We start from the raw sequence: 63,808 nt of genomic DNA, 5'->3' as shown, positions 1-63,808 counted from the left end.
GGGCTTTCTTGTGTTTCTTAAAGATGTTTCATCTCTCATCCAAAAGACCTCTCGGTTGTTGACTGAAAAGCCTTTTGGATGAGTGGCGTAACATCTTCAAGAAACACCGAATAGTCCAGTTGCGGTTGATCACTGATTCAACTTCTGAACATACCATGACCTGGATGACTGGGAATCTACACAAATAGGTCATGCTTTTGATCCTCCAGAAGTTTGAATATTGATTATCTGCTTTTAGTGCACATTCATATAATTTTATTATAATTATAATTTGTAACCAAATATTTCGTTATTTTTGTCTGTAATCAAGTACCACTCTAACATTTAATTAGTCACACTAAACATCTTAGCGGACACCAGCTGTTGACAACAGAAACTTGTGAGAATAATTTAACTAAAACATGTTTGTCAAATGCATTACAAAATACAACACTGGTGCCCCCTGATGGCAAACCAAGGATAGTGGTCGACTCCGAGAATTGTTCATACTGGATTCTATAAATGCATTCCAAAATCTATATATGGCTGATGGTCCATGTCAAGTTTGATGTTCATAATAAAAGCAAAACACCTTGCATAATGACAACTTTGTGAAATGTCAAATCTTTTACGCTGAAATTATGTGTGGTCCCTAGAAGGAGTTAACCAAAGTTAACATTTTTTGATCAGATAGTGAGTTCCAGGACTTTCCTCATTTGAACATTAAAATGTAGACTTTACATAATGAAAGTCATCAAAGTTAACAAAATGCTTATATTTACTTGTGATGCTGCAGTGATGCTGCCTTCAAGGCCCAATCGTAAAGACTGTATGTCCAGATGCCAGGTGGTTAAACCACAGGACATATGAGAGAATAAAGTAATTTCTTATCGTCTGAAGAGACATATTTATTTCAAATCAAATTAGCAAAACTTTGGGCTCAAATAATGTGGTGTTGGTGTCTCATGTTCCATGAAATTACAGCAGACTTTTCATTGGCTGGAGGTTCAGTCATGATTCAGAAATTCACTTGATCCAGCCTATTTCCTAACTCACTCTAACTCATGACATGAAGAGTAATGTTTTGTGTTTAGAATAATACCTGTGTATGTAACTTAATGCAGTGATCAAAATATCAAAATAAATAAAATGATAACTTCCGCTTGTTCATACCCAGTACACAGTTAGCAGCTCCAATGCAATGTTGTCTCTAAATGTTTCATATTGCAACAAAAAAAATACATATTTAAACTAAAAGCCAAGATGATATTAATAACAATAATACATCTATACATAAGAAACATAAATATAAGGCATTTTCATTAAAAAAATAAATACCTGGTGCAGCACACAATACTAGCTTAAGTATATATATGTGATTTGTCTTTATTTTTACCATTAATAAACTGATGATCCCTCGGATTTGTCTGGTGTCCCTGTTATGAAACTATAAAGTTCAAACTAACTCCAGCTGCAGCTACTTCAATGGTGAAATATTACTTATACACTGCAGTATTAATTATCTAATAATTAGTCAGCGGGACCAACCAGTAACTTACCTTAATACTCTATACTACAGTTTCTCTGCTAAAATGTATATTCTTATACTCGAGTGGGATTTGTCATCCAGGACTTACTGTACATATATTTATTTGATATAGTGGATAAATAAGTAAATACATTGTCCAACACAACATTAAAGGGAGACCAGAACCAGTAATAAGTAAAATGTTAATAGCAAATCATTATTTTGATTAGAAGGTGTTTTTTTTAATACAGCCATTTTAATTTTGGATGTTTTTGTCATGTACCTTGACCGGGGCATTAAGGTCAAATTATTTTTTTTTAAGGATAAAGTTTGCAAATTGTTTTCATTAATTACAACCAACTTTTGGGCAGTAAATATTTTTTGTAATGATTGATAGGATAAATTAATTATATCGTATCACAAATGTACATGTTGTCCTATAAATTATATGGACACTGTATGGATTGCTTATGGTACTGTGCCAGCACAGGATTTGGGAGTGAGGAATTGTAAACTCACTCAATTCAGTTCATGTGAGAGACATTTAATACAAACTCAATAACTGAATGCAAAACCTGTCATAAGCTTGTTTGCCATCTTCAAAGTTTGTTTATACGTTTTTGGTTCAAATAAATGATGATGTCCAGATGAGAGGTTGCTGTTGTTATAACAAGAAGAGAAAGATGTTAACTCGGGGAAATAGCTGAGACGCTGTAATCACATAGATAGAGTGGTTGTTGACACATGGCATCAAGTGGCTGTTATTTCCCTCCTCTCTGACGTCCCGGAACAAACAGGAGCTCTCTTGCTTATGGTTTTAGCTTCATCAAACTCATGCAATTGTGACAGCCTTCAAGTTAAAAGCAACATAGACTGTATATATGGTTAGCATATGATGATGGGTATGAATGTTAAGTTATTAAAGGTAAAACTATGAATACCGCAAGGTGGTACTCCTTCACAAGTAAAATTCACCCATTGAAAATCTTACTTAGAGAAAAGTGTAACCATATTCAAACTGATAATCAGATGTGAATTAAGTATCCATACTGTTCCTGATGACTTGATTATCTGAGAGTTGAATTATTGTTAGTTAACTAATTTTTTCTTCTCAATTGTATATACTGATAGTTAGTACAGTCTGTGACCAAGCTCCTCTAATGAATTGTATGTAAGTTTATAGGTTTATTTAAGTTAACACAGGGTCAACAGTACAATGAAATGTGTTGGACAACGAGAAACCGACCAGCTCAGCAGTGCAATAGTTAAATTAAGTCAAATCAAGGTAGAAAGTGGTTACTATAAAAAAAATGTCAAACACAATACAATATTAAAACTCGAAAACATTCAAAGGTGCAGTGTGACATTTAATGCAAATGTAGTGACAAGTTTAACTTATAAAGTAACCAGGAGCTATATTACAGCTGTCTGAAAATCAAAGTAGAGTATAAGTAAAGTATCAGAAGCACAAGAGGATACCACTCATGTAAAATATAAGTACCTTATATGCTTTGATTTACAGTAGTATTCTGCTAAATGCACTTATTTATGTCACAACAGTGGGAAATCATATCTATTTTGTAGTCTTCGCAGCAGGAAACGAATACATAATAATTTCAATGAAAGTGTTCCAGAAGATGACAACAAACGTTTCTGTACTAGCCTTTTATAAACAATAGAATAAAAATGTTAACTTCTGGAAACCCTCCACATGCACGCGTATAAATTTAATTTTGAAAGGATTCAACCGGACGTTAGACTTTATATGTGTCACTTTGATGCCAGCTTGTTAACTGTGTCCTGGTTCTATCCACAGTGAAAACACAGGTAAACGCTCTGGTTGCTTCATCAGCACATTTCATTCACTGGTATTGTATCGTGCTGATTTGACCTCCGCACTAACTCTCTGTTTAGCCTTTTGTTTACTCTCGCACATTTCTCATTTGCCAAAGTTTACTTCTAATGTTAGCCAATGGGGCTAGCCATCAGCTAGCTTAGCACATAGCACAGGATTAGCCCTGCTAACAATAGCAAATCACCTCTACGGCTAATAACTGTGGGTCTAGCAGCCGCGCGCTTTGCTATCCACCATGTGTCTGAATAGATACACAGACACTGTAAATTGTTACGTTCCTTTGTTTAAACTGACAAATAGTGAAGTGCGTGCTGTGCGTTTAGCTCTGGAGCTAACGTGACCTGAGTCGAAGGAACGTCATACCAGACTCCATTTACGGCTTCGAGCGGTTACGGCTACCTTGTTCATCTGCAAAGCCACTTTGCTGTTATCATTTGACTAGAAACACCTTTAACTGTATGACAAGACACTCTTGAATTCGGCTCAAGTAGTTTACTTGAGTTTAAGTGAATTTCCCCACTTTGTGAAGTTGTATAAACGCAGCCAGCGGTTGTAGTACCAGGGCTACGAAACGCTCGACGTTAAGTAACATGGCACCTTGTGCTTTTGTGCCCAGTGGGACACATGTCATGGGGGAGCTGCTTCTTTTTCTCTGAAGGAGACAGAGTGAGTGAAACGAGGGAACAACACGTAGTAATGCAGCGAACTACACGTCCTGGGTGTTCGTCTGTATCAGGTGGGGCAGTAAGCTATGCAGGGGACTGACGCGGTTTGCTCAAATGTAACACGACTAATCGTATCTGCTCAGAATCCATTACAATAACACGCTACTACACTTGACTGCAACTTTGGCCCAACAGTCATGCTATTGTTTAGTAGGCGGTTGTCATTCAGCATCAATATAAACTGTGTTCCTTTAGGTTAGCTTCACTTTGATTAGCCTACACGATCAGGTAGATTGTCACTAACTGTTGTTAGTTACCTGTCATGTGTGGCATTCCACTAACTGAATGGAATGAAGCTTAGCGGTCTTCAACTTGTTGTCATTGTACATGAATACTGGTGTGAGGCTAAAGCTAGCCTGTTATTGTAGAGAGGGAAGTCTAGTGTTTATAGGCCCCACACAAATGACAGGGTGAGGTAGTGGGGATCGTCTTTATTTTGACTTGTTTCCGCGCATTGTGTCACTATATCCAGAGAGTCCCTCCCATTGTTGCAGTGTTTGTGAATGTGCCCATGAGCAGAGTTGCTCTGTGCTGCGCTGACATGTTTCTCTCTGGCGGCATGTTCAGACTGCTCCTGCCCCTCTCCAAACACGTGGTGGACTCTTGTTGTCTGCTGTTGAATTTGTCTTCCTCTTATCTAGACAGTATTCTGCAGACACTGCTCATTACTGGTGGCTGGTCAGGCTGTAATCTCATGGAGATTTTCTACCAATTCTGTTTTTCTATGAATGTGTAGGTTGTGATCAGGACAAATGGAGACAACAGCAGTGTGTGACATTGATGTGGCGACCAGGAGAATAGTGGGAGGCAGTGATTCTCCTACCGACCTGGACAGCTCTTGTCAGGTAAACACTCTCAACATGTATTGTTATGTGTGATGTATTATGTTTCGTTATTTGTCCTGCTACTACTACGCTACTGTCAGTCTTCCTGTTTTCTAATGTCGTGCAAATAGCAAGAGTAGCAGGATTACAAAAATGTTTTTGTGCCAAAAACAAAGTGACACTTTTTCACAAAATCCTTTTGGCTAAACCACAACATCAGGACCAACACAACATGCATGATTGTCCATGTCGGCCTCACTGAAGCCGTTTTCAGACAGGACCTTTGGAGGAACAGAGTGGAAGATTCTCTGCTCAGCTGCGTTCACAACAGCATCGGCTTCTCCTGAGTGTCTACGGACTTTACAGTATACTGGGGGACCGGGTGGATAAAGTCCACAGAAACTTCAAGGGTCTCACTTGGACATTTGAGTTCACACCTACAGCCTCTGCAGAGAAAAGTTCAGTGCATGTCTGAAAGCGGCTTGGGAGACTAGGGTTGTCACGATACCAAAATTATGACTTTGATACTATACCTGCCAAAATATCACGATACTCGATACTTACGATACAACAAATATGATACGATACCACAAATACGATACGATACTGGTATATTTATCTATGATAGTAACAAATAAAACATCTGAACGGTTCCCTTTTTTACCAGCTTGTTTCTGCCCATCTTTTTGAACAATTAACAAATGGCATTCATATTAGTATGAGCCTACAGCGAGATATTAATGAAAACTACATGATGACATCATAGCATTGATTATACACGGCTATGTAGGCCTATTGTCCATATCTGACTATATGTCTACATAGTTATTGCGATAAGTATGAGTTACATAATTTTACAGATGCATGTTTGATGTGAAAAAACCTTAAAGCTATGTGGGTTGGGTACATTAAAGATGGAGACATAATTAAAGGGCAATTTCTCCCCTTTATTGAAAAACAACAATGAAAAACATGCCACCTGAGCCATCGAGTGGGGGCGGGGTGTGTGTGTGCGCGCCCAAACAGCACACACGCCCTCTCCTGTTTTTTTCATGCTGGCCTGATACGATGCAGATTTGACTAATTAACGTGACGTTCCCTCACGTTACCGTTCAACATATGAACACTGCACAGGGAGCCACTGCAGAGAGGCTGAAGAGCTGCGGGTTGTGACCCCTGGCTCTGGCGAAAGAACAACTTGTTTTAGTGTTCCGCCGTTACAGAGATGCGGACGTCAAAACATTAGTTCTCACATGTCCCCCTCCCGGTCAAGCGCCCCAACTGTTATGTCTACGTCCGGTCGCGCCACACAGTTTGAGAGAGAATCACTTTCAACAAGCCGAGGACGGTCGGAGAGCTTGTGCACATGAGGCCATGTCTCCCCTGAGATCACTCGCTGTGAGTGAGGGCTGCTTGTTGCATGTGTGAGAGCTGGGCAGCCCCGCCCCTTGCAGTCAATGCGTGCAGGCGGCGTGACAGGGAGCGGAACAGTGAGTGCGCTCTGATTAAGTGCTACTTTAATGAAGTACCAGGACTAATAATATGAAAAAATCGTATCGTTTTTAACTTAAGGGTACGGCGGTACCTTTCTAGTACCGGTACACCGTGCAACATTATGGGAGACTGTAAAGGATACTTCAGTGGTCAGCTGTTTTGTGTTTTTCACTGGCTGTTGCTCCGTCAAAATAATTTCATATCAGCAGTCAGTATTATGCCATTAAGGAGTGCAACTTCTTTCTGTTGGACACAATGAATGTGTGAGGTCTCGTGACAGGTGTTTGTTGAGTTCTGCCTGCCTGCTGACAACTAAATTCCTATCATTAACACCTAAAGCTGGCAAAATTAGGTTTAAATCAAGAAGTGTCCGATCAAAAAATACCAGACTTGAGACAAGGGGTGGGCGACACACTGAATATACTCAATATATCGCAGCTTGTTCCACGTGAGATGTACAAAAGGACTATATCGCGACCATCGAGTACAAATGGTCACGTGAATGCTTTAAGCCTTCAGCATAAAATTCAATTTGGAGTTTCGCTTCTCTTGCTCTCTTCTCATGACCCTTTCACAGCAGACAGCTAGCTCCCCCGCCCATCCAGAAAACTCTCCTGCCTGGATGTATATTTTTGTATCAGGAGGGGAGGGAAGAGAGCGTGGAGAGAGCGAAAGAAAGTAAGTGAAGAGCCCCAGCGAGTTGATGAGAGTTCAGAGACGGTTATTGACAGTTTGTTCATATTCTTTGTGAACGAAGGAATCAGTTTTAATGATGAACGTGACTGACGTTGTGTATGTGCTCAGAGTAAGTTGGAGTATACACACACACACAAAGGTCCCAAGACTCCGCCCCAAATTAGGGCTGCACGATAATGGGAAAAACTGCGATATGTGATAAGGTTGTTTAATATCGTGAAGATATGACTTAAGATAAATAAACAAACTGTTCCTGCTACGTACGTAGAGATCACGGACCGCTTTACAGCCGGGAGAAGTTATCATTGACAAAAACCCTTTCAATCATCTGACTATCTTTTATTTATCATCAGCCCTAATACAAATGTCATGTGTGGATAAAGATATCAGGAATATAAATATCTTAGTGCTCTGCTTTAGAAGCATGATGGCATCACCTCACAGACAGATGGAGCCACCCGGCCATGCGTGAAAATCCACCTGTACGAAGCCTCAGACCTGTTAGGAAAACTGAGGGTGGGTAAGAACTCATACCTGCTGTGTGTGTGTTAACAGGAAGAGGTTGCAGCGTATGATTTGGGCTTGTGCTGCGCTGAGGAGGAGAGAGGGGAAACTCCAGGCAGAGAGGATAGTCCCAGTGATCTGGGGGAGGCAGATCTTGATCCTGGAGGAGACCCCAAGAGTGGAGAAGACAAGGCCTTTGGTACAAACACTCTCGTCATTACATACTGTATGTGTGATATCACCTTTTTTGGGATTTTTGTGATGTTTTGTTAACACCCGAGTTATATCCCTGTTAAATTGACTGTAAATGTATTATGTACGTGTCATTACCCGTACAGACCAAGCCCACACTGTAACATACACTGTATTTGAAAAGAGTTGCACAGGAGAGAGGGGTCCAGTTATACTGGATTGGTCGGGTCTCTAGGGCTTTCTGATTCTTTCTGAAAAACACATTCTATGTACTTACTTAGCTTTAGTTTTCCTAGAAAATGATTAAAACGTCATTCCAAAATATTTTGTGTACATTCAAGTAAAAAATTATTTTCTTTATTCAGACAACTTATATTGTAATCAATATAACATGGCTAATACAATAGTTGTCTGATATCCTCAGTCTTTTTTCTATCGGAGTAATAAATAGGTGACCAGAATCTGCCTTTTGTTAAGGATAATGCTTTGGATCTTTTTATGAAGGTTGTCCAAATTACTTATCTGTCCCAGTCCTTTTTTTAATGCTGTTTCCACTGACATCCCATTACTTTTAACAGAGCTTGTATTGACAGGAAATTATAATAGTTAGCTCATCAATTTAAACAATGATTTTAATAATTTAGCTCCATATTAGCTTTTCAAGGTTTTGTCGAAGGTGGAGCAATTCAATATAATAATTAAAAAGAACGAGCAATCTTTGTTGCCATTGTCTGAGCTTCGACATCATACTTTTTTGGTGTTGCAATAACATCCGAGACATACAGGCATGTTGGTTTACCTGTCACCACTTTAGTATCAGGTTGTAGGTTCTTAGGTGGTTGTCTTCTCATTGGAAATCTACTTGAAAGAATTCTCCTGAATTTTTTCTGTTATGGTTTATATTCCAGGGAAGGAGGTCGCTCTGTTGATGCAGGCTCTGAATTCTCTGGCCACTCCTGAAGAGAAACTGGCTGCTTTGTGCAAGAAATATGCCGACCTGGTAAGCATCTGATTTTAAAACAAATAACTTCTGTTCAGTTCTGTATCAGAAGTAGTCCCTGCGCTATGGAGAGTTTTAAAGACCAAAACTTAATATATACATATATATTTATAAATGTATTTATTAATTTGTTATACTTTTATTTATTTATTTATACTTTAATTAATTAATTAATTTATACCTTATCCGTAGCATAACTTGCCGGACAGAACAAAATATAACCGTCAACTTCATTCATTAAAAGTTTGGGGGCGGGTTAAAGGTTCTGATTGGCACAGAATATCTAGTATATATATATATAGTGTCTGCAATTGAAGTTGACAATTTTATTTTGTTTCTTCCAGCAAGTTAAGCTATGGATAAATAAGTTTGAATAAATAAATAAATAAAAATATAAAGAAAAGTATAAATAAACAAAAACATTAATCAATACATTACATTTAGTCATTTAATACAATAATTATGTATTTATATAATTATTTATGAATTAAGTTTTGGCCTCCTTACAGTACATACTTGCACACCTGAAAACACATCACATGACTTCTCACGTGCAAATGTCATGTGCATCCAGTGTAAACACGAAGCTGATCATGTTCTCTGCATTTGGTTGCTTAATTGCTCAAAATACTACAAATGAAGAACAGCCATTCTGAAAAGTGCTTGGATTTTCTTTTCTTGGACCATTGATATTATGCTTTCCAACACTTAACATCTGCCACTGGTAGTCAAGGCTGATGCTGTTTTGTTTGAACTATGAGGGTGATCAATCAGGGAAGCATATGTTGTGACTGATAAGCTTAAACACAACTCTGTAGATTTAAAATTTAAATGGGGTCAGCAACATTCAAAAGTCTATTTTAGGGGCTGGAAAACTCAAGAGTAGTTTGGATGCAAGATGTTAACAAAAGTGATGCGCTTTAAAACTACAAAGTATTTGTGTAGCTGTAGGCTCAAACTGCAGTCAACTGTTATTTTTTGATCATGAGAATATAGAAAAAGGCAGTAAGGTATGATTTAACAACTGACCTGACAAGTTGTCAACTTAAAATCCAAACGAAGAAACAAATGGAACAACCTGTGGAATCTTTTATGTTGTTTACCTGGACAAAGTCCAGCCAAATACTAGGTTTTTACCTTGTCTGGTGAAAACACAAACTTAACTTTGTCCGGATATCTACTCAACAAGATTCATTAAGATTTGTTCTGCGACATTGTTGGAATATCATGCTTTAATTGCTGCCCCCTTTTTCAAATGCAACATGCACAATCTAAAAACGGTTATTTCCCAAATCAATGTTGCGTGATTGTTTTAAATTCAAGAAAGTATAAAAAAAAAACATGACCCTATTTCACAATGATGTGAATCTTTCATTGTATGTGTGTTCAGCTGGAGGAGAGCCGCTGCATGCAGAAGCGACTGAAAGCCCTGCAGAAGAAGCAGTCTCAGATTGTGAAGGAGAAGATCCACCTGCAAGGGGAGCACAGCAAGGCCATCCTGGCTCGCAGCAAGCTGGAGAGCTTGTGCAGGGAGCTACAGAGACACAACAAAACTCTGAAGGTACAACTCAACCCACTGCAGCCATACTCATCTGTGTCACTCTTAACTTTTTATCTTGTCTCGACAAACCGCACACACATTATTGCTAAAGCATCAGGAAGATGAACATATCTTTAATCAGCGTGCATTCAAATAGGAGTTTACTGTCAATATAATGTATAAAACACTGAATAAATGTGTTTGTTTCAATGAAAAGGATACTATTTTAATTCTTGGCACTGTCAACTTTAATATTGTCTCTCTTGGGCAATTTAGCCCTCAGATTGTAATAATTCTTTTCAAATTTACCTCTGTGTCTCACGCTTCTCTTTTCTCCTCGTCTCCTTAATATCCCCTCAATGTCCACACCTGCCACCTGATAGGATGAGAATGCTCAGCGGTCCAGGGAGTACGAGGAGCAGCGGAAGGAGGCCATGCTACACTTCCAGATGACCTTGAGTGACATTGAGGTGCAGATGGAGCAGCACAGCTCCCACAACACCAAACTGAGGCAGGAGAACATGGAACTGGCAGAGAAGCTGAAAAAGCTCATCGAGCAGTATGAGCTCAGAGAGGAGGTAAGATAACAACTGTAGTCTGTTGTGGCTATGGCATCAAGTACAAACCTGGGCAGTCATACCTCATCATGTGAGGTATCAATTTTGGTATTGATAACTGACATATGGGCAGTGTATCACTGCTGTGATTGAAAACGTCCAGCAGTTTAAAAACATTCAGGATAATGATTATTTTATCACAAGTTGTACAGTCTAATGGAGATGTGATTGTGTCCTTGCAGCATATAGACAAGGTGTTCAAGCACAAGGAGCTGCAGCAGCAGCTGATGGATGCCAAGCTTCAGACCATCACAGAGATGATGAAAGAAGTGGAAGAGAAGCAGCAGAGAGAGAGGGACTTTGTGAGTACTGTTTTAATTATATAGGCTGTATAAGCACAATACATTAATTGTGGTAGTCGTTAAAAAATCAATGAAATTAAGATCTTAAATTGACCATAAACTGGCTGTAAAGTCTTACATTTACAGGCGGTGTTTTTAAGGTGAATAGGAAAATTGTCACGCACAGTGTCCTAACATAAAAATCTATTTAAAACTTTAGCCCTGAGACTGCCAGTTTTATTTTTCTTATCACCAATCCCAGATGGGTGTTTATTTCAGATATACAAACAGACCAATAATAGCCTAATAATAATAGTATCAATAACAACGGTAATAATGATAATTGTAAAGGAACAGGATATTCACTACAAAAAGAATGTATGTATATATATTATATATATATATAAATATATATATAATGTAAAAGTAAATACATTTTTCAAAGAATGCTTTTTCTGGGCACTCTGTAAGGAAGTGTTACTATAATGGCGCCTTGTCTTCAAACTTGACTAGAAAAAGCAAAAGACTTAAAACTCAAAATCAGTAACTCACTTAAGCACCTAAGAAGAACATTTTGCGTAGGAAATAACTACAGTGTCCAGGAACACGTCACGTTTTGTGTGGTTTCTTTTTGCAAAGCAAACCAAAGGCAATGGTGTCCGCTGTCTCTCTTGCCCTGGTAAAAAACCATGACCCCTTGCTGGTGCCTGGCTGCCTATGCCCACCGAACCATACATTTTATATCTTGTGCTCAGTACCTTTTATAAAAAAAGAAAAGCATAAACTAACTATAAATAAATAAAAAAATATGACTCTTATTCTAAAGGCATAATCTAAATAAAACTGAAAAACAAATGTTTCACTATTAAACTCTAAAGCCAACAGTAAACAGCTCCAACAGGTACCCTGACTCAATTTTATTATTCTGATATCGTTTGAAGCTTATTAGTTTGGAGAAATTCTCTTCTAACAAAGAAAATGTTTTTACATTTTTGGGGTCTTAAATTTAATTTATTGAGGTCTTTAAAGGGTCTAAAAAAACCCAGTAAATTTGACTTTAAAAATTGTGCAAGAACATTTTCAAAATGTGCAGCCTGTGAGAGCATTAGAACTGACTGTGCTGTTATGCTTCAGCTGCTGAAAGATGCCACTGAGTCCAGACGCAAGTGTGAGCTAATGAAGGAGCAGGAAACACAACTCAAACAACAGGTAAGTACATGCGCACACACAGTCACGCGGTGGATCAGGAACACATTCAATGCAACAACACTGTTTTCCTCTGGGAACATAAATGCTTGGTGTCCAGGGGCTGTGATTGGTCCATGTACGTTCCAGGCAAAATGGAGAGACATTTGCACTTTGTCTACTCTAATACCATTGATCCAGGCTACGTTTACAAACTAACAAAATGCTGTCTTGTGTTTACCTTTGTGCACATCAGTTCTCACAGCTCTCGTCTTATCCCTCTTAGCTCTCCTTGTACATGGACAAGTTCGAGGAGTTTCAGAGTACTCTTGCTAAAAGCAATGAGGTCTTCACCACTTTTAGACAAGAGATGGAAAAGGTAAGAATCGATAACCTGTCAATGACAGTCTGACTTCCTGTTGTTTGCCTTCATCCGTCATGACTAACTGTGTTTTAACCTCCAGATGACAAAGAAGATCAAGAAGTTGGAGAAGGAGACAACACAGTGGAAGAACAAATGGGAGAGTAACAACCAGGCCCTGCTGCAGATGGCTGAGGAGGTGACTTTTAAACACACTGTCTTTCTGAGGGTGAATGTCAAGCTGAATATCAGTCTCTGTGTGTAGATGTTAAATACTGATGTGAAATCAAGGAATACTTAGTCAAGCTTAGCACAAAGACTGGAAGGAAACAGCCAGCTTTCCTCCGTCGGACTTCTCATCTAACAGGGCTTTACCAAATAGCTGTTTTCAGTGCTAAGTACATTTTACCAGGCTTAACTAAGAGGGTAAATATGCTCAGTATTACCTGTAAAGTAACTTAAATCTAATGCAATTGAAGTAACTGGGGATCAATATTTCAAATGTACAATTATAATTTTTCTGTGAACTATCCCTTTTAATCCTCCAGGGAAAATGTTTTATTTTCTTTAGCAGAGATATGTCAGTGAATCAACGGCCTGCAGTTTTTGCACACATGAGGGTAAAATTACAAAATAACGTAAGCAATTTAAGATGAATTAATATTCCATTGTTAACGAAAAGAGGATTCTGTTTTAAGTTAAAAAACTGTCCTTTCATTTGAAACAATTTGACAGGATAATTGTTAGGTTAAGGTAAACTTTTTTTTTTTTTTAATCCCAGATGGGCAATTTATGTTACAGCCAGCAGAGAATAAAAGAAAGTAATAATTCTATACTTACACAAAATACAATTTTTAGTCAAGTTTCGATCACTAGTCCACTTGCTTTTTCCAGAGCTCCAAGGCCATAGATATGGTTGAAAGTTCTGACTAAACAATTTGTCATTCAATTCTTTCCACCAAACTGCCCTGTCCAGTGTGAGAAAAATAACGCTAATGAAACATTGTGTTTGTTGTAGAAAACTCTGCGCGATGGCCACTTCAAGGCCCTGCAGGGGAAGTTGGAGCTGCTGGAGAGGCTGTGCAGAGCGCTGCAGAAGGAGAGGAATGACCTGAACAATCGGCTCAGCCTCCTGCAGGAGCAGGGAGACAAAGGGACCACAGCAGCTCCTGAAGACCAGCGACAGGAGCCTTTAGCGGAAGAGCAGGAGGAGGAGGAAGGGGATGGGGATGTGGAGGAAAAGGATGGGGAAATGGGCTCAACACAGGAGACAGAGGGCATTCATCAAGCTCCCAGACCACCTGGACTTGACTACTCTCCGGCTGCTACTGACAAAACCACTACTGCTACAACAAGCAGCCCTCCTGCAGACACACAGGACTGAGCCAACCTATATGTGTGTGAGTATAGATGAGAAGGGTGTGATACTAGGGTTCCACACGCCTCCAGCCTAGTTCCAGAACTAGCCAGACAAACCATCTTCAATGGAGATATAGATTTCCTCTGTTTTTTAAGTCTACACTTGCCTTTGCAGGTTTCTACACAGAAACTGAACTTATATCTTTTTGTGTAATCATTTAAGAAGAATAAAGTGACTTTATCAAAGATTCTATTCTAAGAGCTAGCCCACCTTTAGGTTGGCCGTAATAATTGGCTTTGTGGAGAGCACTTTGTACTCCATTTTCTACCATAAGTGTATTTTCATAAGAAATATCCATGCAATCTAATTGAAGCAGTCCGTCTTTAATTTCGTCAAATGGCCCATCCCTGTGATGTTGCATCTCATCAGAAGTTCTCCAGTGATTCTGTCACAAATGGGTCCACATGCTTTTTTTCATAGGTAAGTGTGTTAGTGTAGCCCACAGTGAGAATGTGATCTGAGGAGGAAGCAGGACCTAGTGTAGAGCAAGCACAATGTAGAGTTGGCTCGTTTGACATCTTCATTGTTGAGATTTTTTTTGTGTGTGTGTGGATAAGGTGGTATTTTGGAACCAGAGGTATCTTGACAAAATGAATCTGTAAATCCATATAAAATGGCTACCTTGACCCACCTGCTACCCATCAACACCAGGACCATCACTTTTTTGTTACAGATTTTCCAATATTTTCTGTTTAGTTATGAGTCTGAAAGCAAAATTCTAAAGTGCACAAGCGGAACAAGCTGCACAGTGTCACTATGACCGACACACCCTGTCATTATACCAGGCTAATGTTGCTTTGCTATCTAAATGGGAGGGCTAGAGAGCTCTGCACATATCTCTCAGAAGACAGTTATTTCATTGCACTCAGTTGTTGCTGTGATTGGAAATTGAATTAGTTGTGTAACAAATGAAAACAGAGAAGTGGAAACCCTGGTTCCTTTTTATCCCCCCCTGCAACTGCCGATTACTAAAGGTAAATGACAGTATGTCACCACAGTCTAAGGATGGTTGATGTAACTTGACCAGGCAGCTACCGTCATGATTAATTTGTATCTAATCCCTTTTTGTTGCTACTGGAGGTTGTGTTTTTACCTAGCAACACCAGTCTGTGGTTTACGCAATATGCATCATCGTATCAACCAGACTCGGTTAAACCCATGTTTCCTCACTAGATTCAAATCAGCATCTCCACAGGCCCTTTTCTTTTGAAACTGATGTCAATACGATCCATCATGCAGGGTGCACAGAGAACAGCTGAGTCAGGAGTAAACGGCTTCATATACCGGCTAATAACTTCCTGTAATTGTGTGAAAACTTAAATCATGCTGGTACATCACAATAAACTGCCTTATCAACTTTGAAGCCTGAAGGTGGAAGAAAACCTGATGATTTGGTTTGAACACTAAGATTTTGTTAAATATCTTACAGAAGCTGTCAATACTGTTTGAGTGTAGTCCTGATGTGTAGGAAACAGATCATTGGCAGGATCAGATGTGTGTAGCATACATGATCTCTGGTTTTCACACTTACTGGAAATTTTATTCTCCTTCACTCAGTCCGGGTCAACACTGATTGCAGCTGCTGTTCCTCAGCAGCTCTGATAACCTAAAAAACATCATTCCTGATGCACAGCATCTTGTTAGGCCCTAAGACAAGTTCCAGTTTGTAGAAATCATGAGTGAATCTGAGAAACTAAAGTGCAATGATTTTTTCCTTCTCATGGAGTAATGTCCTTTCTTAAGTCTGTTTCAGTGTCTGAGTAAGGTCAGCAAGAGTCAGGTTGGGTTGTTTCAAATATTTTTCCTTCATTATGTACTGAACAGTTGGCCTGTTTAACATGTCAATGAAATGTCCTTGAAGACATTGCCTTGCTGTTCAGCTGATTTTCTTACTAATGTTCTCCCAACGCATTTACCTTCACATTTTGTGGACATGTGAACTCAAAGGCTCGGTTGACGTGTGCGTACTTCTCTGGTATCAAGTGGTGGACAGTTGTCACACCCCTGAGCAGCATGTTTCCTCTTTGCCCAGACTGACACTCAGGTAATGTCAGAATCTACCTCTGTAGAAATTGTGAAAGAAGAGGCACGAGTCAGCACCGCTTCAGAGGGCTTTATTTTTACTGAAAAAGCCCACACCCTCTTTGATTGTACAATGTTCTTAAAATCCTGTCTTTCTTTTCAATAAACATTTTGTAGAATTTGCACTCTTTACTATGGATTTATTTCCTTTAACTAAGGAATCAGAGGAGTGAAGATTGTTATGCCTTTGTCAAATTAGAAGTGAGGACAACTGTAATTGAATGAGAAACTTGCTTTAAAAAAGTTACAAATATCTTACTGTGATTTCAGGACACAAAACAGGGTTATTTATAATGTAACAAGAGTAGAGGAAAGAAAGGTGCACTTGTCCAGTCCCACACCTTTCACTCGAGACACTAACTTAGCAGTTTATGAACCTTTAGGAGAAAAACAGGGAATGTTTCTTCACAAGACAGTGATGCGTCAGCTAAATGCAAGAAAAATAACAGCCAACAATAACTCAGGTGGGACATTAAGAAAAGCTGCTGAACACTCCGACTTCAGAGGGATAAGGGTCAGGTACTCATCTATTGTGCAGGTTCTACTACATATTTCTATCTTCAGGGAGCCTCTTTACTGGTTTCCTAGATATTCATGATCCAAATGTAAAATGACACTTATCTTTGCATGAGCCCTCTGACATGAACAGATGAATGGCTCTCAATGACCTACAGTGACTGGCACATTACAGTTTTATGCTCGAAGCACCTTCACCACCAGATCCCCAGACACTGGAGATGGTACTGAAATGGTCGGATGTTGGCCTGCTTCAGAGTACCTGAGCCATGGTGCAGAGTAAAGAAGACCGACTGAATCCATCGGTCTGTTAACAAGTCCACAATGTCTCTGAATCCACACTTTCCATTCATGTGGAGAACAGACGTTTTCATTTTGCACTTGAGTGAAGTAGAGAAGAGGGCATCAGGTGGGGCCAGGTTGGGAGGAGGGGCCGTGCCTCGAGAGAGATTGGTGCAGCACCGGGTTAAGATCCCTGAGCCTCCAGCTCTGATGCAGGGGTGTTGTCTGGTTCCTCATCATTGTAGATGTTCTCTGCCTGGAAAATTGAAATGTACAATACATTTTAAGTGGTCATCAAGACTAGAAAAGCTCTATTTAGTTACAGGCCATTAACAACATAAATAATCTGGCTCACAGTGATGGTTCTGCAACAACCCTTGGTGGATGAGTTTCTTTCCAAACAATCCTAACAATATTTTACTGTCCAAGAAAACCGTTCCCAGAGCTGCAGGTAAAAAGAAGTCTTTATTTCTAACTAGTCCAATTCATGTAGAGCTGATGAATGATGTATTAAAAGGCTATCATGAATGAAAATCAACACTTCACATCTAAAGAGTTGCAGCCTCCTGGCTCCTCCTCCCTGCCTAGTTGTTTCAAGATCTTTAGTAGGAGGCTTTTACCTGGGCAAGCTTTTAAGGTGAAAACATCAAGAAGTGTTTGAGAGGAAATCTCAGAACGAGACGGTGTGTGTGTGTGAGGCTCATGTGAGAGCAGCAGCACTCACCATCTGCCAGACTTGCATGATGTTGTCCTCGGACACAGAGCAAATAACCCAGGGTTCGTTGGGGTTCCAGGAGAAGTCGGAGATTTTGGCGGTGTGGCCTCCGTGGATGAACTGGTTGAAAGAAGATGGAAATGACAGACACGTTAATAACATCTAGGGGGGAAGTGGTTCACTAGAGAGTGAAACCACAGACATGTTCAAACTCCACAAACATGAAAGCTCAGCCCTTTGAAACAGACCAATAACATCTGTGGAGCTATCTAACCTCATTCTATTTTCAAACAATCAGTGATGTGTTGTTTGATTACTGTGCAGGGGCAGCCTGACAAACACCATATTTACATTGCTTGCACAGATATTTGTGCAAGAGAACAATCCTTTGGTCCCTGTGAGAACAAGGACCTGATGATAAGTGAGAGATAGAAATCACACAGTTATCTTGCTTGTTCGGACATTACTTACCAGCAGTTCTGGTGGGCCATCCTCTGCATCTTCTGCCGACTGCTCCTCCCCAATTTTACTAGAGAAACAACAGTTACTCTTCAGTCAACTCTTAGTGCCATGTTTCTAATTTAATAAATCTAATATTCAAAACATTGTGTGACCAGTGTCTATGTCATGATGAATTTATATATATATACATAGACACACGTTGAGGTTTTTACCTGAGATCCCAGACGTTGAGACGCCGGTCGGTGCCACTGGAGGCCAAGATGGTCTCATTGTGAGGAGACCATTGTACCTAATGAGGGGGACAGTCAAATGACAGCAGGTTAATGTAATGCTCAGCTACAATAATAAAATTATCAATCTTTTCATTTGCAATGTCATCCCATATATGGAAAAAACACTTCACAACACTACAGTTTTAAACAAGAAAATTATTAACATAAATCACATAACCTTTAATTCTGGCACGTCATAGTGATGCATCTCAAAGTTAGGATTATCAACCTGCACAGTATGATACAGCACTAAAGCAGACTGAACACAAGTGTCTCAATACACTCCTTGTAGAGGTCTTTACTCTGAGAGCCTTGTTATTTAGTAAATATGAATCCTTAGTGACTTTCTAGTTGTACCTTTGCTGTGCTGCACTAAGCTACGATGATAAGAGCTGTTTATACAGACATGTTTTAGTTTTATTCCTTGGTTAATTTTTGTTCAAGAAACTGTTGAAAAGACGAGCTGCACTAAGTGGAACTGTGATAAGTCACATAAATAAATATATTAGTTTTATGACCGTTATTGCTTTAATGCTTTTATCATCCATCATTGCATTGTACTAATACCATCTTGAATAGTTAGGCAGCCCACAAATCTGGAGAAGACTCACAAAACCATCATCTGATGCTTGTACAGTTATTTTGTCTCCCCTTGGGAGATTGGTTCAAGAAACAGCGGCCCCCTAAAACCCACAGCACTCGCTGTTAGACAGGCAGCTACAGTAAAAGCTGAGGATGGCAATGTTAGTGTTAGCTCTCTCCAGTCAATGACCAGAAGAGTCTGGGCTTTCATGAGCAGTTTCTACACCTCCTGGCTATTATGTTTTCTGCAAGTAAGAAATAGAATTTCATTTTGTATTGTAAAATACTGCTGCATACACTAACAATAGCTATGTGGAGATGTGTGTGTAATGAGTATATGATCATGTCATAATTTTTTATATAAATGTTAGCAGAAGACACTTAACTTTGAACCAGCCAAGTGTTACATTAATAGCAATATTAATAATATCAATAACACTCAGGTTTTGTGTCCAAACACTGTCATGGACAGATTTAAAGTGGCAACTTTCATTTTATATTTCATATTATGTCTGGCTGGCCCCAGGTCATTGGTTACATCAGACGCTGCCTGAGGCAGGAACAATGGTTCATCTTTCAGAATGGTGATGAACCAAAACAAACAGCTAAGCCAATGCCACAATGCAAAGTGTGTCCTGAAGATAAGGGAGTTTTTACAGCCACCATGGCCATCAATATTCCGGGAATCTACATGACTTATTTAATACATTTTACATTGTACATTTAAATACATACAGTGTGGACTATTAATGATACAATTTAACTTGAATTGTGTTTGCAAAACAAACCAGTTGAGGTTACCTGGAAGATTTCATCTTTGTGGGACTCAAAGGAGTGTAGCTTCAGTTTGAGGTTCCTGAGATCCCACAGTGCAACAGTCTGAAAAACAAAGGAAGATTTGCCTTACATATCCCTTACATTTTCTCCTAAGTGATTGATGTCAGCCTAAACCTGGCACAATCCAAATGGGTTTTTGCTTTTTATGTACCTTATCAGCAGAACCAGTGGCAAGAATGAACTCGCTGTATGGGTTGAAGCTCAGACAGTTGACTTCAGCAGTGTGAGCATCTACCGCGTGACTGGCTTTGGATGTGTTATTGGACCGCGTGTCCCATCTGGTGGAGGATAAAGAAGGGTAAGGAGGAGGCAAGGGCATAGCATACACTCAATGAGCATTTAATACAATCAGCTGCACACCTGCTTATTCATACAATTGAGTCCAGTGAAAAACTGATCTCCTGAGATCTTCAGACACAACAATCTCTAGAGTATTTACTCAGCATGGAGCGAAAAACATAACAACTCCAGTGAGCAGCAGTTCTGGGTTGATGAGAGAAGTCAGAGGAGAATGGTCAGCCTGGTTGGAGCTGTCAGAAAGGCTAAGGTCACTCAGATAGCCATTCACACACTTTGCGGTGGATGTTTCTAACAGCGCATCAGGTTCCTCTCCTGTCAGCCAACACCAGAAGAGTGAGGCTGCAGTGACACACTCACCAACACTGGACAGTTGAAAACTAAAAAAACATAGCCTGGTCTGACGAGTCTGGATTTCTGCTGAGGCTGCAGATGGTAGAGTCACAATCAACAGCATGAATCCAGACAACCTACCTTTTGTCAACAGTCCAGGCTTCTGGTGGTAACGGTGTGGACATTTTTTGACTCACTTTGGGTCTAATACCAATCAATCATGGTTTGAATGTCACTGTCCTATCTGAGTATTGTTGCAGACCATGTATATTCAACCCCTCATAGGCACAAGTTTCCATCCTCCAATAGTTTCCTTTAGCTAATAATGCTCCATGTCACAACGTAAATGTATCAAAGTGTTTTCATGAACCTCCATGTGGATGTGGTGGAACAAACGATCAGCAGCATGACTGTGCACTTGACAAATCTACAAAAATGATATGATGTCACGTCAACGTAGAGCAGAATGTCAGAGGAAAGTTTCCTGCATCTTGTGGATACTGATCCATTTGACAAGGAACCTAAGTTGTTTTGAGAGCAAAGGGAGGAACTACCTAATAAAGTGCTCAGTGATTGTATTTGGTAGGAAATAAAACATAACCAGACCATTTGCATTAACCTCTTACATCATGAGCTTCTGGTCGTCGGCCACTGAGCCAAACAGGGATTCATGGAGCAAATGCCAGGAAACATCTTCCACCACTGCTGTGTGGCCTGTGAAGATGGTTTTGGCATCAACAATCTTCCCTTCCTTTGGGCCAGAACCGATGTCCCATAGACAGATGGTCTGGTGAGGAATGAAAGGGGAGCACAGTGTAAGTTTATGTTTTGTACATCCTCTTGCTTGCATTGAACTGGTAAATGCCACAATTTATCATCACAACCCATTTTAAAAATGGGCTGGGCTTTCCACTAGTGCATACAATGTTCAGGTGAGTTAACATAGGCCCTGAAACCCACATGTTACAGTTTTTTCAGTTAGCTATTTCTATCTGTTGATTGTAAAAAGGGGTAAAACCCAGAATCGCAGCTTGTGAAGATGTGATTTGATAATCAATTAATCATTTAAGCAATTTTGAAGATGATAGTCTCACAAAACAAAACTTCACAAGACATCACCTTGGCCTTAGTGAAACTGGAACTGCTCATGTTGCTACCTACTCAGTATAACTAACTAAAACTAATAAACTGGTAGGTGTTAGTTCTCTTCACTTACATGGTCATCAGAGGCACTGAGAAGGTTGCCGCTGAGGTTGGGATTCCAAGAAAGACCATACCCTTCTTTCTGGTGACCTTTCAGTCTCATGTCAGGATTACATTCTCCACTGGGATCTGAAAGGCAGAAATACATTCAGCCTTCACCTAATGATATGCATTTTGCTAAAACACTCTGAAGCAATAGTCATAAGAACATGATCACAGCAGAGCTCCAACCTGGCTTAGGGGGGTGCTTCGTGTAGTCAAAGACCAAAACATCACACGATGGAGTCTTGGTGGCAATGATGAAGGGGTTTTGGGGCATGTAGCGGGCTCGGTTCACCTCTCCCTCGTGGTTGATTTTGATCTCGATCTCTATTTTTCCACTTACTGAACCAAATCCACCAAACTCTGACAAAAGAACAGAATGAGACTGTAATACATCAATTGTTAGAAATGATAAATGTACTGCATTTATATAGCTGTTTTCTAGTCTTATTGAATACTCAAAGCACTTTAAACTACTAGTCACGTTCATTCATTCACTTTTACATATTACATATTATACTACTAAATGTGCGATGATATCTTCCGACAACGTGCATTCAGGGACCATCGAAAAAACTAATGTCTGCTAGCTTAGCTACTTCCTGTGGACTTTTATGAATTTCACATTTTTACAGTAATCTAGAGATTTGTTTGTTGAGAGATTTGTTCCAGCCCTAAGAGCCACAGTCAGACATTGGAAAACTGCAGGTTAAGCTCAATCCCATTTCAGCCCCTTCCCCTTGATTACGAGGGTTATCTTGTCCCTTGAAAAAGAGCTACGAGGGGGAGTGTTTGAAATCTTCCCCTACAAATTGGGACAGCCCTTCAAGAAGCTGTTACATCATCAGTAGTCGTTGATGTAAACAGACACGAAAATGTTTTGCCAGTGATGTTGTTTAATAACATTGTTGTGATCTTAAATAAACCAATGCTATTGTTTGTGACAAACCTATAATATCCTAATAACATCTATTCGAATGCAGATTAATCAATGACATTTGTCATTCATCCGATGGAAATGGAAAAGCTTGGATGCTCTGCATTATTACACATATAAATCAAAAGCTTACAGCTTCAGGCTGCTAGCAGGGGTCTGTAGACAACCCTGACAGGAATTATGCTACATTTGTAGATCTCTCCAGTCTTGCCGATGATTCACAAAGCATTCTGGAAAATTCTGAAAGCCTAGTTGTGTGGGTCTGAAAAATATCAGTTTCTAGGGCTTTGCGGCCTTAATACTTGCCACTACCCCTCCATCCCAACAAGAATCGGGACACCCTACTCCTACACATGGACACACAAAACGGAGGAGAAGGGCTAAGGGGTAGAGAGAAGGGGTGAACCTGGATTGGGCCGACTGCTCATTTAGTCTTTTACATTTTCCTTGAGGGATTTTGCAACATGATGATGATGATATAGATTACTGTCTGATGATAACTGTTTTTATTGCTGCAACAATATCAGCCAGTAGCTGCTGTGTGATAACACAGAGCCTTGGCAGAGAAAACACACTCCAGTTCTGAATGTAGATTTCTGCCTCTAATCGTTTCACTGTCGCTGTCTCCCTCCATTTTACTCAACAACGTTGCTAGTGATCCAAACGTACAACCAAATCCCCTGATAAGGGAGACAATGTAGGCCATCGATGCATGCCCTGTAAACTAACCAGCACATTAACATAGGACCAGTGCAGACTACAAACTTAGATTTGACTGTCTGAATTGAATTTCTGAGAAGGGTAATGATCACATATGAGCTGCTGCAGACAATGTCCATTTCACCAAATCATTTCATTAAAGCCCAAAACAAATAGCACCGTTTGTCAGTATGTAGATATGCTATTATTAATATATTTTAAAAAATAAACAAAAATGATCATATGGTAAAGATACTATAACATTTGATTGTAAAATTTGGTATCTCTAGACAAAACAAATACAGCCATCTGCAGATGCGCCACTATGTATTACATGACACAACCATAATTGACAAGCCTAAAGTATCCCCTATTGAGAAATTGATATTTGAAGCAGCTGGAAGGATGTCTGTCAGTTTATTTTATAAGACTCTGAGTATGTCATCACTGACTGATCTGCGTGACTTAAAGGAACCTTGGAGAAGGAACTTTCTTCACAATTTACTTTGAAAACTGGGAAGATCCATTTCAGATTGTAATCGCACCAAAGCAATGCAATTTAGGATTATACATAGATTGCACATTTCTCTCAATCATCAACATTATTTTAATCCATTAACTCACTGTCTTTGGTCATGCTGTAAACTACAAAGGTATTGGTATGATGTTTTATCTGAAATAAAAAAATATTGGATATTGTGCTGAGATGGACCCAGTGTCCCTCATTCTGAGATGAGATGTGACTCTGAATTTGTAATGGCTAGTCTGGCAAGTGTTGCGTTTCCAAACACTAGAGCAAACCTTTTCAAGTAATAACACAAATTGAAATTATGCATCTGAATATGACTCCTTTAAAAGACATATCACGTAACAGTTCCTGTACACAGGCATTGGCATGTTGTAACTGTATAAAATACAGAATCTAACTGCTAGCCAAGACAAAAAAGTAAATAGTAAATAGTTATTCAGCTAACAATGACTATTGGTAGTCGAAGCTGATACCAATCTGTTGTGCCTGTTTTTGCCTGTCCAGACTCAAACACAACCATGGATTTCAAATTAAAACAAGACCAGCAGCCTTTCCTAAACTACTTTGAGGGCTCAAAAGGTAGTGTGTTTAGTATAGTTTTATAGACATAAAAGTTGTAGAAGTGATACCAATACCAAGTCATGAATTTCAATACAGATACTTTTCTTTAAAAAATGGGTTAGAAAAATTAAGGGGATAAATTTGTCATAGCAGTGGGTTTAATTAGGTTGTGAGGCTATCAGTAGTGTGTAAGCTAATCCTGGGATTGAGCTTCATAACCATGAAATGCCAGATTTACAATGTAATTTATGCTCATTATTTCAATGCTTAATAAAATTCAAGTTCATCTGTTAATTGTTTTCTTGTTTGTTTGTATTCATGCATGTGGGTTATATATAATTTGGATTATTTGGAAGATTAAGATTATAACTTTTTAAGTTTAATAACATAACCCTAAGCTGTTCCGCAGCCAATGTGCGCCGGGCATCATTCATAAAGTACCAATACTCATAAAAGAAGGCATCTGTCGTTTTTAACGGCTGGGTATCAGAATGCCTTTCTGGTATCGGTATAGCGTGCAACACTAGAAGTGATGCAGTTTAAAACTAAAAGGTACTTGTTTGGATGGAGCCTACTTCTTTGCCCTCTTTGTTCTGATATGGATGATGACTAGCTGTATTTAGCATCAAGATTAGTTTTTTACCTTAAAATTGTTGTGGCCACATTAACAAACTTGTACATACATACGGCAACACACCAAAGAAACAGAGAGTCTTCATCACACACACACAGCTGGGCGCCAATCAACATACCTGCTGGAAGAGAGAATATCACAATTTCAGTATACAGACTAAATGAAAAATGGCTTGAGTGCAGCCTCATTAATTATGTTAGACAATTAAAAACTTTGCAATTCTCAAAAGAGATATATATCTCTACTATATTAACAAAATAGCAAAAAAAAAATCATGTGTGTTTTGTTCTGATCTTTATTTAAGAGCGTGGTCTTTTAGTTTGCAAGCAGGACTTTCACTCAAAACCCTGCTCTCACACTCAAATATACCCCGCTTGTGCTTAGATTGCCTGCACTTCAACTTCAGCGCCTCTGTTCACACTCACGCTTCTTGTCTGTTAGTGTGAAAAGTTGCTCTTAGTTTTTTTTCTTCTGGTATTGGATTTTTTTGCAAAAAATCTGTCAAAATTCCCAAACCAATAGTGTAGTGATGTTGAATGAAATTGTCCCACCTTTGCTGTGGTTACTTTATCTGTTGCTGCTGTTTCTGTGTTTTTATACTTTTGAGCAATAGTGTTCCCATTAAGTTACAAAATACGAGATTTGTGATTTGATTTTGAGATCTGCTCCTTCATGATGACTAGCTTTTAACATGCGGAACTCCAGCTAGATGAAGGTGACATTATTTTTTCTTCACACACACCGACAGGACACCAGTAAAAGACATAATACTAACACACCAACACACAATAAGGCGAGACAATTTCACTTGTCAAGACCAGGCTACTTCTTTTTCCAAGGGAAGGGCTCTCCCACCCTTACCCTGACCTTACTATCACAATTGACAACTCTGTGGTAGCCACCCAGACTGCAAGGAAGTTGGGTGTGACACTCGACAAGTCAACTCTCCCTTAAGGCTCTCTACTTAACACAATCAATCTGTCATTATCATCAGGTTATGTACCACAGTCTTTTAAAATAGCTGTAATCAAACCCCTACTCAAAAAACCCACCCTAGACCCAGAGGTTTTAGCAAATTACAGGCCAATATCTAATCTCCCCTTCCTATCTAAAATCTTAGAAAAAGTTGTAGCCAATCAGCTGTGTGAGTTTCTCCAGGAAAATAATATATATGAAGACTTTCAGTCTGGGTTTAGAACCAATCATAGCACAGAGACAGCCCTGGCAAAAGTCACTAATGACCTTCTAATAGCTTCAGATCAGGGACTTGTGTCTGTCCTCGTTCTGTTAGATCTCAGTGCAGCATTCGACACAATTGACCATCAAATTTTATTAGAGAGACTAAAACAGTTAATTAACATTAAAGGAACGGCCTTAAACTGGTTTAAATCTTATTTTGCTGATCGCTCCCAATTCGTTCAAATCAATGATGAGTCATCGGTGCGCACCAAAGTTAACCATGGTGTCCCACAGGGGTCTGTGCTCGGCCCAATTTTATTCTCATTATATATGCTTCCACTAGGAAACATTATCAGGACACACTCGGTAAATTTTCACTGTTATGCGGATGACACCCAGTTATATTTGTCAATAAAACCTGATCAAAGTAATCAATTAACTAAACTTCGAGCATGTCTCAAGGACATAAAAACCTGGATGACCCGCAATTTTCTCTTATTAAACTCAGATAAAACAGAGGTTATAATACTCGGCCCTAAACACCTTAGAGATACATTATCTAATGATATAGCTGCGCTAGATGACATTGCCCTTGCTTCCAATGACACAGTCAGGAACTTGGGAGTGATCTTCGATCCTGATTTGTCCTTTAATAGTCACTTAAAAGTAATTTCTAGGACCGCGTTTTTCCACTTGCGTAATATCTCAAAAATCAGACATGTCCTTTCGCAAAAAGATGCAGAAAAACTAGTCCACGCCTTTGTTACATCGAGACTGGACTATTGTAATTCATTATTATCAGGCTCCAGCAGCAAGTCGTTAAAGACTCTGCAGCTGGTCCAAAATGCCGCAGCACGTGTCCTGACGAGAACTAAGAAAAGAGAGCACATTTCTCCAGTATTAGCATCGCTACACTGGCTTCCTGTTAAATCTAGAATAGAATTTAAAATTCTCCTCCTCACCTTCAAGGCCCTTAATGATATGGCACCTCTTTACCTTAAAGAGATGTTAGTTCCATATCAACCTACTAGAGCACTCCGATCCCAGAACTCAGGTTTACTTGTTGTCCCTAAAGTCTCTAAAAGTAGAGTAGGAGCCAGAGCTTTTAGCCATCAAGCCCCACTGCTGTGGAATAATCTCTCACTTTCAGTTAGGGAGGCAGACACGCTCTGTTCGTTTAAAAGTAGACTCAAAACCTTCCTTTTTTATAAAGCTTATAGTTAGAGCTAATTTGTGCGATGTTCCAAATTTGATTAAATGGCAAAAACCCCTGATGATGCTAAGACGCACAGGGAATTTATGACACAAGACACACGGAGCTTCTCTTTCCTGCTTCTCCTTCCTTTTCTCCATATTTATCACATCAAGATAATTCTTATCTGATCAGTACATGTTACTAACTTGACCCCTTTTCCCGGAGTTTCTGTGCCTTAGCGCCCGCGGATGCAGGGCCACAGCTGTGGCCGCACCATGGATTATGATTGTGGATCGCGTGTCGGAGGTCGCAATGGTGGATCCAGTTCGGTGGATTCTGTATCGTGCCAGCTGATCGTCGTTGTAATGGAGGATCCTTTGTCGCGTTGGCATCGGATGATGAGGGACCACGACCGAGGCGGCAGCTGATAATGGATTCTAACTGGCGGCGGTGGACAATGACTGTGGATTATAGTGGATCCCATCCTGATGCTGGATCGTGGTCTTGCTGCTGGCCAGAGACTGTGATTGCAGCGGGACTGCCTGACACATAGTATTGAAAAATGTTTAGCCTAATGGATGCTGCTAAAAATCCTGATGATGTTTTCTTACACCTGACATCTATTGCACTTCTGTCCGTCCTGAGAGAGGGATCCCTCACATGTGGCTCTCTCTGAGGTTTCTACATATTTTTACCTGTGAAAAGGGTTTTTAGTAGTTTTTCCTTACTCTTGTTGAGGGTTAAGGACAGAGGATGTCACACAATGTTAAAGCCCCATGAGACGAATTGTTATTTGTGAATGTGGGCTATACAAATAAAACTTGATTGATAAAACTTGATTGAAGGCCAACATCGATGCAACAACCCGGATCGGGTCCTGACTATCCAGGACATGGTTAAACCTCACACCTCAGCCAATCCACACCGCACCGGCCAATCGGCCTGCTGCTCCCTCACTGCGAGGGGCAGCTAGCCACTCAACAAAATCACGACTGTTGTCCTGATGGCAATGGGGAGCTTGTTCCACCATTTGGGAGCCAGGAGAGCAGGAAGTCTACACATCTTCTGCCGCAGGCGCAGACTAAAGACACATCTCTTCCGGTTACACCTTGGTTAAGAAGATAATGGTCTAATAACCATCTCCAACTGTGTTGTTTATATAATAAAAAAAATAAAGTTAGTTGCACTTATATATGGCACTTACGTGTTGAACAATGTAGTATGGATTTTTGAAGCTAATGTACTAACTTGATTCTTGATGTTCTGGGTTTGTATCTTCCTGGTTGAATACACTTAATGTATATCGCTTTGTATAAAAGCTTCAGCTAAATTATTTATCATGTAATGTAACACTACACCTGGCATTCTATTGGTTTGGGTATTTTGACCAGAGTTGTTGCACAAAAACAAAATCTGAGAACAGACCGCTTCAGTAGAAGAAATTAAGCTGTAGTGGAGGAAAATGTGGATGTGACATCAGTAAGTCCTGCTCTCAAACTGAAAGACCATGCTCTTATAGTAAGAGAGAAGAAAAAAAAACACAAAGTCATAGGCAATCGTATTTTTCAGAAACACTAGATGAGATAATACTATGAAAATAACCATCTTAAAAATTAGGGTGGGCGCTCAACAGCTATGACCCTTTCTGTGATGAAAAAATATGACATCATCCACTTGTGAAAATGCCATGTCTACACCTACTCCCCTGTTCTTACAAAGATATTCATCACAGAGGAATCAAGCACTAAGATGTATGTGAAAAGCATTCCACTGCAGAATGACTCCTGGTGTATTTACCTCCTTTCTCGCTGTCATAGTGTGAAGCATCAAGCTGGGCATCATCATTTGGAACTTGGACACTGGCAATCACAAGGTGGTTCTGCTCATCTGATGTATGGGTCCCTAAAACCAGCCTGTGGACAGCGTAGTCCTTCCCTTCTGGCCTGCAGAGATCCACAAACGAGACAACGGTTCATCTGTACTCAGCAGCAAATAGCATTGCTTATTAATTTCACTTGAACATAATATAACCTAATCTAACCTATGGGAGATGTTGTATCTCTTTGTCTTAGGAAGATGCCATGCAGAAAATACTCTATTGACTGATTAAGAAAATAATAATAATAGTGAATAAATAACAGTTGGTTTATCAATAAAAAAATTAAGATAAAAAAACGTATAATAATTAGTGTCAGCCTTAGTGGGAAGCGGGTACGAACTGCTGTCACTCCATTGAGTGTGTTTGTTTTATATAAGCTCTAATGTCTCTTTACATTAATAATACCACTTTATAACAGTTCATCTCTGTGTGACTGCAAAACACTGCTGCACTTCCCTTGGCCACACTTTCCCTGCGTATACCATAACTGTACACTATCAATTGTATTTATTGCACTCAAATGTATGCTTTAATTTTTTGCTTTTTTAAAACATATTTATTTTCATTTAATGCTATTTTTGATGTTGTTGGACACAGGCACAAAGTGTATCTGGAATGACAGTGGTTTGTCTCCAAGACTCCTGTGAAGGAGCTGGGTTCAGCCACGTCTGGTGCTCACTGCCAATAAAAGGCACTTTGACGACACCAGTCAGCAGAGCTGTTTAGATTTAAACTATGTCATAAGACAAGTAACATGGAGACGACGGAAATACCTGCGGACATCTGGGAGCCACTGGACAGTGAGGCTGGGCCACTCAAGTGCATGAGTCATCACCAGGTCGTACAAGAACGGCGTGTTTTTCTTCCAGATCTTGTACTCTTCATTGATGACCCTTTCTTCCACTGCATCATCATAAACTAACAACAAACAACAACACAACATCTTTTAGGTTAAACGTATAACTGGAAACAATAGAATCTACTGTGCATTAATTCTTAGTTGGTGATACATATTTATCAGGAAGTTATTCACGGTACAGTGAGGCAGTTTGTGTAACAGTGTGGAATCTGCCCGAGTGATTCTCTCAGGAAGAGACAAGACGGCTGATATGCGTCAAACCAAACTAGTTTAACAGCAACATGCTGCACCGTTCCATTAACACTGATCAGAGACTGGGAAGCCACCGCAGCTGGATGCTGTTATTCCCCTAACAGAGGACTGGGAGCATTCTGCGGTGTGATTAGGTGCAGGAGGTTCTGGCAGCGTAACAGCCACAGAACAATGTCTGAAGTTGAAATAAGTTTAGTTTGATGGATTGGAGATTTGGAAACAAACTGAAGTTACACTACTAGTGTCAGACATGACATTTGCCAGTAAGTTTAAAACCTGAAGCGACACACAGGCAGACTAAGACCAGTGAGCCTACTGACAGGACTTAGCATGTCATGCTAGCAGCCATGCCTGGGCTAAGCAACACACGAGGAAAACGGGCCACCGCTTTATAAGCTCAGTAGTTCTGGTGACCTACCCTCTTTATCCGCCATGTTCCAAACTCTGTGTCACGACGCTCGAAAGCAAAGGAAGTGGGTGAACGTGGATTCGGCTCTTGCTGCTGATGCGCTGACCGGCAGTGCTTCGCTTGTTCCTTTTCACCGCCGAATCACTATGCACACACCGCGCATGCGCCAGTGCGCGCTCACACACCAAATGGGACAATGCTGCGCGCGTACAGAGCACTGACGAAACCAACTACACGCACACATATAAATATATTCTTCGTGTGCGTTGTTACGCGTACACAACCTCCTTCACCTAAACATACTGTTGTGAGGAACGCATTCATATGTACATGTGTGTGTGTGTGTGTGTGGTCTCAGTGAGTTTTTCTGTTTTCAGTCAGATTAAAGCCCAAAACCAAACGGTCCACTGAACAGCAGCTGTGTGCGGCTGAAACACCTTGTTGATGAGAGGTCAGAAGAGTTCGAGTGGTTGTCTAAGTTAGCGTAGCCCATCTGTAACTCTCACATATAAATACTCTTTACAACTGTGCTGGGTGGAGAAGCATGTCAGAATTCACATGTCGAACCTGGAGGTGGATGGTTCTCCAGCAGCAGAGACCCCATCAGGCTCCTCTACTTTCAGCCAACAACAGAAGAGTGAGGCTGCAGTGACACAGACTCATCAACACTGGACCGTTGAAGACTAAAACATGTATCCGTTTACGTAGCCCTCAGTTTATGTGACTGGAGTTGCTGAGCTGACCATGTATAGCCACAGTTTCCGTCCTTCCAACGGGAAATTTTGTGACATGGAGCATTATCCATTAAAGTTCAATGGATAATGCTCCATGTCACAAAGTGTCAAACTGGTTTCATGAACATTACAGTGAGTTTGGTGAACTTCAGTGACCTCCACAGTCACCAGATGTGAACCCAGTACAATCTTAAGGCTGTGCTAGAAGAGGAGATTGGCAGCTGTCAAATCTGCAGAAATGATGCGATGCAACAAGGTCAAAATGGAGCACAATCTCAGAGGCGAGTTTCCAGCGTTCAGTGAATTCCAAAGTAAAGGGAGGAACTATCCATTTCAAGTATGGTGTTCTTAATTTAGTGAGTGGACAGTACATCATACTCTATGAATTATGTTATCCTGACTAATAAATACATTGTGTAACATCAGTAATGTGCAAAATGTGATATACAACATGTGACATATTCCATCCATTTTTAAAAACAAGCTATAGTCCATAGTAATGGTTATGAGGAGGCTTAATACCTATAGTGCTGTTATGTGGAGGCTGTGGCTGAGGGGGTAGAGCAGTTGTCCTCCAACCTGAAGGTTGGCATCTTGAATCCCAGCCCATGTCGAAGTGTCCTTGGGCAAGATGCTGAATCCCCCCAAAATGGCCCTAATGGATGCTAATTGTCGCTTTGGATAAAAGCGTCAGCTAAATGACATGTAATGTAATGTGGTGGGTTGTCATGAAAGATATCAGCTAACATGCTAATGTTACCATGTTAATTGGGAACATGGTAGAAATTAACATGGTGATGATAAGTGTCTACAGTTTTTCTCTTTGGCACCACCCATAGGGAAATCTTAGTACATTTGTTGCCAAAGTGGCAATATATTTCCATTTTAATCCCATGCAACAATTTAGTTTTATAGTGTGTGATGAGCATTACAGCCTTTCTTGGCATTCCAATTCATTTATTTAGTAAAAAGTCTCCTCCATAAACAGCAAAACAGTTTACTGCAAATTACAAACCTTGAAAATGCGAAACATGTTCCAAAAAGGAGCATAACAAAGGTTTAAAGGGAATAAAAAACATGAGTTTACATACAGAAGTTTTCTCATTCAACAGTCATCAAAAATAAATCAATCTATATCTCATGGCAATAGTTGGAGTAAAATAAAGGCAACTTGCACAGGGTGAAAGTCAAAGTAGACTGGTGTCATCAATCTAACAGGCTGGGAAACTACACAATGCAGTATCACACAGCATGTTGTTCACAATGTTTGAGATAGAAAAATCTTCTTCACAACTGTGGTTCAGTTGTCAGCTGTCAGCTTTAAAAACTGAGACAAGGCAACAGAAAAATGTGGAATGTGTATTTTGACCTCCAAGTAAATCACATACCAACAAATATCAGGTTTAGACACTTTCATAAAAGAATGATGTGGAGTACAACAGCAGAGCATGCCACTACAAAAGCTTTGAAATATACAGTGATCTATTCCACAGATACACAGAAGAACAGATGTGTCACTTGTTCCATAAAAAGATGAGCTGTTACCTAGCGCAGTCCCAGTAGAATAGTGGGCCTATATTCTACAACAAAAGTTAAATATACAGTAAATATTGAGTTACAATGTGTAACCCAGTTGTGCACAACACTTCATACATCTATCCATGTATTTCCATTCATATTTTTCTGGGTACATAAAAGAGTAGCATAGTGTGATAGATAATGTTTAACCATTATTTACTATTCCAGAAGTCTATCCCATGACAAAGATGTAAAAAATCTATTTCCAGCTACATCTAGAGTGATCAGTAAACTGCAATTCCCAACATATATCATAGACAGTAGAGGCGTATAGATCTATATATATATATATATGGAAGTCTTACCAAATGCTTTTGTACACAGTGACAGGTGACCATAAGGGATACAATACAGACAGGTATGCACCAGTATAAATATTGACTGATGGCTATCTACATTGTGTGATTTAATGGAGCAATGGAAAGAAGATGAACCACCTCAACCTCCTTATATCTGACCTACATATGACATGCAGTGTCATTATGCTATAATAATATCTCGCATACAGAATTAGGATGCGCAATTACTGTGTTGTTTACTGTGACACAGACCTCACAAACTACTGTCAAGCTGACCTTCTCTGCAGATATAATAAGTCAATTTTATCTTTTTTACTGTTCCATAGAACTAAATCAGGTAAGGACTGACAGAGCTGTGGAAGAAATTAGGTTAAAATAGCTCACATCTAGTAAGTGAATGTTGGAGATTTATTGACTTTTATAATGCAAGTGGCCACATATTGTCTTAGAAATGTAACTGCATTACCACAAAGTTATAATTTTAAGTTAAGGTTAAAAAGGAGATTTTTCTAAATCAACAAACATTGTATTAGTCTTAAGCTATCGGAGCTGTGTTACCGTCAGTATTTATTGACATAGGTTAGCATACCATCCAATTTTTGCTAATACACATTTCAAGTAATCCTAGGTTCAGAGTGTATGATTTTGTTGAAAAGGATCTATTGGCAGAAATTGAAAATAAAATAATCCTAGTGTTGTTTTCACTAGTTTGTTTAATCTAAATTGTACCAATTGTTGTTCTCTTTACACTAGAATAGGCTCTTTATATTTAACTTTTTATATTTACATTGGATTGGTCCTCTCTATGGAGGCCGCCATGTTTTTAACAGTAGCCCAAACTAGACAAAATAAACACCTTTTGAGTTTTTATGACAACTGAAGGCTCCCACAGGTTCTCTTTCATTTTTGGAAGGGGGAGTGAGGTGAGGCGTATTCAGCTGCAACATGCAACTTCACCACTAGATGTCAATAAATTCTACACACAGCCTTTAAGAAAGGGATGGGAAACTCCACCGAAAATTCTGAAATACAAAAAAATGTAGTTATAGCAATGATTTTTTTTGTGATAAAAGAAAATTACATAAAATAGTAGACTGACCTGTCCTTCAGGGTGGTGCATCATGATTTAAGCTAGAAACATGCAGCTGAACTGCATAATTCAAAGTAAAATAAATGCTGTTATGTAAAATTTAATACCGAAAAAGCAGCTATCACGTATACAGTCATAATTTGTGGTGAGAGATCTAATCGCTAAGAAACTGAAACCTTATACAAAAGCAGAACTTGTGAATGAGCCTTGTTGATGCTGTGGATAATCATCATCACAATCATCAAGTGTTTTGTGGACTCACCCACCTCAAACACCTCACCCACCCCTCCATCCGCATAGTGGTGAGAAGATATTGAGTGAATTTTCATGGATTTCGTGGATTTTTGGTGTGTAAAGAAATTTTCCCGTTACTTTTAAACCCTGGTCTGAACGTTGGAAAAACAGAGTTCCTGCACTGAGGAAAGTCCCTGTGGTGGAAATGCAACATAAGTTTCCAAGGAAATGAAAAGAACCACACCACCCAGCATTTGCTTAAGGTTCTAAAAGTGGTTTATCTTTTGACAGGGTTGTTAGGGGGGAGATGTAAACCTAGTTAACAATATTGTAGGTCTAATTGGGTGTTAAGAGAATGATGAATCTTCAATAACTCAATAACCCTTTACATATCCTATACTTAATAATTAATCAACAATATAAATAATCATTTATAATCACTGGGTAAAAAAAAATCTAAACTTGTAACCTGTCTATTTTACAGAGGTCAGAATTACCGATGTTTGACTTCTGATATTACTCAAAGGAACTGTATGACATAATGCCCAGTTTTACTGGTATCTGTGTGATAACTGGTACCAGTATCAGGGTGCATCTTTCATATAAACACATACTCAGTCCAACAAAGAAGAGGAGGTGACAATGCCAGTCAGCAGATGGTGCTGATGAGAAATCATGTTGTGGGTTCACCTTTCCAACATTACAGCTACAAAGAATGATTCCCTTTCATGCTTTCCTTTCTTAATGTTCTTCTATGAGCAGCACGTTCTGGGGAGACACAATATTAAGAGACAAAATTATTGGTAGCAGTATTAGACACTATAAGTTAAGCCAAATGTTGACCAACGAGCTTTGCAAAGATATTTAAATACTATTAAATAATAAAAGAAATAGACAAATAATAATGTGTTATACAGTACTGGTATAGTGTTTGTATGGTGTTTGTAACAAAATGCTTAAGGAAAAACACTGCTTTCACAAACAGCAGTTACACTTAAGTCAAAAGTGATTTGTTTTTTGTCTAGTCAGCTTCTCCATATCTAAAGAAGAGCAGGACTTCCAGGAAAATATTCAGTGAAAACTCCATATAATACAATAGACCCAATAATTAAGTTGAATTTTTACTGAAATAATCAGTTTATTTTTTAAATCTACAGCAATCACAGCAAAGAATGTTCTAAGCCAACAAGTAACTGCAGCAGCCTCGAAAACTGTTCTGTTATTCATACAAAAACTGCAGAATATGTCAACCTTTCAGGTCAGAAAAATCTGAAAAACATTGAAACTCTTTGAGATTTGAAGCCTCATTCAACAACATCTTCTTAAGAATTTCCTCAAATTTGTTCTTCAGATTTCTGAGGTGCTCTTTAACTGCAGAATTGTTCTCAACTGTGTTCTTATATTTATGAATTCCAAGTGTTGGTAAAGGGCGTTTCAGTTTTTCCTAATTAGCATAGGTAAACGCCCTACCAATGCCCATGAAAGGGCTTGAGACTGCAGTGCTGTGTGCACAAAAAGAAATCACAGAGAATATAAAGAGCATTTAAGAAACCAGCACCGGAGTCTAACCGTAAACCAAGTTGTTATATTTTGTAGTATCAGTAGTGGACATAAAATACCAAAAAAAACGATCCATGGAATGCAGTTACACGTTCAGTGAAAACTAGATCTGGGGAACGTCAAGTAATTCAAGTAAAACATTTGTTTTTAACTTAGTTTGTCAAACTCCGATTTGAAGTCAAAATAAAAATTGTCAAACACAAAAGAAAATGGGGGGGAAGGAAGAAGAAAAGGAAGGTACACAGAGTTCTATCTGAGCTGGAGCGGCCAGTCATTGGAAACTGTAGGTGAACCCTCAGCTCATCATCTGTGGATACTCAACCTGATCCATGTACAGTCTATGCCTGAACATGACAGGATCCATCTGGACCGGACATGCCAGGTCGGGTTCAGAAAAAAATGTCTTAAATAATATAATATATAGGTCAGGTCCCACTCGGTGCGCGGTGCTCACATGGTGCATCCACCGGTGCACACGTGTGCTGCAGCTACATCGCTTAGAGCCATCTCTCATCTCAGTTTTCAGGATTTGCAGGCTACACCTGGACGTAACATATTAACTAAAATCTGTAGCAGTAAAACATTTTCTTGAGATAATGTATATTATGATTTGGCACTATAATAATAAAATTGAATTAAATTAAAACTATGGAGCATTGGACACAATTAATTTGTAAACACCAGTGCGTAAAACCTAAAGATGTGTGAAAGTTTTTGTGACCAATCCTTTGCAGTACAGACCAAATATTCTGTTTGTGTTTGCCTCGTCAACATTTCCATTCATCTAAAACAATTAAAATATGTCTATAACATGTCTGTCTTTTTAAGATCATAATAACATAATATTATGGTAATTTAAAGAAGCATTTCAGTTGTCAAGTGTGCATTACAGTACTTTTCAGTGTGGATAGATCCTGTTCGTACAAAAGAACCAATCACAGATAAGAAAACATTGGTGAAGTTCAGAATCTTCGTAAGAATTGCATAAGTGGGTTTGAAGAAGGAATTCTTTCTTAAGAACAGTTGGCAAATGAGACCCAATGTTTTTCCCAAGTTGTCTTGCCATTGCAACAACATTTATACTTTTCAATGCCTCTTTGTTTGAAATAAATAAAAAGTAAGGTTTGAGATGATGGGACATCCACCTTTAAACTGCGACCTGTTACTGTTTACATGTGTCACGTGAGCTCTAACAGACAATTAGGGTGATGAGTATGAAAGCATTTATGAATCCCACCTTACTGTCTGTGGTATTTTGGATGATGTCGTTCTCAGGGTCTTCTCCCTCTGAGCCGCTCTTCTGGTCTTCATCTTTCCTGTCTTTCTGCAGGTCATCCTCTGCAGATGAGATCCTTGACAGCTTGGAGGACTTCTGCCAAAGACATGCAGATCAGGATGCAAGAACACTTGCTCAGTGTCAGTAGCAACAAATGAACCATAACACTTAGAAGAGGACAATAACTGTTCACAGACATGATAAAAACCTGTTACCATTTTAAAATTAATTAACAGTTACACATACTTAAGAGTATTCCACAGATTTAGCATTGCACTCCAATAAAAGAAAAATAAAACTCAATCCAAATCCAAACCCTCAAACCTAAGCTATCATAACATATACAGAATATGATAGATATATTCAACATTTTTATTAGCAAACTCTGTTGAGACTTGACTGGTGGTTGTGGGTGACGAGGCAATGTGCATGCAGAGACAATATAAGGATATTCTTTAAACGTCTTACATATGGCTATTGTTAAATCCAAGCTAAGAAGCCTCCAATCTCCACTCACTTACTGAAGCACACACACATCAGACTGTTGAGAGGCCTAAAGTGGGTTAGCTGCAATGAGTGAAATCTTATCCTAATGTAAAATTTACCTGAGCTGGAACAGAGTGTTTTTTTCTACCTGAACTGGTCATAATCTGTTTGGGCAGGCTGCACAAGTAGAGCCTATGTGCGAGACACACTGCAGATCAGGTACAGATCACATTTAATCTTTTGTTAGCTGAGGAGATTCCAGTTCTATCAGTTCTATGGTGTATCCCTTTTACACACACCAGCACAAGACCCCCCAGCAGCGTCACATTCCTCCGGACGCACCACATGTGCTGTGCGTAATGGAGCCCAGTTGCCAGGCAACAGTGGTTGCTAAGTGATGAGCAGGATGCGTTTGACTTTTTCAACCTGCACCCATTTACAGCAGCGATGGCTTGTGCACTAATACAGTAACACACTCTGGCAGTGCTCAGCTCTGCAGCACTCCATCCCTTCAACCCTAAAAGCTGAACATCATAATGAATACAGATGATCAGGGACTAATCATGTGACTGATTATATTAATATAGGAGAGCAGCCTGGTTTGCCTATTTAAATCTTGTAGTGGAAGACTTAAACCACTTTACAGCCAATACTGTGTCCATAAACAGCACTGTATCTGACCCATAGGTTGTCCATGTCCTTGCAGCAGACATATGTTGGAGGATTAAGTTATAAATGACTACAGTGTGTGTGTTACTGGTAATGATTGAACAGTACAACAGTGTGTATCACTCATGTGTTTTTAATGCTGTGCTGTGTCAACAGAGGAATATGATACTTTTAGGATTTGCATTAAGATGTCAAGTTGTACAAGCTAGTCTGTTGAAATGGGCAGCTGTGGTTCTGCAGGTAGAGCAGGTGATCCACTTACCACCAACCCTAGCTCCTTCAGTCTGCAAGTCATCTGTCCAATGTCCTTGGGCAAAACACTGAACCCCCAAATTGCTTAAATTCCAATTAAGACTAGAAAAGCACTATATAAAATGCAGTCCATTTACCATCACACTGTGTGAGTGACATTGCTGGTGCCATTGTCAACCTACCATTTGTACATGATCACGCAGCACCATTTACTCCAAAGCACCCAGTTCATGCAGCCTTTTTCAGAGCAAATTACAAGACACAAAATCCCAGAGTACTGCATGTGTTCCCTCAGCTTCACAGATGGATAACAACAGTAAACAAAGACCAGATTTTTACATCAGTGCCAAAAATGATAGAGCCCTAACCTCTATGGTTCAGCCCCAATCTCAAAAAGACAAACATGAGATCAGAGGTGAACAAAGACTAATTCTAGAGTCATAAAATCCTCTGAAATAATTTGTCATTGTCATGTCACCTTTGGTGCTGCTCACTTCTGTGTTAGCATGTTCCCCAGCTGAAGTAAAGTACCTTGGAGGGGGCAGTTTTTTTCCGTTTGGATCCGGTTTTATCTCCCTTCAGCTTTTCCTTGTCATCTTCCTCCTCAACAGAGTCACCCTCCTCGCCCTCACTGCTGCCATCAGCAGTGTTCCCCCCCTCTTCTGTCTCTGATGAACTCTGTTGCTGGATGGCCTGTGGATAGAAAAAAAATACCCACCATTAGCTTAGCTGAATCATAAAGAAGAAATGGCTGATTCTAAAATGACTGACACCCCAGATTTTAATGCGTGAGAGTGCAAGTTAAGACACATTCCTCCAGTTTTGTTATTCCAGCACTTTTGTTTTTATAACAGTTATTTGTGTCTTATGGTTTGGTGAGGCAACAATAAGCTTTTGTTGAGCATCAAGCCTGTTTGGCATTTCTGCTGTTCTTTTTCTTAATCACATACATAATATATTTTGACCTGATAGCCTGTGAACTTGACTCTGGGGTTGTTCTCGATCTCCCACAGGCCCTCATTGAAGCCTTTCCTCTTGTTGGACTTGCCAAATTTGTCCTTATACTCCTTGTACGGCAGAAGATCCTTGGTGCCTAAAAATGCACTAAAGAGGGATAAGAGACATTTACTATAACTGGAAATCAAGCAGTTTGGAATACAACATACTGATTCACAAAGAAAGTGGAAGATTAGACAACACATTTTTCAAATGTAGAGTTTTGCAGAAAACTGTTTACTGAGAGTATTAAAATGTAAACGGCTATAAATGTAAAACACGGCAGAACCTATTTATTTAAAAAGGTTATTGACTATACACTGGTCTTTGGTTTCAAATCTCAGAACAGACAGAAATGTGTCTGTAGCCCCGGGTATAAAGAATTGTCAAGCACTAAAATTGAGTACTATATTCTTCTACTAAATTATAGATATTCGCTGATCTACATCAGGATAATTATTCAGTCTGTACTAGCTTGTTTGATCAATGCAAAGTTTCTCATTTAACCCTGGTGCTTTGAATGGTTTGTCATCTTGTATTAAGTGGCAAAATAAAAACTATGGATAAAAGCTCCATGGTGACAGGTGCTGGTGTATTATCCTAATCTAATGAACATTGTTCCATTATTGAGGTCATGTGAAAAGGTTTATGATTTGGTTGAAGCTCCAGAAAAATTCTACTGGACCTTGAGTTGAAATATCTTGTCAAACTATTGCCATGGTGAAGACTGAACTTTAATCCTTGAGGTAAAAACATGTGTCAAAGATGTACTTTAACGTAATTACTGCTGCATGTGTTTAAGTGTCCACAGTGTGTATCGGTTCAAAGCAGTACTTAGTATTATACAAGGATATACTTTCATAGCTAAGTATATAAGTGTATCAGCGGAGCTGAGATCTAATAGTGCATGGCAGCTGCTTCCCTGTTAGACAATGTAAGAGTAAATGGCACGTCACATCCTGGACAACAATAGGTGCCTACGTTTCGTGGGTCCCAAAGAAGAAGATGGGATACTTGTTGGCAGGTGGTTTGACAGCTCCCTCTGGAAGCTCATCAATCTGAAGGACAGGGGAGACAAACTGAATATTGATTATACTCCCTCCACATAATGCTGATCATTCTGATTTTCTGAGATTGCCACTCATCTGCTGTTGTCTACTCCATTACCCTAAATGATACAGGCTGCTGTGGGATGCTGTCCTGTCACACATAAACAACGCGTGGTGAAGTTGTGAGAGGTCACAAATGGAGCCCGACAGCCCACTGCACTGTGGACATGCCCAATGACTCCGATTGAGTTCATACTGTCTGCTGGTAGTGGTATTGATATACTGAGAGGCTGGTGTATAGTGCTGCCGAAACAGATGCGGGTTACTCGGGGTAAACTACTGGCTCCTTTACTCCACGCGTGACACTGAAAAGCAAACATGAGGAAAATAAAAACACGTCGAGCTGCTTGACAGCAAATATGTGTACGGTAAATTACGTGCAACTCGAGGGCGAGTTAAATGAAGCAGGGTACGTTTTGAAGAAATCGCTCAGAATAAATATGACTTGTATCCTTCATTTTAAAATGTCTACATTTCCCCTCAGCCTGGTGGACAACAAAACAGCGGTGGCATGAGAAGCACGCAGAGCGGACGTGGAGCTCCGGGCACCGTCCCATCCCTCCGGTTCCCCCAGCAGAGGAGCGGCTGTACAGTGTGAATCAACCCCGCCTCCCTGCTCTCCCAGCCCGGCCGCAGATCAGACTCACCCTCGCTGGCCAGTTCGGGTATCCCTTCATCTTAGCGAAAACCACATCTCCTGCCTTGTATTCCCGCGGCCGTGGTCGAGCCATGTCTCTGGATTCAGACTGAAGTGCGAGAAGACTTAAAAATCCTTTATTCTCCCCGGAACCCTCAACGCCGGGCTAAATTATCCACCATCAATGTTTTTATATCAAGACTGCAGTTTACACGGAAATAAATAATTAAAGAAAAACGCGGAAAACGGGGCCTGTGAGGGCTATCCCCTTACGCACAAATTCAGGTGTAAACGCGTTCGTGAATGGCCTCAGTTGGACAGTACCTGTAAGAAGCGCAAAGTCTGTCACAGGAGGAACAATCAAACTTCCGGTCTTACAAATAAGAAATAAAAGCAACGCTGAAGTGTCTGCATCTGGTCTGCATTTAAAATAGATGGAATGAATGTGTTTTTTAACTCAATCATGTACAGATGAGCAAGTGTTGTCTCTTTAAATAAAAACACCCCGGGAAAAGAGATAATGTGTGAAAAACATAGTGTTAGTAGCACATGGTGCAAATGGTCTGAATCTTTTCTTTTCTTTCAACAACACATTCCTCTTTCAGACAACTCCAGGATTAAGGTCTGCTTCTCCCAGCAGTTAAAAGACAGCTGGCTCCCACTTGGTGGAAGCATCTTTCAGTTTCAGCAAACTGATCAGCTGTTGTAGCAGACAACTCGTAGTTCCTTCTTTCCACCATTTTTATTACCTATTCTGTGCTGATAGGTGAAAAAATTCCGGAATAGGGTAACATCTTGTTTAGTGCAAGTAGTTATTGAGATTTCTTCCTTTGAATATGAGAATTTGTCAGGTTGAATTCTTCCAGATTTTCATTAATATATACACAATCCACGAGCACACTGAAATGCACTGATACTGAAAAATAGCTGCTTACTTTACTGAACTGCCTGACCTTGATTCATTTGACTGCTGGTGATTTGAACACCCATGTTGATCCTTAGGACAGAGACACTGAAGAAATGTCTAATGTTCCTCACTCACACAACAAAGGATACACTACTATAGACTGAATCGTCTCCAAAGGTTTGAACATTTCTAAGGTTGTGGTGACGAATGTTGTTCTCTCTGTTCATTTCTGTAATTTCTTTCAAGGACACTATCTCAATTACAATTCCTAAATATGAAATGTTTATGCCGTTGCACCCAGAAAGGCAAAGGTGGAAGGTGCAAAGCTCTGGAAACTGAAAAAAAATCTATTAAGAGAGACTTTTCATTAATGATTTGCAGTTGAAATAAACAATGTTAATGAACATACATTATTGTAGCTTCACGAACTTCCAGTTCGGTTTCAAACTTGCGTGCACTGAGACTGTTTTTGGTCTTCAGAGACATTTACCTAAATACAGACAGTTGCAGAATATTATATCATATCATATTAGATTATTGTCAATGAATCTCAGGATTTAAGTATTTATGTCTCAGAAAATTTGAAAAGAACTGTCCATGAGTTGATCTTAAGTCAACTTGGCGACTGCGAGTGTGTTTACAGGCTTCTGGAGGCTGGATATTTCCATCCCTGAGAAAAACAATAATTTAATTAATAAATTAAATTTATTTTTGCAGTAAAATAAAATAAAATATGGTAGACAAACAAGTCATTCAGGGAAGACGTATTATTGTAGTGCCACTTTATGACTACGGCCTTGCTTTATACCACTAGATGGCGGTAGCACCCAGTGATTCCTAGTTTGAAAGTGCCGACTGTGTGTCTTTTGCATTGAGACTCACATTACTTACATTAATAACATAAATATGCATTAAAACTAAACATTTTAAAAACATCAAGGTTTGCATTTTATCCTAATCTTATAGAGCATTAATAGAGTTGTGGATGAATCATTGAATAATAAATAAAAAGACCCATTTACACAAAAATTCCACAGGGTGTATTAATTCCTGTCTCATATTTATTCAGCATCATAAACTACTGATGTGTGACAAAATCAGCCATGAACGCTATAGGAGTAAACAGGTGTAACTGGTTAACAAGCACATGGCCTTGTATAAAAGATCATAAGCATATATTAATATAAATTCCTATTTTACAAATATTAAGAACTATTCATGTTTTCCTGGGGTCATGCCGTTTGACATATGACCATAGCCTAAAAACATCACATTTTGTAATTTTTAAAGAGTTACTTGCATGCAGCAGTTATAATGGGTCCCTTTCTCAGACCTAATTTCCTGTCACATGGTTTTCTTGCATAAATTAGCAAAGTGGCATCCTTGAATGGTGGTTACACAACCTTGACATTTTAGGAATTTGATTCAATTGATTCACAAAATTGATAATAATATTCAATACAGTTTCATTAAATATCAACCCACACAGATGTTAGATTATGCCAATCTAGTTGATATGGTGTTGTATTGAGATTTCACTGATTTGAAATAAGTTTAATTATTTAGTTCCAAGTTTTATTGTTACAACCCATTACATTTTTGAGATCATCCCCCCAATATTCTCTTATAATTGGTTCAATCCCAAAAATGTAAGTAGGTCAACAAGAAAATTATGTATGCCAGTAAATTGTAAGTTTATTTTTAAACATGGTAAACTTTAAAGTTTGACAGCAGCTGCACGATTGGCTGGAAGAGACTGCGGCAGAATCTGATTGGTCATTTAGAAACTCCAATAATCAGCTAATCAATAAACATAGAGAGAGTGAGAGAATTGAGATTGATTGAATGATTTTTCCTGACTGAACTTACGCTGAGCTTCATTAGTGTCTAAGTGTAAATCACCTCTTTACAGCAAGTGCCTGGATGACTGTTTAGATGAAAAAAATGCAGTATTTGGGGACATGCAAAGATTAGATACAGTACTGCATACACAACTGCCCAATGTGTCTGCTTTACATGAGGTTTACACATCAGTAAATAAAACAAACTGAGGCAGTCATTATCATAAATGACTTTCATAAAGTCCTCCAGCAGATGGCAGACAGACACAACCTACTTAGCTTGAATTGAGATAGATAATGTGAACTACGAATATATTCTGTTTCAACATTGTTTGATTGTAACCCGAAAATTATTTTTAAAGAAAAACTCAAATCAAATGTATCTTTAATATATTTATAAAAATCAGGCTTTTTCACGTTGAACCTGTGTGTCCTCTTGCAGCTCTAAGCCCATAGAGTTTGTTCAGGGGGTGGCAGCAAAGGCTTGAACAAGAGCCAGACTGCTTGTCCTGCACTGGCTCTTGGGGTTTTCATCTGTCTTCTGTAGATGTTTGTGGACTGCTGGAGCCGGTGTCATGTACCACTACTTCTACATCAGGAAGCCATTATCCCAAAACCATTACCTGCCTTCACTGCAGCTATTTGTCTCTGAATACATGCACTTATTGCTTTATTCAACCCTCTCAGCTACTAACACCTTGACAACAGGTGGTCAAATGAAAAGAAGGTATTTCTAAGGTGCTGTCATCTTTTTGGATCAGGCTTTTTACCTAACAGCATTAGCCTAGGTCACTGGTGTTTATCATGTCCTTGAAGTTCTGTTAAATTCAGAAGTATTCTGAAACAATTTTTTCCCCTCTCACACTGTTTCTGCTGTTCATTGGTGCACAAAGCTCAGATAAATCTGGCTGATATGGCTGCCAGTGGTACACTGTCAACTCCCATGATCCTAAATAGCCACAGTCATAACAATGCCTGCGACCAGCCACAGTGCTTCACAGCCATAAAGCCCCCCTGGCATGCTCAATTTATCATACATTTTGCACTTTCACACCGTTCACAGGAAGACCTTCATGTGGCATTAGTGTTAGTTTGTGAAGAGGCCCTCTGACACCCAGCCTGATGCACCTTCCACGGCTCGCATTCGTGCCCAACCTGAAGGGAGAGGCACGAGGAGAAGACACTGCCGCACAAATGTGGGCAATTTGGTTTGCGGCTGACACCCGGCGCTTTGAATAAATGATCTAAATGTTCGCCAGAGATTGTTTTGCCACTGCCGCCCCTCAGCGATGACACAAGGGGGGGGCACCCCCCCTGGCACTGTGATGGCCAGCCAGGATGAATATGAGGAAATGAGGCAGACATCCAGTAAATAATAGTTGCCATTGTGCCCCTCAGCAAGCGACGGGGCCCAGGGTGGTCTAGAGGGAAGACGGGGGAGGGGGAGGCCTGCATGATATGCCAGGGCCTGACATGGCACCCAGACCCAGAGCTGTCACCCCTGCGGAAACATCACCCTCGCCTCCACAATTTGTGCACTTAACACTTCAGTTGGCACATGACAGGTGCTTATTTCCCCGTACTGGCTTTTCCCCTCGCAGTGATGCCTCTGAGCTCAGGGCACACACGGCATCTGGTATGGGTGTCCGTCCACGATGCTGCCTGCAGTAAAAGTGTGGGACTATGCCAGTGATACTTTTCACATTCGCTCATACTGCATTTGCAGCCCACTGAGCATGGCTTTAGTGTGCATGTCTTATGTGTGTGCGTTCATGTGTATATGCGTGCGAGGGACAGAGGGGTCCCATCATCACAAAATCCAGCAGTTACACAAAACACGTCTTGTACAAATAAAAGAAAGTGATGAGGAAAAATATGCAAAAAGCAAATCATCCCACTGTCACTGTGTGTGAGACACTTACCCAACATTCAGAGTCATGATGTATTGCTTAATAGCCGATAGTAACCTAAATCACCCAATATAGGCTCAGTGAAAATATGCATTGTTTGTAGTTGGCGCTTCAGAATGACACATTGTTAATTGGCACCTTCCACAACTGTTTAAAATCCCAACACTAAAACTTATTGTAAAACCCTTGAAAATTAAAGTAAAACCCTTGAAAATCTTCACCGACTTCAAATATTTTTACTTTTGCAGACTCCAGGACACAGGGACATCATTGTGGGATTGCTACAGGTGGAAGGAAACACTTTTTTAAACACACCCACCTGTCGGTGGTCCAGGGGGAGAGTCAATAGAAACAGGCTTGACTCTTTCAACTAGTGAGGGCAGCAAAGCAGTGCCTGTTAAGGTTTGGCTGGTAAAGCCCCAAAAACAACATACCAATTACAGAGAAACGTCATGTTTTAGCTTAAATGAATATCTCTGTTAATGCTTGGTCACAATTAGAAGAAAATAGCAGTGACTGCTAATAGAAGAGCATTTGTGGACAGCGGTGTCCCATTGCATTCTTGTCTTTGTCATCGTACAGTTCCTCCTGTGCTTCTGACAGACAGTCAACATTCTTCTGTCCACTAGGTATTAGAAAAATATGTCATAGTTTGCTTCTCTTTTTGAGAGGACAGTGTCAGTGCACATGTCTGGCAAACATGTTTTATAAACTGTGATGAAGGTATTTCGCTGCTAACTAAACACAAACATAAATACAAGTGAAAGCCCTCATCATCAGAATGGCTTCTTTCAGTGTTTTGTGTGGGCTCCTGATTGATTATTTGTGAGCATCTTGTGTATGAGGATAAACAAGTGTATATTTTCTGACTTATAGGGTTCTACTATTAATTAATGATAATCCTGTTAAAACTGAAATATTCTTGTTATTACACCAAGTAAAAAGACAAAATGTAAATCGCAGGAAAGCTTTGCACGGCTCCAACTCCAACCTGAGGGAGACACAATAACTGAAAACACCTGGACAGCTATGCGCCTTTAATATCAACGTTGGAAAACTGTGCTCCGAAGAAAGATGACACCAGCAAGTGGCCTGACAATGACATATGTATTTACAGAATAGATAAACTAGAGCAAACTAGTGACTGTAGAAATTATGACAGGAGCAAAGAGGAATCAGGTGAGGTTAAAACACACACAGACAATTGAGGATTGATGGCTCAACAACATGTTGGGCTTACACATTTTTCTACTCACAATTGTTGTTATTGACATTTAATACTCTGTTAGATTTACATCATTTATCAGTGTCACCATGACCATGAAGTTCAACGACAAATGTTATAATTTTAACCTGAACGACAATATTTCTTTAACTGTTAATTAGCAGTTTTTGAGCCAGAATTGTATCTTTAATATGCTTAAACCCCTGCAGTGTAAAAATCAGTGATACTTTGAGTATAACATTTAAGTAAGTGGGTTTTGAATCAGGTGGAGATAACGTACAGTGTTTCCATCTGAAATGAACTGGAGTAGACATTTAAATTAGCATAAATTGAAACCTTTCAGTCGTGATATTGTAAAAGGGGAGTACTTTCACTTATTCCCAGAAACTGTAAGTCTGTATTCATCCCACAAGACTTTCTACACGTAGAGAGTATGAAATAACGTGATGTCGTCAGGAAGGTCAGTGTCGGTAGATTTATTTACACTTTTAAACTCATGAGTTTTGTTAAACTAAGACTCACATTCATACACATGATGAAACATAGTACAGTTAAGACTAAACTGTACTATTTTTCAATCACATCCTGGAGACCCTGGAGGTAAAGCATTTACCTTCTACTGCTCTCTTTGTAAGAACACACTCCAACATTTTTATACTGAGCCTTCCACCCAAGCTGTTAGTTTTTTTCTGCCTAGTTAAGTAAGGCATAATAATCATACAGCTTAATCATTGAGCTTGAATGGAAGCAGTGGGGTGTGTATTCACCTCCCAGTAATTATTTAAATAAACCCACATGTTGAAAATGTGGTGGATTTCAAAGCATAAATGCTATAGGAAATAAAACACATCTCCCTGCTATAGATTAGAGTCCACAGGTCTCATATCAGGATTGCAGAACTGATTACTTACCTCTATGAGAAAAGCCTAGGAAACACTCTGTGTTCTGTCCATGTCAGTGTCAGGCTGACTTCGGATAACTGTGATTTTGATCAAGTGAAGTTGGGTGACATACCATTTATTTCAGACTGTTCTATTGGAACTGTAATGTGTGGTGCTGCTAAAGTATCTGAAATACACCCTCCTTGAAGTGAGCTCTTTGGCCTTGAAAGTCCCTGCTCTCTCCAGTGTTATAAATAATTGAGTGTCCTGTTGAGACTGCCTCTTACCTTGACGCCCTAAATGACTTTCCTGGATAATGTAATCACACTTGTCATGCTTAAGTTCTTTATTTCTTGTAGTCAAAGTCACGGTTTCATCCTTCATTCTCAAATCCCATGGCTGCGGTTGACAATTCAAAAACAGAAGTGGGACTACTCCTCTTTTTGTCCTTGTCAATCACAAGGAGTCTGACTCTTCTCCTGCAGGCCACAGTCAAGACTGTAGGGAACGATTGTCAGGTGGCATTACTGTCCCACCAACGCTACTAAAAGCCAGCTTTTTTACATAACAAAAAAATGCTGATGCATTATTTAACACAGAGATCAGGCTCAATTTCTAGAAGGATCTTGAGTTTTAAAATGGACAGTTGCAGCAAAGACTGTCGGGTAATAGTGAGGCAGATGTGAGGCACTATGACAGGATGACTTCAGTTACTCTCTTACTCCCACAAACACACACACCCACACACACTCACACACACATGGAGACATCATCTGTCTCTCCTTCTAAAAATATTCACCCAACCCCTTAGATTTTTAACGTGAAGCTGCTTGATGCAGTGTTTTGTACTGCACTTTATCAGCTGGTCTGTTTGTATTGACGGAGAGGAGACGTCCAGGGAGAATTCAATTCCTAGTAAACAGGAATCTTGACCAGGAGAGGCTTCCAGCAATGATGGCAGAGACAACAACTCCCATTATCCCATGCTCATTGATATATTCTTTTCTTATTTTATTTGTATTAAATATCTCCATGTTCCATGTTCTCCATGAGAGGCGGTGGACTAGTGGCAGAAACTTGGACTATGGACAGAAAAGGTCTCGTCTCTGGTTCGACTCCACGGAGAAACAACAATAAGACGAACCTGGATTGATCCAAGAGGATTCTCCCTACCGTGTCTAGTGCCCCTGAGCAAGGCACCTTACTCCCCCAACATCTGCTCCCCGGGCGCCGTACATGGCTGCCCACTGCTCTGTGTGTCCTGCACCAGATGGGTTAAAAGCAGAGGTTACATTTCCCTCCTTGCATGAGTGTGCTTGTGCATGTCTGTGCATGTGTTTGGGACAAATAAATAAATCTATCTTAAAGCTCATGGAGCAAGTGCATTTAACATGTGTTCGTATATATCTAGATGTATACTGTATGTATATTAGCTTGAGAGTATATAGATACCACAGTGCACCCAACCACAGGTCATTATAAGAAAAAAATGATATTGGTGCTGAGTGCAAGTGCATTTAACAATAAAACAACATGGGTGCTAGTTTCAGTCTGAAACTATCAAACCTCTTTCGCCTTTAGGTGAAAAATAGCGGCCTTAGTGTCAGTGAAAAAAAATTACACATAGGATGTAATCTCTGCATTTCTTAAAAAAAAAAAAAAAGAACTGTCATTCTATTGCTCGTGCTCCAGGGAGTCTACTAAGCATTCATATGAGAGAACTGTACCTTGTTTATCTGTGAGCAGTGCGGCTCCATAGATTGGACTGAACCACACACCAGAAAAAAATTATATAAAGTAAGAATACCTCCTTACTACTGTGCATACATATGTTCCTTTTATTTTTTAACCCCTTTATACACATTAGTTCTCTCACTTTTCAAGGAATCAATTGAATGCTGCAGATCAATAAATTAAAGTCATACTAATGATCCAAAGCTTAGATCAACATTTGCAGTTCATTGGTCAAACTCTACACTTTACATAGACAGTAGCACGTTGATGGTGACTGATGCCTGTCGCTTGTACAAGGCAAACATATAGACCTTTGGATTTTGATCACAAAAATAAAGCTAAAATGTCCTATTAGTACTAAAATACTGACAATAGCTCCTCAATTAATTTACTTTCCATTATGCTATTACAGTTTATTCTTATCAATTTTGAAAATACTCTGATGTTCTCAGTTACACGTGGCATCTATTGCACTTCTGTCCGTCCTGGAAGAGGGATTCCTCACATGTGGCTCTGTTTTTGTTTTCCTTACTCTTGTTGAGGATTAAGGATGTCACACCTTGTTAAGCCCTATGAGACAATTGCTATTTGTGAATATGGGCTATACAAATAAGATGTTATTTATTGCCCAATACTAGTGATACTATACTAGACTAAATGTAGATCAACAAACAAACAAAAAAAAACTCCCTGTGTCTGCTGTGTATAAGGCATTGACTCAAAATATACTACAGTGTTTGTGTATGTGTATTCATGGTTATACCACCCAGTGCAAGAGTGCGTTTCATTTATGTATTTTAAGTATTTTTCCCTGTGGACAGGTTTGGACTTTCATGGGATTAGTTGGAAATGAGAAACATATATTTCACCAGGTTTACCCTTAAAAGCTAAACTGTGTTTCCACTGGGAAAAGAAAGAAAGAAAAACAGAGTACACGTTGACCCTAACAGACTTCACTTAAACTGTGGTGAAAGTCAGTAATGGGCTACTTATAGTTATATATGGTATATGACCTCTAACAGCTGCAACAACATGGCTACAGTAAATGTGATCAAATGATACCTTTAGAACTGAACTAATTGGGTTATATTTACTATTATCAATAAATAGCTCACTCAAGAGCAACATGTGTTAATTTATGCAAAAGGGCCAAGTATAATTATGACGTCTTTACAAACCGCATGCCAAACACATATTATGGGTCAGTAAATAGTTCATAATTAAATAATTTCCATTTCTTGTTTTTTGTTGTTTCCATGCAGAGAGAGGTTTGTCAAATCAACTATTAAATAATTAATACAGCAGCGGGTTGAGTTCTGCATAGTAAAAAGCAACTCAATAAAATTGCTTGGTTTGCAAGTTGATTTGCGTCAAAGGTGGTATATTTTCTGACTTCACACTTTCAGCATCATCACAGTAATTCCATTCATTCAAAATAAAAACAATGACATTTTTGCTTTGGAAGCTTGTCCTTCTCGATAATAACAATTCTACATTAAGCTGACATAAAATAACCACCCTAAATAATTTCCCTTAGATTAAATTAACAAAAGCAACACTGCGAAATGAATAATGGTAACTTCTGTCAACTGTCAAAGCTACAGTGTGGTTATATTAACAGATAGATGCATGATGTAGTCTCGTAGTTAATTATTTTTCCAATTCTCCATTTTATACACATGTTGGCCTTGTAAAATTGATAAGTTTAAATATATCTTTTTTTCAGATCAGATGAGGAAATTCCTTGATGTACAACTAATACTGATTGTAATCCTAAACTAAATACACGAAGCAGAACTGTCCCAGATGATCTGCTTCTTTTCACAAATGACCTCCCAGTCAGTCAAAGTGTTGGATTGAAGAAAGAAATCAGACACAATAAGTGAAGAGTGTGTCATTAATAAACCATAGTCAACGCAGGTTTGACATTTCAGTCTTCCAGCTCCAAGTGCTGAACACAGGGTGTTGTGAGAAGCCTGGTCCTGACAGGTAGAGAGGAGAGGACAGCTGTGAGCGAAAGCCAGGTGGTCCCAGTCCCACACCCTCCCACCACATCAGCCCACCGCTGGTCTGATTGGCATTAATTGGCAGGTGGTGGGGGAAGGGGTCAAGGGACAAAAGAGGGTGGGGAGTTAGAGGGGTAGCAAAAGAAAAAGAGGAGGATTTGAAAGAAAGACAGACAAGGTGCAGAAGCCGAGAAGTGTAACATTCAACACAAGCAATGTGGTTAGGATCATTCAGTTTCTTGATGGTACAGCACCCTCTTATACTTCTGATTATTTATCTGAGTATGTTTCTAACCTTTTACTCAGATCTACTGCCGCAGGGATTTCTAGATATCTCAAACATGATAAAACAAAAAGTTTGGGGAAGCAGCTTTGGAACAAACTCCCATCCCACATCTGACAAGCTACTTCTGTCATTGTTGTAACCACACACTTGACCTTGTGTTATCATACGGTGTCAAAATTGAACATTTAACAGTACTTCCGCGCAATCCAGTACTATCAGACCATAATTTAATAACCTTCGATTTTTCACTATCTGAATATATGCCCCTAATAAAAAACTCATTTTCTAGATGTCTACCTGATAGTGCTGTAGCTAAATTTAAGGAAATAATTCCGATTACATTTAAAACCGTATTATCCGTCGACATAAACAACAAATTCTTTAAAAACCCGAGCTCTATTGAGATTGACCACCTCATAGATAGCTCTGCAGACTCATTACGATTAACATTAGACTCAATAGCGCCTCTAAAAAAGAAATGTGTAAAACATAGTAAATTAGCTCCGTGGTATAATTCCAAGACACATGAGTTGAAACAAATATCAAGAAAACTAGAAAGGAAGTGGCGCTCCAGCAACGGTGTTGAAAATCTCCTAGACTGGAAGAGTAGTGTTAAAGAATATAAAAAGGCTCTCCACAAAGCAAGAGCTGCCTATTACTCAAAACTAATAGAAGAGAATAAAAACAACCCAAGGTTTCTCTTCAGCACTGTAACCAGGCTGACAGAGAGTCACACCTCCACCGAACCCAGTATTCCTCTATCCCTAAATAGCAATATCTTTATGACCTTTTTTAATGATAAAATTCTAACTATTAGAAATAAAATCAATCATCTCCTGCCCTCAATTGGCACTAATACCCTCCTAACAATAGAGATCTCAGAAACGGCTGAGAATCCTTCCCATTACTTAGACAGCTTCTCTCTGGTCACCCGTGATCAGTTTACCAAAATAGTCTCAGGTTCTAAACCAACAACCTGTATTTTAGATCCGATTCCAACTAAATGACTTAAAGAAATTCTGCCCCTAATAGATAATTCGTTACTTAACACAATCAATCTGTCATTATCATCAGGTTATGTACCACAGTCTTTTAAAATAGCTGTAATCAAACCCCTACTCAAAAAACCCACCCTAGACCCAGAGGTTTTAGCAAATTACAGGCCAATATCCAATCTCCCCTTCCTATCTAAAATCTTAGAAAAAGTTGTAGCCAATCAGCTGTGTGAGTTTCTCCAGGAAAATAATATATATGAAGACTTTCAGTCTGGGTTTAGAACCAATCATAGCACAGAGACAGCCCTGGCAAAAGTCACTAATGACCTTCTAATAGCTTCAGATCAGGGACTTGTGTCTGTCCTCGTTCTGTTAGATCTCAGTGCAGCATTCAACACAATTGACCATCAAATTTTATTAGAGAGACTAAAACAGTTAATTAACATTAAAGGAACGGCCTTAAACTGGTTTAAATCTTATTTTGCTGATCGCTCCCAATTCGTTCAAATTAATGATGAGTCATCTGTGCGCACCAAAGTTAACCATGGTGTTCCACAGGGGTCTGTGCTCGGCCCAATTTTATTCTCATTATATATGCTTCCACTAGGAAACATTATCAGGACACACTCGGTAAATTTTCACTGTTATGCGGATGACACCCAGTTACATTTGTCAATAAAACCTGATCAAAGTAATCAATTAACTAAACTTCGAGCATGTCTCAAGGACATAAAAACCTGGATGACCCGCAATTTTCTCTTATTAAACTCAGATAAAACAGAGGTTATAATACTCAGCCCTAAACACCTAAGAGAAACATTATCTAATGATATAGCTGCGCTAGATGACATTGCCCTTGCTTCCAATGACACAGTCAGGAACTTGGGAGTGATCTTCGATCCTGATTTGTCCTTTAATAGTCACTTAAAAGTAATTTCTAGGACCGCGTTTTTCCACTTGCGTAATATCTCAAAAATCAGACATGTCCTTTCGCAAAAAGATGCAGAAAAACTAGTCCACGCCTTTGTTACATCGAGACTGGACTATTGTAATTCATTATTATCAGGCTCCAGCAGCAAGTCGTTAAAGACTCTGCAGCTGGTCCAAAATGCCGCAGCACGTGTCCTGACGAGAACTAAGAAAAGAGAGCACATTTCTCCAGTATTAGCATCGCTACACTGGCTTCCTGTTAAATCTAGAATAGAATTTAAAATTCTCCTCCTCACCTTCAAGGCCCTTAATGATATGGCACCTCTTTACCTTAAAGAGATGTTAGTTCCATATCAACCTACTAGAGCACTCCGATCCCAGAACTCAGGTTTACTTGTTGTCCCTAAAGTCTCTAAAAGTAGAGTAGGAGCCAGAGCTTTTAGCCATCAAGCCCCACTGCTGTGGAATAATCTCTCACTTTCAGTTAGGGAAGCAGACACGCTCTGTTCGTTTAAAAGTAGACTCAAAACCTTCCTTTTTTATAAAGCTTATAGTTAGAGCTAATTAGTGCGATGTTCCAAATTTGATTAAATGGCAAAAACCCCTGATGATGCTAAGACGCACAGGGAATTTATGACACAAGACACACGGAGCTTCTCTTTCCTGCTTCTCCTTCCTTTTCTCCATATTTATCACATCAAGATAATTCTTATCTCATCAGTACATGTTACTAACTTGACCCCTTTCCCGGAGTTTCTGTGCCTTAGCGCCCGCGGATGCAGGGCCACAGCTGTGGCCGCACCATGGATTATGATTGTGGATCGCGTGTCGGAGGTCGCAATGGTGCATCCAGTTCGGTGGATTCTGTATCGTGCCAGCTGATCGTCGTTGTAATGGAGGATCCTTTGTCGCGTTGGCATCGGATGATGAGGGACCACGACCGAGGCGGCAGCTGATAATGGATTCTAACTGGCGGCAGTGGACAATGACTGTGGATTATAGTGGATCCCATCCTGATGCTGGATCGTGGTCTTGCTGGCTGCTGGCCAGAGACTGTGATTGCAGCGGGACTGCCTGACACATAGTATTGAAAAATGTTTACCCTCATGGATGCTGCTAAAAATCCTGATGATGTTTTCTTACACCTGACATCTATTGCACTTCTGTCCGTCCTGGGAGAGGGATCCCTCACATGTGGCTCTCTCTGAGGTTCTACATATTTTTACCTGTGAAAAGGGTTTTTAGTAGTTTTTCCTTACTCTTGCTGAGGGTTAAGGACAGAGGATGTCACACAATGTTAAAGCCCCATGAGACGAATTGTTATTTGTGAATGTGGGCTATACAAATAAAACTTGATTGATTGATTGATTCTGTTAGTTTTAAGAAACAACTCAGGACCTATTTCTATGATATTGCATTTAATTTATTTGATCTTTTTTGTCAATGTCTCTATTTAATAATTTTATTTTATACCTTTTTCTAGTTTTATGCTTTTAACCTAAGTCTTTGTTTCATTGCTAACATATTTGTATTTCTCTATCTAATTTCATTTCTTAGATTTTTTTGTAAAGCACTCTGAGCTGCATTTTAGGTATGGAAGGGGCTGACAGGCACCTTTAAATGTAAACAAAGGTTTCTTAACAATGCCAAGAAAATGTGGCCTGCAATATGGTATAGCATAGTGCAAACAACATGACATATATTACAGTAAGTTATCTACTCCTGTTCCCTTTTCCTCCTAATTCCATCTTGAGTTTTGAGGTACACCACTGTCACATGACTGCACTATCACCACTAAGTATTCAACTTGGGATATATTGAAGTGTTTCTCTTCTTTTCCTCTTATAAAGTTACAGATGGTTTGGAGGAGTAAAAACTAGTGAGTAGATATGACACATATTTTATGTCACACTTGAGGATGACTTGAGCTTGAGTAAACCAAAGACATTTTTTTGAGCAAATACCCCAAAACACCTGTTTGAAGAAAGACTTTAGGGAACCTTAAATGGTTTGTATTTATATAGCGCTTTCTAGTCACGATTGCCACTCAAAGTGCTGTACAGTATAGTTTTTACATTCACTCATTCATACACACATTCATACAGTGCATCTATGGGCAGCGCTTTTTCTATGAAGGGAAATTCTGGGTACAGTATCTTGCCAAGGGACACCTCGGCATGCAGAGCTGTGTAGCTATTGATTTGCTGGTTCAGCCAGAGAGACTGTGGGAAATGCCACAAGTATAAAGGTCGCATATTTTACACCTTTCTGGGGTTTAATTTGAGGTATTGTTACCCCTAAGATGACACATCAGTGGTTTAAAGTAAAAAACTGCTGCAATGTGTATTTCCATGTGCTCTCTTCTGCCTCTCTCTGGAGCTGCAGACAGAAAAGGTTGTTTTCGCCTGCCTCTTGAGTCCCTCCTCTGATTGGCTGACTGCACTTTGAATGACACGCGGCCGTCCTCATGTTTGTTCAAGTTTTAGCAGGACAGTCGGCGAATGTAGGAGTATCATCCCGAGTTACAGTATGAAGTTTCAATACGGAGTAACGTCTACTTTACTCCTTAAGGCCGGCGCATGCTTCTGCGTCGTCAGGGGCCCGCAGGCACGCAGCTGTAACGCAGGACTCGTTGTCATTCATGGTTCTCCAACCGTTGCCCGTGTTGCCATGCAATTCCCCGCCAGAACAGTAGGCGCAGTAATGTTTTTTGGCGGAAAAATCCGCCGGTTAGTGACGGGTTATACTAGTGGACATAGTGTCGGATCTCTTCTGCCAAGTGCTCTTCTATCTGGTCCATATTCGTTCTTCTAAATCTTCCGTGGTTTCTGGGCATGAACCGGAAATGCGACTCCGGAAATGATGTAGTCAGCAGACCAATCACAGCCCTCGCGGCCGGGTGACGCTTGCGGGGCTTTGCCGTCTAGTTAGAAAAATTGGCCGACGCACGTAAGGACGTAGGAAGGGCCGTGAGGGGCCCGGAAGGGCTCTTGCGTCTCCGTTCCCGTGAAAACGCAGAAGCATGCGCCGGCCTTTACGCCGGGTTTACACCGGGCGCTGAAGCGACGCGTAAGCGTCGCGTAAGCGCAGTGCCATGCCTTAAATAACAGCTGACTCCCATCCACTCCCATGTTAATCCTTTGTGCCGGTCCCACCAGAGGCTGAAGTGCAGCGCTGCACCAAGGCTGCCTCGCGCAGTGCAGCGATCGTTTCGGCGTCGAGTCTATTTTTTGCGCTTGACGCGAGCGTAACGCTGCAGGAAACACACTGAAAAATGGTTTTAAACGATATTGATGACATATTTTATATGATATAAATGATCAAATATGCATCCCATAGTTGTATTCCCCTTCTGTTGTCCTGGAGTTTTAATTTTACCAATTTTACCGACCACATTATTAAATGTCCCCCTCTGCCCCCCCACTACAGCCACACAAGCAGTCTTAAAGATAAAAAGAGAGGAGGGGGTGTGTGTGTCTACGTACTCTCCCCATAGGCTTGAGTGGAGAATACGTAATTTACCCTCGACACCCGACATTTAACGGAGCAAACAGCGGAGAAGTTCTTGAAGAAGGATGACATTAAATTAATAATTGATATGGAGAAGTACAGTGAGCTGTATGATCCTCGGCACATGTTGTATAAAGACAACATTAAAAAGGACAAATGCTGGGACGCCGTTGCAGTTAATGAAAAAATATCAGCAGTATGTGTGATCACGGAGAGGAATCGCAGGATGACCGCCGCGGAGAAAAGCGTCCTGTGTGACCAGCACAGCGCCGGCGCGCTAGGGCGCTGTGCTTTCGCGACGCTTCAGCGCCCGGTGTAAACCCGGCGTTACTGAGCACAGCAACACAGCACGTCAGAAGAAATAAAGTGTAACCGCTGGTCTCGAACAGTAACGTTCTTAGGAGGAATTAGCACGGACACATTCTCTTCCTTGCATCCCTCTACGCCAAAGTGTTTCTTCAGTGTTGTTTGTTGTGGCCTGTAGTATCTAAAAAGCTGGTAGCTTAGCAACATGTCTGCTTGGTGTTCGGTGTGGAGGGGTGGTACGGAGGAGGAAGTACGAAACAAGACATTTCAATAACATATTTCTTAGAATGGACTGAGTGAAAAGTCAGCAGAGTGACTGTTTTCATACTTTGAGGGTCCCTACTGACCCCCTTCAAGTAATTACGGAGAGTAGAAGCCCAGAAAATATTTTACGCAATATGGGCCCTTTAAGGTTATTTGAAAAATATCTTCATCATCAAACTCTTAAACTTCATCTTGGTTCATTCTCTACTGCCTGGCTGTGTTTTCTAGTCTGTGTGTATGTGGAGAGCAAAGCCTGCCTTCTGAGAGAACCATAAATTATACCAATCTCAGTCAGTGGTATCAATACTTGTAATAATGCTCTAGGTTATTACCTGGTTAGAACCTGGTTCTAATGCAGAACCAGGTTCAGGAGGATATCCAGGACCATCTGCCTGTACCTGTCTTCAAATTGAGGTCATGAATCATTTTTTTTAATGATAAGTGGTTTGTTTTAAAAAGTACTTTTCTAGTATTGATGACCACTCTTTGCAGTACAGTTTTGTACACTATAATAGCTGGCAGGCTTATCACAGTAAGCTAGCCATTCATCAGCCCAGATGAGCACTCAAAGCGCTTTGCAGTTCAGTTTGACAATTCATCCTTTCACATACCCATTCATACAGTGCATCAATGTTCAGCACTCTGTCGATCATACATCCCTCACACACAGCCGTTAGGGGGAAATTGGGATTCAACAGAGGAGACAGGGAAAGGACTCCACAGCCACCAGTAATCGTTTCATTTCTAATGAGGGTCTCATCCTCCTTGGTTCACTGGTGACTCCTGCTGGTTTGTCTGGGCACCTTCATATTTTATGGTTGACACTTGGAGATACACCTCTTGGGCTTTCTATGGTGTTGAATCACTCCAGCCCCACAATAAAAAATAGATGAATTATTATGTACATTGTTTGCACCAGATGAGTACTTCTGACTTGGTGTTGTCTTATCTTTCAATCCAAGGGCTGAATGTATGAGTCAAACCCCAATAAAGAGCTGGAGCTGCTTCAGAGTAACTTGAACCGACAGTGGGTCACACTGCCATCAGCTTCCTGCTCACCATCAGCTGCTACATTGAACAGGAATCAATACTGAGACCTAACATCACAAGTTTATGAAGCAGATGTACTTGCCACTTAAACTCACCATGGCTTTTAAGGCAGCTTCTCACAGGCCTGGTCTCAAGATAAACATAACCCTCATGACTCCCTGTAATTGTTCGTTGAACAGTTCAGACAAACCGGCTGAATGAACGGAGGCTCTCAATAGTGTCTCCTTGTCACTCCAGTGACAGTTACTTTGCAGGAACTGAAAAACATGTTTTTCTCTCTCTTTCTCAAGAAAACCCTTTTATCCATATGTTTTTACCCATTTTTTGTGCCTGAACCTGAGTGACTCAATCTTTTCTTCCCTCTGGGCTAAATTGATGGCAGTGCAGGAGTTAATTGTTCAGGCATGTGTTTGGCTTCCTGATGGAGAGTGGATGCGGATCAGGGTGGGGTCAGGGTTCACAATGACAGGTTTTTTTCTGGGTGCTGGAAATGGAGACGAGGCCATGGGAGAGTGCTGAACATGGAGGTGAATATGAGTTCCACCAAGGCACTTAAACCTGTCTCTATACAGCAGTCAACAAAAGAGAAAAATCATCTTACACATCACAGACCATAGTATATCCAATGAGAGACACTGCTTCATAGAAACTTTGTTAAAATGCGGGACACACAAAGAGCATCCATTTGTCTGCATGAAAGAACTGTGTCATACAGTAAAATAACCACCCTGCGATGGGCTTTCAACAGTGAACTCTTAGAAAACTTTAAAAACTTTCATATATAATTTCAGACAGCCACAGCTCAAAGAATTTGATAACAGACATTTATTTTTGTTAGGTTGGTTTTACTCCGAAAGGTCTATAGATAAGTTGAAAGCAAAGACAGATTGAATGAATGCTTAGAAAACCACTAGCAACCTAAATACCAAGGAATTCAAATTTCTTTCCAAGGGAATATGTATTTTTAATCAAGTTATTGAAGAGTAAATAGTTGAAATGACTAAAATATATTTATTCAAAAAATATAATATTTAATGTGGGAAAGCCTGTCATTATATTTTTTATCATCAAATCCACTGAAAAGACATGAACAAACAATTGATTTCACTAATGAGTATTGTTTCATGCTATCCCTCGGAACCAAAGTCCATTGAAGAGTCCAAATTAAAACATATTACATCTTCCTTTGTAATAATGAAGATGGGCCCTGTAGAAAAAACAAGAAGAAAAGATATAAACCTTTCAGACAACTATTTTGAGATTATGGACAAATACTTTAGAAATCAACAAATGCTATCTCCACTTAAACAACATGAGCTGCAAACACTTGCTGGTAATCTCTGTCTTTTTTGTATTTGCTGTGATTTATGACATGTATATGTTAAAAACACAAGTATTAAATTAATGATTGTCTTCTGTCTTTGTTTATTATATTAATTGAATTATTTATCATATATAATCATTGTATTATCATCAGTGGGAGATGTTGTCAAAGATGTTGTTTTTATTGACTGTTCTTTTTTCCATTTGTTTGTGTTTGGCTTAGCTGTGTTAATTTCGCTCTCATGGGCTAGCGTATCAACATTAAACATTTTTTAATCCTCCCTACGAAACAGTCCAATGAATTGCCTTATTAATACTTGTTTGAGTAAAAGCGATTGCCAGGCTTTGAGGTGATCTATTTTTCCTTGTTTAATTTATTTTCTTATTTGAAATAAATAATCATTATTATCATAACAAATAGGTTTTAGTTGGAAAAGGAAATCTTAAAGAATGCCAATCTTATAATTTTAAGTGGTTTAATATGAAAATACAATGCCAGCTTTAAACTGAAAAATTGTATCGTAAAAAATGTTTGTGTCTGCCAAACTGAATACATTTTTTACATTTGTGATTCATTGGCATAAGTGTGCCCACTGGAGAGGTTACTGCATGTAAGAGGGAAAGCAAAGGTAGGAAATATTGTATTGGTTGTATCCCAACACATCCAGTTTTGGACGTATAAGCTTGTCTTTTTGTAAGCATGTGTTTTGGTGTCAGCTTGGGCCCAGAATGGACACTTGGGTGAGTGAGCAGGATGAAAGGAACTCCCCAGTTGGTGAGGCAACACAGCTATGTAGTGGTCACCATGGGGGCAATGACCAGCCCTCCTCATCAGACCCGGGGCCGCCTATATCAGGCAGCACAAGTCTATCATCTTGTAGTATTACTTCAGCCAGCTTAAGACATCTTAAGACACCAAAATGCACTGAAGCTGGACAATGATCTGGGGCTATTTGTCTCAGCGGCTGTTGTTTGGTTCCTTTAACTTAGTTCAGTGTCAGTGTGGGGTGAGTCAGGAAATCACAGGGGTATTTAACAAGGCTTGTGTAATTGATTGTGGCAGATCCTGCCAGCAAACAGCAGGTCCACAGCCCCTTTCACTGAGCCCAGCAGAGGGCCTGCATTGATGTGGATAAGGGAATTATCTCTACTCTGGTAACTCGGAGTGGAGGATACTGGAAATTCAATTAAAGCAATCTATGTTCTCAATATCCAGCGCCTGTGTCCAGACTGTAAGGCTGGATTTCTACTTCTATAGAAGGCTCAATGGCTCAAATGTGGCTAAAAGGTGTTATCTCAGAAAAGGAGGAAGTTCATCTTTTAAAAAAAACTGTTGGTTTTGAAGTAAGTGCTGTGTGTTTGAAATGAAATGGAATGGTACATTGCATTCAGGAGTCAGTTAATACATATTAAAAAAGTCAAACCATTAATTGTCTCATGATACATATTTGTAAAGCATCAACCAGTCTGTGCAGTGTTGAGGGTAAGTAAACCACGAGATACTCAGGTGGAGCTGGCCGCTGTGTGCAGCCATGGAGAACAATGCAGATGGTTGTGTCTGAGGCCGCTGTGCTTTCACATTCAGAGGTTATTCAGCAGGCAAACGGAAGACATCTCAAGGCATTCATGATCAAAATGTTCAACCAATGTGATTGAGGTGGGTTTTATTCCTTTATTCCTTGTGCATCAACAAAACACCAGTTAGAATAATGAGAAAAAAAAGTAATAGTGTAAAATTTGATTTATTTTTGTCCAGATTTGTTGTTTTCAGGTTTATTGATGCAGTTAGCATTACTGAATGAACACTAACAGTATTTTACAGTTTATGTATAGATTAGGAACATTACATGGTGCACACTGCTTGTACTTTGGTGATGGTTAGATAGGGAGAGTGATATGATACAGGGTAATAGTCCTACAATTGAAGCAGACATCAAAACAAGGCTGACCAAGTTAAACGGATGAAGCTGGCCTGCATGTTTCTTTACCCATGGCCCAAAATGAGTTTCATTCACTAATTAACTAAACAATTTCAAGAGGAGGGACATCTAGTGGCATCAGAAAGTATCAATCAATCAATCAAATTTTATTTGTATAGCCGATATTCACAAATCACAGTTTGTCTCATAGGGCTTTAACAAGGTCTGACATCCTCAGCCCTTAACCCTTAACAAGAGTAAGGAGTAACTACAAAACTAAAAAAAAACTTTTAACAGGGTAAAAAGAACGTAGAAACCTCAGAGAGAGCCACATGTGAGGGATCCCTCTCCCAGGATGGACAGAAGGGCAATAGATGCCACGTGTAATGGAGAACATCAGAAAGAAGAAGAGTATTTGCAGCATTGATTAGAATAAACACTTTGTAGCAAGGTAAATGAATTGATGGATTATTCCCAGTGATGATCGAGTATCTGAGTAGACATATTTTATATCAAGCAGTCTTGTTGTAATCATTGTCCATGGTCAGTAGCCACCACAATCAGCTCTTTAAGGTATAATGGTGCCATATTATTATTCTAGATTTAACCGTAAGCCAGTGGAGCGAAGCTAATACAGGAGGAATGTGGTCTCTTTTCTTGGTTCTTGTCAGGACACGTGCTGTAGCATTTTGGACAAGCTGCAGAGTCTTTAACGACTTACTGCTGGAGCCTGATAATAAGGAATTACAATAATCAAGGTGTTTAGGGCCAAGTATTAGAACCTCGTTTTATCTCCAATAATTGCTGGTCATCCAGGTGTTTATGTCCTTGAGACATGCTTGGA

At 39.7% G+C, this 63,808-nt stretch overlaps 3 protein-coding genes across 4 annotated transcripts; 1 reads left to right on the top strand and 2 right to left on the bottom strand.

Annotated features, from left to right (window-relative positions):
- Positions 1-3,280: 3,280 nt before the first annotated feature.
- On the top strand, positions 3,281-16,406 carry txlng (taxilin gamma). Of its 2 annotated transcripts, none has more exons than XM_061067806.1 (11): positions 3,281-3,334; positions 4,824-4,932; positions 7,657-7,804; positions 8,706-8,797; positions 10,188-10,358; positions 10,721-10,915; positions 11,137-11,256; positions 12,370-12,444; positions 12,707-12,799; positions 12,885-12,980; positions 13,800-16,406. In XM_061067806.1, exons 2-11 carry the CDS (start codon positions 4,840-4,842, stop codon positions 14,163-14,165), a joined length of 1,449 nt encoding a protein of 482 aa, XP_060923789.1. In that variant the 5' UTR covers positions 3,281-3,334; positions 4,824-4,839; the 3' UTR covers positions 14,166-16,406. The 2 variants fall into 2 exon arrangements, with proteins under 2 accessions (XP_060923789.1, XP_060923788.1); XM_061067805.1 differs by having other exon boundaries at positions 7,657-7,831.
- On the bottom strand, positions 16,301-31,085 carry LOC132998263 (histone-binding protein RBBP7). Its single transcript, XM_061067807.1, has 13 exons — positions 30,967-31,085; positions 30,211-30,355; positions 29,356-29,501; positions 25,303-25,305; positions 22,014-22,187; positions 21,796-21,911; positions 21,206-21,366; positions 20,101-20,227; positions 19,914-19,991; positions 18,471-18,547; positions 18,268-18,325; positions 17,806-17,916; positions 16,301-17,337 (listed from the first exon to the last, which is right to left on the bottom strand). The coding sequence occupies exons 1-13, from the start codon at positions 30,980-30,982 to the stop codon at positions 17,266-17,268; spliced, it is 1,284 nt and encodes a 427-aa protein (XP_060923790.1). The 5' UTR covers positions 30,983-31,085; the 3' UTR covers positions 16,301-17,265.
- A 4,513-nt stretch (positions 31,086-35,598) lies between these two features.
- On the bottom strand, positions 35,599-41,971 carry hdgfl3 (HDGF like 3). The gene is made up of 6 exons (XM_061068773.1): positions 41,888-41,971; positions 41,113-41,189; positions 40,101-40,239; positions 39,667-39,828; positions 37,690-37,824; positions 35,599-35,660 (listed from the first exon to the last, which is right to left on the bottom strand). The coding sequence occupies exons 1-6, from the start codon at positions 41,969-41,971 to the stop codon at positions 35,634-35,636; spliced, it is 624 nt and encodes a 207-aa protein (XP_060924756.1). The 3' UTR covers positions 35,599-35,633.
- Between the last annotated feature and the right edge of the window lie 21,837 nt (positions 41,972-63,808).

Source organism: Limanda limanda, chromosome 3 (genome assembly GCF_963576545.1).
Source record: "Limanda limanda chromosome 3, fLimLim1.1, whole genome shotgun sequence".
Classification (NCBI taxonomy): domain Eukaryota; kingdom Metazoa; phylum Chordata; class Actinopteri; order Pleuronectiformes; family Pleuronectidae; genus Limanda; species Limanda limanda.
The sequence above is the reverse complement of the archived record's forward strand: the minus strand, read 5'-3'. Positions and strand labels throughout refer to the sequence as shown.

Excerpts from the sequence above, each read along its gene's own strand:
- hdgfl3 (XM_061068773.1), bottom strand. The coding sequence starts at position 41,971 with ATGGCTCGACCACGGCCGCGGGAATACAAGGCAGGAGATGTGGTTTTC. Across the intron at positions 41,190-41,887 it reads ACCCGAACTGGCCAGCGAGG|ATTGATGAGCTTCCAGAGGG; the intron begins GTGAGTCTGATC and ends CCTGTCCTTCAG. Across the intron at positions 39,829-40,100 it reads TCAAGTTCACAGGCTATCAG|GCCATCCAGCAACAGAGTTC; the intron begins GTCAAAATATAT and ends TTCTATCCACAG.
- txlng (XM_061067805.1), top strand. The coding sequence starts at position 4,840 with ATGGAGACAACAGCAGTGTGTGACATTGATGTGGCGACCAGGAGAATA. Across the intron at positions 4,933-7,656 it reads ACCTGGACAGCTCTTGTCAG|GAAGAGGTTGCAGCGTATGA; the intron begins GTAAACACTCTC and ends GTGTGTTAACAG. Across the intron at positions 10,916-11,136 it reads AGTATGAGCTCAGAGAGGAG|CATATAGACAAGGTGTTCAA; the intron begins GTAAGATAACAA and ends GTGTCCTTGCAG.
- LOC132998263 (XM_061067807.1), bottom strand. Across the intron at positions 29,502-30,210 it reads TGGCTCCCAGATGTCCGCAG|GCCAGAAGGGAAGGACTACG; the intron begins GTATTTCCGTCG and ends GGATCTCTGCAG. Across the intron at positions 18,548-19,913 it reads ACAAAGATGAAATCTTCCAG|GTACAATGGTCTCCTCACAA; the intron begins GTAACCTCAACT and ends CCCCCTCATTAG.